We start from the raw sequence: 72,089 nt of genomic DNA, 5'->3' as shown, positions 1-72,089 counted from the left end.
CACCCAAGGTGAGCTTCATACCCCCTATTTTCTGTTTTTATGGGTTTTGTGGGGGGGGGGGAATACAAGTGAAAGTGTAGATCTATATGTGTTTATATGCCTTGTATGATTTCCATGCTTATATGTATGCTTTTATGTGTTTTAATGTTGGATCTAGCCATAAAACTCCTCAAAACCGAGATATAACTTATGTTATATGATTTTAGCATGAAATGTATTTCTACATACAAAGTATTTCAAGAAAGATAGCTAAATGGTTTAGTAACAATTTTCTTTAAGCTAAAAACACAAATTTTGGGCCAAAAATGTGAAAAATACAAAATTAAGGGCCCAAATTGACATTTCCCAGATTCTGATGGATGAAGTGTGCCAAAACAATTTCCATAAAACTATTTCTGGAATTATACTCAATTAGAGGATTAAAAACATGAATTTCAAGCTTAATGGGCTAAAAATGAAAATTTCGGCCCAATGAGGCCCATTATGCGAATTTTCCTGTTTTGGAGGGCCAAAACTGTGATTTTCTGTAAAACAGTGGACCATAAGTGATCCAAGTCCTTTTCAAAGGTTTAAAATGATTTTTAAATTTAAAAAGGACCAAAGTTGCAAAAATTTTACAATTTGGGCCAAAATTGTCAAAATTGCGAAAAGAAGGGTATTAACCGAGAAAACTGAAATTTCAGGGACTTAAGCTGTTTTCTATGAAAAATATGCTGGAAAATGTTTATTTCAATAATTTTTGGTGTTAAAATGTCAAGAAAATTGATTTAAGGACCAAACCGGAAAATATTCTAAATAAAGGGTTGAAAAAGTAAATTTTACAAATGAGGAGGGGCTGAAAACAGAAAATTTTCATGACCAATTCAATACATACAATTTGACCAAGTAATGGTAATACAACTATCGACAAAATACAATACACTGCAACACCAAAAGTCGTTGTTAAACGAATTGGTTCGGTCTCGAACCAATAAAAATCCGAAACCACTAACACAACGATACTATGATACTACAATGCTATGATTCATACAAATGACGATTCGGAATTCATTATACATGTGCACAGACGTCTACGCACTATCTTTGGGCCCCACAAGTGTAAAATCTTGATCGTTGAGCCTAGCTAGCCCGACGACCTGATCTTAAGGCCCAAAGACTTCATCTTACGAAGTGTTAGGTTTTACCAATCCGACACGACGTAACCGGACTTTCAATGGCTGTAGACTACTGGTCCCCAAGGGTCCTTTAGTGTTGCTAGTAGAGTCTGCCTTTTTGCGAGGCGGGTCTGGGACCCCTCGTACCTTTTTATCCCCAACCGGCTAATGGAGTCGTCGAGGCCTTCGTGCCCTCCTTCTCTTCGGATGTGGGACTACAGGACGGTTGGATAACGTGATTAGTACGGACGACGCCTTCGGGGTCATTAGTATTGCTATAGACTAGTCGTTTGTGTAACGCGTGTTTGTAGCGGATAATCATGCTCAAAAATAATCCAATGTCGTCTGGAATGATAACTTCATGCGTTGCAATGGTTTCAAGAAATTTCATGGAATTCAAAGAATTAGGAAAACATCGGGTTTTCCTAGGGTTTTCAATACATACAATTTCAGAATACATACGATTTCAACGAACAATATTTTACAAGTATAGAAAACAAACAAGCATACTTATGGATCTTCACACCTTTTTGACTATACTATTTTCAGAAAATATCGGATTTTCTGGCGGTTTTCAAACGACGCGAAACATTGTTTTTTTTAAATACAACTTATGAACTCACCAACATTTCATATGTTGACATTTTTCAAAATACTTGTATTCTCAGGGAACCAGTGAATCAAAGGAAATCTTATTCAGTGATGGCTTGCAGTTTACTTATGTACGAATCGAATAATTTATTGTGGAATGTAATGTTTAAACAATGTATTTCATGTAAACTCTACTGGTTGTACAATACTAATGCATGGTGACGAATGTTGTTATGTTTCATATATATTCAATGTTATGGTATTCAATTGAGTCACGACAGCCCCCGGACGTTTCCGCCGTCTGGTTCGGGGGTGTGACAGGTTGGTATCAGAGCTTTGTTTATAGTGAACTAGCATTTCGAGCCATACATTGATATGCAACTATAAACCAAAAAGAGGGACTAACATAACTCTGAACAAAACAAGTAAATAAAACACACTTGCTTGCAGTAGGGATAAGGACCTAACGCCGAATCAAACACAATAATGCTGGTATCTCGGTTAATTCGGGACTGTTCTTAGTGATACCAAGGAGTGAATGTAGCCTGATCAACTACATTCTCTCCAAGGTAAAACTAACACACGTCTTGATGAGATCGGGATAGCCAGGAAACCTAAAATTATACCCTTTATCGCCAAAAAGAGAACGTTCGCTTAGCCTGTATAATAGTCGTAGCACCTAGGAATAATGTTAGCATATTTACGTGCTCGCGCAGACAGCATGGCTGGTTTTCATCACCCTGGAGACCCCTACTTCCCTAATCAGGGAAACAACGGGTGGCTAGAGGAGGAGGAGGAGCCTGAGGAAGAGCCCGAAGAGGAACCTGAGGAGGACCCCGAAGAAGAATCTGACGGGGAACCGGAGGCAGAAGTCGAGGGCGAGCCTGCCGAACCCGAAGAAGACGAAGAACCTTTCGGAGAGGAGCTCGATGACAGCGAAGGGGGTGATTCGGACGCAGAGTCCGAGGTCATCGACCCCCCTTACCCGATCAGGGTGCCTGCTTACCATGTGGGCCCCACTGGACCTACCCCTCCTTGGGGCATTGATCTCTGGAGATGGAGCAGTCATCTGGGACAGCGACCCCCGTTTGGCATGTCACGTGAGTTCTTTGACTTGAGGGACGGAGGACCGGCCGACCGAGCCCTACCGGTCATGGTGAGACGATTGCGGGACACCGGCGACCTTGCTCAGGGCACTGCTGATCAAGTGCGCCAGTTGTGGACTAGGGTCGAGCGTGCGGAGCAGGAGACGCGTGACGTCCTCCGGGAGTTTCACATGAGGCAGGTAAGGTGGGAGTCTCGACTTCAGGACGCAGAACGCCTAGTGGCTCGTCTTCAGGGAGCATCCACATCTTCGGCACCACCTCCTGACGCAGCTCATCGCGGTTAGGGACAGACTCATCATAGTAGATCATTAGGAACTATGTTATGTACTCCGGTTCTATGTTTAAGTGACTACACTACTCATGGAGCCGTTATGCTGTCAGATTAGTGTTACTTATGTATGCTCTTACGAGCAAATTTTCTTGTACTAAACTCGGATAATATTAAATAAACTTTTATATGTTTTGCTATGATATTCTCAGTTGTTATGTGTTGAGACGTTATGATTATATGTTCGATGGTAGTAATGTTTAGATTCGTGCCATACACCTAGTTAGCAGGGTCGCCACCTCACAGAAACCACGTACACTCAACATCTTTCCGTTTCATGACAGAAAGATGCCTCGCCCAGCTACTCGCGGAAATCCCGAACCAACCCCGCCCGAAGTTGACTCCATTGCTTTCCAGGCAGCCGTGTCCGCTGTAGTCACAGCAGCTATGGCACAACTTCACCGAGGGAACAACGGAGGAGGCAATGGTCAAGGCTCCGGAAGTTCGAACAACGGGACGAACCAAGGACTCACTAAAACGTGCACCTACAAAGACTTTGCGAACGCTAAACCCCGAACTTTCAACGCCACGGGAGGGGTGATTTCCTTGAAGAGATGGATCGAGAAGGTAGAGTCGGTGTTTGAGATATGCGAATGCCCCGAGCAGATGAAGGTGAAGTTCGCGGCCTGCACTTTCGTGGACCAAGCCCTCACTTGGTGGAATGGACATGTGGAAGCTATGACACTTCCTGTCGCCAACTCTATCCCATGGGCAGAAATGAAAGAAATGTTAATGGCTGAGTACTGCCCCCGAGGCGAAATTCAAAGGATGGAGCAGGAACTATGGAACCTCACGGTGCAGAATGCTAACATCGACGCCTACATCTCGAGATTCAGCGAACTATCTCTGTTGTGCCCGGGAATGATCACATCAGAAGGAAAGAAGATTGAACGATTCATTTGGGGACTGACATCCCCCATTCAAGGGAATGTGATAGCTGCGAACCCTGAAACTTTTGACAGTGCGAAGAGATTAGCAAAGAGGTTGTACGATCATAACAACAAAAGAGGCGAGAAACCAATAGAGACTGAGAAGAAAAAGGAGGGCGATGGCAGGAGAGGGAAGAACCCCAAGAGGAAGGGGCGCCAGGGCCCCGAGACCTCTAAAAGGCAGCAAACAGTGGCAGTTAACGCTGTCACCGCACCGGTTCCAGTCACCCCACATGCTCCAGCCTCAGCTGCTTCAAATGCTTCAAGACCCTACTCCGGTAATCTTCCTAGTTGCAATAAGTGCGGCCTCCACCATCACGGCGAATGCAGGGAACTCCATTGCACCAGTTGCAACCGAAGGGGACACACTGCAAGGTTCTGCAGAACGTACCCTCCTAGGAACCAGAGTCAGGGGAACAACCAGAACAACAACAACAACAACAACTACCGCAATAACAACAACACCAATACCGGCAGCAACAATGCAGGGCCTAGCCACACCTGTTTTGGGTGTGGAAGGACGGGACATTTCCGTCGAGATTGCCCTAACAACAACAACTCAGGAAACAGAGGAGCAGGGAGAATGCTGACTATGGGTCAGAGTGATGCAGTTCAGGACCCCGCAGTTGTGACCGGTACGTTCCTCTTAAACCACACCTATGCATGCATCTTATTTGATACCGGAGCGGAACGAAGTTTCGTAAGTGAGAAGTTTAAACATTTACTAAAACAACAACCCCAGAAGCTAAATGAAACCTATACGGTGGAAATGGCCAATGGGAAAACCGAGTCCACTAGGGAAATCTACATCGGATGTACCCTAACCCTCAACCAACACGTCTTACGAATAGATCTGATGCCAGTATCAATTAGGAGTTTCGATGTGATTATCGGCATGGATTGGTTAAGCCCCCACCATGCTGAGATTATGTGCCACGAGAAGGCCGTTCGCCTTCGTCTTCCGAATCACGAAACCCTAGTAATTTACGGAGACAAACCCAGTATGAATCTTCGTCTCGTCTCGTGCATCAAAGCACAAAAACACTTGCGAAAGAGCAATTTGGCGTTCCTGGCTCACATAGTGGACAGGACCAAAGAAGAAACTAACATCCAAGACATTCCGGTAGCGTGTGAATTCCCGGACGTGTTTCCTGAAGATCTTCCGGGAGTACCCCCAGAGAGACAGGTTGAGTTCCGAATCGACCTCGTTCCAGGAGCGACTCCTCTCGCTAAATCACCATATCGGTTGGCTCCTGCCGAAATGCAGGAATTGTCCAGCCAACTCAGTGAGCTTTTGGACAAGGGATTTATCCGACCTAGCTACTCGCCATGGGGAGCTCCGGTGCTCTTTGTCAAAAAGAAGGACGGATCTTTCAGAATGTGCATCGATTACAGAGAGTTGAATAAACTCACTGTCAAAAACCGCTACCCACTCCCGCGAATCGATGATCTATTCGACCAGCTCCAAGGAGCTAGTTATTTTTCTAAAATAGATTTACGGTCTGGATACCATCAACTCAAAGTCCGAGAAGAAGATATTCCTAAAACCGCTTTCCGAACCCGCTACGGACATTATGAATTCGTCGTAATGCCCTTCGGTCTAACAAATGCACCCGCTGCATTATGGACCTAATGAATTGAATCTGTCGACCGTTCCTGGACAACTTCGTCATTGTGTTTATCGATGACATCCTCGTCTATTCTCGAAGCAAAGAGGAGCATGGCCAACATCTCCGACAAATCTTAGAGACTCTGCGAACGGAAAAGCTTTACGCCAAACTCTCCAAGTGTGAGTTCTGGCTCCGGAGTGTGAATTTCCTAGGCCACGTAGTTAGCCAAGACGGAATTCATGTGGATCCTTCTAAGGTCAAAGCTGTGGAAGGATGGGCAACTCCGACTACGCCCACAAAAATTCGTCAGTTCTTAGGCCTAGCAGGCTACTATAGGAGGTTCATCCAAAACTTCTCTAAGATCGCCAAGCCGCTTACCTTGCTTACGCAAAAGGGCGTGCCGTTCAAGTGGACCGACCGACAAGAGATTGCGTTTCGAACCTTGAAGCAAGCTCTCTGTAGCGCTCCTGTGCTATCTCTACCTGAAGGAACCGAAGATTTTGTAGTCTACTGTGACGCGTCGAATCAGGGCCTAGGCTGCGTTCTCATGCAACGTGGAAGAGTGATAGCCTATGCGTCCCGCCAACTAAAGACGCATGAGGTAAATTATACGACCCATGACCTAGAACTGGGAGCCGTGGTCTTTGCTCTGAAAATTTGGAGGCACTACCTGTACGGTACAAAGTGCACCATCTTCACAGACCACAAGAGCCTCCAGCACATCTTGAATCAAAAGGAGCTGAACATGAGACAGCGGCGATGGGTGGAATTACTAAATGACTATGAATGCGAGATCAAGTACCACCCAGGCAAGGCCAACGTGGTAGCTGATGCATTAAGTCGGAAGGAGTACACAAACCGTCGTACGAAAACGCACTCGATAACCATTCAATCTCATCTGGCCACTCAAATTGCATCAGTCCAGTCAGAGGCTATGAAAGCGGAAAATAGAACTAGCGAGGCATTACGCGGAATGGAGAAGAACCTAGAAGTCAGGGAGAATGGGGTATACTACTTCATGAACCGTATTTGGGTCCCAAAAATCGGAGGGTTTAGGGAGACCGTTATGAAGGAAGCCCACAAGACACGATACTCCATTCATCCCGGTTCGGACAAGATGTACTTGGACATCAAGCAACACTATTGGTGGCCTAACATGAAGGCGGAAATCGCGACTTACGTTGGTAAGTGTCTTACGTGCGCCAAGGTAAAAGTGGAATACCAGAAACCTTCCGGATTGTTACAACAACCGGCAATCCCTGAGTGGAAATGGGAGGGGATATCTATGGACTTCGTGACCAAGCTGCCCAAGACGTCGGACGGACTGGACACCATATGGGTAATAATCGACCGACTGACGAAATCTGCCCATTTCCTACCAATCAAAGAGTCCTACAAGATGGAGAGACTGACGCGGTTGTACCTACGAGAGATCGTAAGACTCCATGGAGTGCCAAAATCTATCATCTCGGATAGGGACAGTAGGTTCACGTCGCGCTTTTGGCAGTCGCTCCACAAGGCCATGGGAACTCATCTGGATATGAGCACCGCGTATCACCCACAAACGGACGGTCAGAGTGAACGAACCATCCAGACGCTCGAGGACATGCTTCGTGCATGTGTGATAGACTTTGGAAAGTCTTGGGATACCCACCTACCATTGATCGAGTTTTCATATAACAATAGTTATCATTCGAGCATCAAGGTGGCTCCTTTCGAAGCACTGTACGGGCGTAAATGTAGATCACCGTTATGTTGGGCTCAAGTAGGTGACACCCAGCTAGCAAGAACACATACGTCAAACAGGGCATTAACGGGACCGGAAATCATTCGCGAGACCACAGAAAAGATTGTCCAGATCAAAGCTCGATTACAAGCATCGCGTGACTGGCAAAAGAGCTACGCTGATAAACGGCGAAAGCCCTTAGAATTCCAGGTCGGTGATCGAGTATTGTTGAAGGTCTCACCCTGGAAAGGGGTTATACGTTTCGGAAAACGGGGAAAGCTGAACCCGCGGTACATTGGACCTTTCGAAATCGTTGCCCGAATAGGTCCAGTAGCATACAGACTACAACTACCCGCGGAGCTCAACGGTGTACACCCCGTGTTTCATGTCTCTAATCTGAAAAAGTGCCTATCAGATGAAACCCTTGTCATTCCTCTTGACGAAATCGAAATCAATGAGAATCTCCTGTTCGTCGAAGAACCAATCGAAATCATGGACAGGGAGGTGAAGCGTACTAAGCAGAGCCGCATCCCGATCGTGAAGGTACGGTGGAACGCAAAGCGTGGGCCAGAATTCACGTGGGAACGCGAAGATCAAATGAAACAAAAGTACCCTCACCTATTCTAGCATTCTCAAATCTAGCTTTCAAACAGAATTTCGGGACGAAATTCCCTTTAACGGGGGGATGATGTCACAACTGGAAATTTTGTGTCATGTAATCTAAACATTCAAGTTAATGTTAATCAAAAACTTCAATCAAATACATTATACAAGCACCACAAGTAGTCATCAAACAATTGGAAAACCCTAGAAGTTCTTGTTAAGTCTATTTTGGACTAGAACTTCCTCATTGGATCCAAGTGGACCAATAAGCTTCCAATTGGACTATCATGGGCTTAGAACCCTAATTGGGCTCTAATTGGACTCACATCTATTTATTTCAATATTGTGAGCCATGTTGGACCTAGAATGAAATAAATTAATGACTATGAACCATAATTAACCTAATTTGACCCTAACAAGTCATAAAAATCACATTTAAATTTAAATGGACCAAAAATCACTCAACTTAACCATGAGAATTGGGCTTAAGTATTTAAGGCCCAAACACCTCATTTCCTCCATTATTCTCGGCCCAAAAGCTCAAGCCCAAGAAGAGGGTTGACCTTAGTGTGCCACCTCCTTATTGTCTTGTGGATCTCCATGCAAATCCATTCCATGTATCCATGCACATCACTTCATGTCTACATCTCCCTCTCTCTTCTTGAACTTGGCCAAGAGCAACACCACACACACACAAAACACTCACAAACTCTCTCTAAAATTCACTCAAGACTTCTTCCTCTTCTCCATCCAAAATCTCGAAAATTAGGAAGCATTCAAGGAAGTTCTTCCACAAAATCATCATATAAGGTAAGGTTTTGCTTGGATCTATGACTTGTATTCCTTATTTATCAAAAATCTCTTCCTAATCCATGCAAAAATCATGATCTTGCACTCTAGAAACCCCATAAACTCGAAAATTTCATCAAGGAGTACAAAGGCCAAAAATCACTTCATCTCTTCCAATCTTTCTTCAAAAACCGAATCAACACCCAAGGTGAGCTTCATACCCCCTATTTTCTGTTTTTATGAGTTTTGTGGGGGGGGGGGGAATACAAGTGAAAGTGTAGATCTATATGTGTTTATATGCCTTGTATGATTTCCATGCTTATATGTATGCTTTTATGTGTTTTAATGTTGGATCTAGCCATAAAACTCCTCAAAACCGAGATATAACTTATGTTATATGATTTTAGCATGAAATGTATTTCTACATACAAAGTATTTCAAGAAAGATAGCTAAATGGTTTAGTAACAATTTTCTTTAAGCTAAAAACACAAATTTTGGGCCAAAAATGTGAAAAATACAAAATTAAGGGCCCAAATTGACATTTCCCAGATTCTGATGGATGAAGTGTGCCAAAACAATTTCCATAAAACTATTTCTGGAATTATACTCAATTAGAGGATTAAAAACATGAATTTCAAGCTTAATGGGCTAAAAATGAAAATTTCGGCCCAATGAGGCCCATTATGCGAATTTTCCTGTTTTGGAGGGCCAAAACTGTGATTTTCTGTAAAACAGTGGACCATAAGTGATCCAAGTCTTTTTCAAAGGTTTAAAATGATTTTTAAATTTAAAAAGGACCAAAGTTGCAAAAATTTTACAATTTGGGCCAAAATTGTCAAAATTGCGAAAAGAAGGGTATTAACCGAGAAAACTGAAATTTCAGGGACTTAAGCTGTTTTCTATGAAAAATATGCTGGAAAATGTTTATTTCAATAATTTTTGGTGTTAAAATGTCAAGAAAATTGATTTAAGGACCAAACCGGAAAATATTCTAAATAAAGGGTTGAAAAAGTAAATTTTACAAATGAGGAGGGGCTGAAAACAGAAAATTTTCATGACCAATTCAATACATACAATTTGACCAAGTAATGGTAATACAACTATCGACAAAATACAATACACTGCAACACCAAAAGTCGTTGTTAAACGAATTGGTTCGGTCTCGAACCAATAAAAATCCGAAACCACTAACACAACGATACTATGATACTACAATGCTATGATTCATACAAATGACGATTCAGAATTCATTATACATGTGCACAGACGTCTACGCACTATCTTTGGGCCCCACAAGTGTAAAATCTTGATCGTTGAGCCTAGCTAGCCCGACGACCTGATCTTAAGGCCCAAAGACTTCATCTTACGAAGTGTTAGGTTTTACCAATCCGACACGACGTAACCGGACTTTCAATGGCTGTAGACTACTGGTCCCCAAGGGTCCTTTAGTGTCGCTAGTAGAGTCTGCCTTTTTGCGAGGCGGGTCTGGGACCCCTCGTACCTTTTTATCCCCAACCGGCTAATGGAGTCGTCGAGGCCTTCGTGCCCTCCTTCTCTTCGGATGTGGGACTACAGGACGGTTGGATAACGTGATTAGTACGGACGACGCCTTCGGGGTCGTTAGTATTGCTATAGACTAGTCGTTTGTGTAACGCGTGTTTGTAGCGGATAATCATGCTCAAAAATAATCCAATGTCGTCTGGAATGATAACTTCATGCGTTGCAATGGTTTCAAGAAATTTCATGGAATTCAAAGAATTAGGAAAACATTGGGTTTTCCTAGGGTTTTCAATACATACAATTTCAGAATACATACGATTTCAACGAACAATATTTTACAAGTATAGAAAACAAACAAGCATACTTATGGATCTTCACACCTTTTTTACTATACTATTTTCAGAAAATATCGGATTTTCTGGCGGTTTTCAAACGACGCGAAACATTGTTTTTTTTAAATACAACTTATGAACTCACCAACATTTCATATGTTGACGTTTTTCAAAATACTTGTATTCTCAGGGAACCAGTGAATCAAAGGAAATCTTATTCAGTGATGGCTTGCAGTTTACTTATGTACGAATCGAATAATTTATGGTGGAATGTAATGTTTAAACAATGTATTTCATGTAAACTCTACTGGTTGTACAATACTAATGCATGGTGACGAATGTTTTTATGTTTCATATATATTCAATGTTATGGTATTCAATTGAGTCACGACAGCCCCCGGACGTTTCCGCCGTCTGGTTCGGGGGTGTGACAGCTCTAATATCTTAAATTCAATGGCTGCTTCTAATCAATCTCATAAAATATACTCAATGCAAATAGCAAATAGTGTGGGTTGCCCAACGCACGCCCCATTGCTAGTTGTTGACAAGCATGATCACTGGAAAGTTAGAATGGAGAGATTTATACTTGGTAAAGAAAAAGGAGATGGAATATGGAGATTAGTGAAAGAAGGTCCTCATGCTCCAGTAAGACAAGTGGTTAGAGATTTTGTTTCCACTCTTATGGGCCAAGAGGAGGCTCGACATGTACCATTGCTGCAACACACATCGAGAAGCTTCATGCAGATCAAATCGCCTTCTGTGAAATAGTTTTAGGTGTACCCCCATATCTCTTTGAGCACATTAATTTATGCAAATCTGTTAAAGAAATTTGGGATACACTACAAGATTTGTTTGAAGGTTCAGAGAACATGAAGGATAAGTGTTTGACATCTGTCTTAAATGAGTTCAACACCTTCACTATAACTCATGGTGAATTTGTAGCCTCTGCATCAAATTGATATAGGATCATGGTGAACAACATAACGGCACATGGAGTAGTCTGAATTCCACTCGTGTGCAAACTCAAGTTCATCAACAATCTTGGAAAAGGATGGGGAAATGTCAAGTCATGTCTTCAAAGTAATTGATATCTAAAGAAACTAAATCTTTGTCAGTTGTTTGATGAACTGCAAGGTCATGAATCCAAAGTTGCTCAAATGTTGAGAGAACTTGTAGCACCTGGTTCTTGGTATGTATTATGTTACTAAATCTTCATTTATTTTTTTCATTTTTGGCCTTGGACTCGGCGAGTCGAAGGGCTGACTCGCCGAGTAGAAGCGGGATGAGGCACGGGGTTTAAGCTGCAGACTCGGCGAGTCGAGTCCCGGACTCGATGAGTAGAGACGGGTATGAGGTCTGATGGAAGGATAGGGACTCGGCGAGTTGGCGAGCCAACTCGGCGAGTCAGGTCAACTGGAAGTTGACTTTGACTTTGACTTGATCAAGGGGTAACGTGGTCATTTTACCCTAAGGGTAGATGTCAGTTTCTGACTAAGTGTTTTGTGGGAATTATAGCCGGAGGATTTCCGGAGCAGCAGCGGCAGCAGTCAGAGGATTCCCGCACAGTTCAGCAGCTACGAGGTGAGTTACCTTCCAGTAGGGGTGGGTCTAAGGCCACAATGCCAGCCCACCATTGAGGAGTATTTAGAAGATAATTGTCTTTGTGATAAGTTATCTTGGTCTGGTATGCGTTTGGTTATGAGTTATATATGTATGCTATGTTACACGATAGGGATAGTTTCCCTGATAGTGGTCCTTAGGACCGAGGGGTAGGTCAGTACCCGGATATGTCTGAATGTGTGCTTATATCTTGCTATTGTATGCTAGTGGTATGGGTGGAATAGTCCCCAGTTACCGGTTGAAAGATACCGATGACGATTACCGGTTGAAAGATACCGATGATGATTATCGGTTGAAAGATACCGATGGTATTATATGGTATGTGGTATGATGGGGGAACTCACTAAGCTTTGTGCTTACGGTTTCAGTTTTTAGTTTCAGGTACCTCTTCGTATAAGGGGAAGGAGCTGGCGGCGTAGCATGGCATCACACACACACATATGATTTTTCTGCATGGTGTTTTTTGGGATTGTACTCTGATATGACATTTGTTCGTGGTTGTGGGTTTCAATTATGATACTTGGTTTTGAGATGTCGTGTTTATACAATACTTTCTAATGAATGTTTTATGAATTAATTATTCAAAAATGAAATTTTTGGGCTTGAATTTTGGGATGTTACAGAACTTTCAGGAGATCCTCTCGCTTTAGTTAGTTCGGTCAATCCATTAATTTCGAACTCACCTGTTTCGTAACCTTTTGGAGTCATCCCACCTGTTCAACCTACACCACCTATTACACCAACCTCTCTAGTTCCGAACTTTCCATTTGAAGAAAACCTTGATCCAGACTCTGCTGATTCTGAGCTTTGTTTCCAACATGATTTTGCACTTCTATCTATGAAATACAGACGCCCATGTAATCCTAGTCAAAAACCTACTCAAACCTGATTTCAAGCAAATTGTCTCTCATCGGAAAACATCCTCTTCTGTTTTTATTGCTACGTCGGATGGCAAAAATTTAATATTGCAACAATTTCCAAAATCAAATGTGCCTATGGATGCAATGAACTGAGAAAAACATGTTTGGAACACTGATCTTCAGAAACCTTCTAAAGGTTCAAAACAAAAGTTTGATTGGAAAGTAAAAATGTATGAAAACTTAATTCAAACACCTCTGAACCCAGTTCTTCCAGCAACATCTCGGAAAAATCTTCTTCTGAAGAAAGTTGTGCCTAAATAACCAATGGTTGAATATGACTTATTGATAAATGAAAGGACTCTGACATTTTACGTCTTTCCAAAAGAATCTCGGAAAAAGCATTATGAGATACCAGTTGTTCAGAAATCTCAAACCAAGTCCAAAGCCTTGCTAAAGTCTCTAAATCTAACTTGGAGCCTAAAAACTCCAAAACTCACTGATTTTGCAGGTTTTCTATGCTTCAGAACAAGATACAATATGGTATATTGATAGTGATTGTTCCATGCACATGACTGGGTAGAAAGATTTTCAGCGTGATCTCAAACTTTCTCCAAATGTTGGTTACGTTACTTATGGAAATAATTTAAACTCTCAAATTCGAGGTTATAGCATCCTGACCAACATGAATTTTAATGTCTCAAATATGGCCTATGTATCCGATCTTAAGCATAATCTGATCAGTGTGGCTCAACTTACTGATGCAAATCGAAGATTTGAATTTTGCAAGAATCGTAGCTACGTTATGACAAAAGACTGAAAAGAATGTCTCATCAAGTCTAATCGCATTAAAAACATGTATCCTTTGAACATCAACATGATCACTGGAAAGCCTCAACTTTGTCTTCTATCAAAAGTTGTTCCTGACGTCGGTTGTATATGGCATCGGAGGCTTGCTCATCTTAACTTTTGATACATGAATGATCTGGTGTCTGGTAAAATGGTTTGAAGTTTGCCTCTCTTCAATTTTAAAACGATCATCTTCACTTACCAATCAAACTTTTGTTTTGAACCTTTAGAAGGGTTCTGAACATCTGTGTTCCAAACATCTTTTTCTCAGTTCATAGCATCCATAAGCACATTTGACTTTGGAAATTGTTGCAATCTTAAATTTTTGCCATCTGACGTAGCAATAAAAACAGAAGAGGATGTTTTCCGACGAGAGACAGTTTTATTGGATAAGGTCTCAACAATAACATTTCTCACATTTGTGACAGATGTATTGAGAATGTATAATATTATAGAGTATAAGGGTTCAATTTTAACTTTTAAAATTCTAGGGGTTGGAACTAAAGTTTACTAGATGACTTTACATGTTCCAAAACTTGAGGGCAAGTTTTGTAACTTTACAAAAAATTTTAATTCATAACTTATGAGTTATTGTTTATTAAAAATGAATACTCTTCATTTTTTGTAACTTATGTTTTCTTTTAACGGATTTATTACAAAGTGACTTTTGGTTATCCATAACTTGAGGACAAGTTATGGACTCCATTAAAACACATCATGATCATGAATTAACTACCAATCAATAGCACATAATTCCTATGATCTTGCAAGAACTCATAAGAACATGAATATTCATATCAAAATTTCAAGAACATATGAACACATACAAACATAGAATTTTAATATTAGCCATTGTAAATGGATTAGAACAACCATTACACCATCTAAAACAAGTTTTAAAACACCAAAACAGTTTAGGGTAATGTTTCTAGTCCATTTCCAGCAGCAAAAATCAAAAATCTGCACTCTGCCTGGCCAACTCGTCGAGTGCAGGAACTGACTCGCCGAGTTGGTTGAAGATACACTTGGACTCGTTGACTCCCCCCATGGACTTGGCGAGTCCCCTGTGCAGACAGCAAGAATTTCTACTTTTTCAGCTATTTTGCATCAAGTATCAAACAAACAAGCCTAGGTTCTGATACCACTGAAGGGTTTTGAGAATTCTAACACTCCTAAGCTGTTCATGCAACCCTAGAAACCTTGGATCTATGTTTGACTAAGATACATTCCAAATTGTTATTCCAAGGTTCATAATCCTATCTAGCATACATGGGGAACTTTTAAACATAAAAGTTAGCTAGAAAAACATACCTTGTAGTAGATTGGATTCCTTGAAAACCTTGTGAGCCTAGCACCCCAAGTGTGATGCCTCAAATGTCTCACACAACACCAAATGCTATTGGAATGACTTGAGAGAAATGCAGAACACTTCTAAAATTGGCTTGCCCTCTCTATTCTTTCTAGTGACTGATTTTGGTGAGCTTCATGTTACTTATATAGTGTGTTACAATTAGGGTTACACCATGTAAACCCTAATGTGACATGACTCTTCATTTCCATGATCCATGGGTTTACACCTCCATAGAGCATCCATGGAGCATCCTATGGGTCTTAGCCCAACTTGATAATCCATGGAGCATTTAGCTCACTATACAAGTATGGATGATTTACACAATCAATCCATATATTTAATTAGTCACCTTTTTGATCACTTAATTAATTCTAAATTAATTCTTGATCAATATTAATTAAATAATATTATTAATATATTAGAACTTATAATATATTAATAAACCATAAGTGTTATTTCTCTTATTTTAGTCTATCCAAATGCATGATGTCACGCAACCCAAATGGACCATGCCAAACCGGGTCAAGTACATACCAGAAATATGGACTTAGACACCTTATCCAACAGAGCAATCATACACACAAGTGGCAGCTACAACGGCTCCTCACACTAAACACATTCAAACCAACCATAATCACTATCTAGGGTAATAACCCACAAATAAAGGTCCAAATCATAAACCCTCTCACAAAGGGTAAAAGACACTTTTACCCTTTGTACTTCGGGCCCAACAAGCTATGACCCAAAGCCCAAACTAGACCAAGGCCCAAAATAACCCAAATGGGCTTTAGGTGAGTACTTCATGCGTACACCTTGTGTATGCCTAGCATATTGAACCTTCATCGAATGGGTACACGGGCTAAACCCGTTACGTCGTACGTACCTAGAGGGTACACCTAGCGTACTCGCCAACTACCCATATTTTCTTTTAAGCTCTTAATGTTTAAAGATCTTTCATCCAACTCAGAGATCTTAACCTCAGGAATGTTTTAACTAATAAATTCGACAACTTAATGCCTTTTCATGGCTCAATGAGGCACAAATTCAAACCCTAAGTCCAAAGTACACTCTAATGTCCAAAATCTTATGTCTGGATGAATGGGAGTGTCCAAGCTCCCATTTTTATGACTTCATCAACTTAGAAATGACACTCATGACATTTAGAGTAACCCATACCTCAAAAATCCAAATCTTAGGACCAAAAGCATAACATAACATGGACCAATTCTAGATCTAGAAAAAGAAACATAAAGGTACAAGCTTTATACCTTCTGAAGCTTGCAAGGATGATTAAAGTTCTGGATCTAGGAGCTTGAGCTTCACCAAGCTTCAATGGTGGACTTCTTCTTCTTCTAAGAGTACCAAAAACCCTCAAAAACACTCAACGGTCACAAACTTTCACAAATGGCGGCTAGGGTTTCAAATAATAGCTTTGGGTGAAAGGAGGTTGAGCATGAAGAGGCCATAAGGGTACATAAGGTGTTTAAATAAGGCCTCAACCCTAAAAAATTAGGGTTTGCCACTATCATGAGTACGCCCTCGTACCCATATGTACGCCCGGTGTACTCAAAGAAACTTGTGTCCCTTGTTAATGAGTTACACCATGTGTAAGGACTAGATTTGCAAAAATATTTAAGTTAAGCAATAAATTTTAAAGGTTCCTAAAAGACGAGCGTTACAAATTACAAACACCACATGTACATATTGCTCACATGAGGAAGAAGATGTTGGGAATATTTTGATTCGGTGTCCATTGTCGGTTACAGTATGGGAATGGATCTTCAAATGGTGTAATATTCCTGACCCACAATTTGACACCATTAGATAACTCATCATTTTCGCGAAGAACTGGGGAAGATGCCCAAATAAGAGAAATAATGTCATAAGTGTATGCAATGGTACTATATGGTTGATATGGAAATCAATATGTTATTGGGTATTTAAAAACATTTTTATTGCTCTAACTAAGATAGCAGACAATGTCAAATACCTAGTGTATATGTGGGTAAAACATAGGAGATCATATTGTCATTATAAGTGGGTTAAATGGTATGTATGTGTACTTGGATGTTTATAAAATCAAAAAACTATGATGTAATCTTCTTTTCCCTGTTTTCTTCTTGCCCCGCCTAGCCACTTGCTCGGCGATGGCCTTCTATAATATATTTGTTGGTTCCAAAAAAATGTATTATCATCCTCTTCATCTTTTTCTTTCAAATTTCCATTTTCCACATTGTATCAATTTTTAATCAACCTCTTTTTCTTTTGTTTTTGATAATTCTCTTGTTTTTAGGTTCCTTTTATTCATAGGAAAATTAGACAAATCAATCTACTAATCTCTGATTAATCAGTTGCGGTATTTAGATTTAGGATTATATGTTAATAAAGTTGTTAAAAATGATATTACCATTGATTGATTGTAAAATAGCTCTACACATTAAAATCATAAAACTACAAATATCATATAAATAGAAAAAAATATTTTTGCACATAAATTATACACTAAAAGTGTTATAAAGTTGTTGAACTAGGATTTTTGCTTTAAAACATAGTTTCACTTCATAAATTTTTATATTGATGCAAACACTATGGTTAGAGAGCATGTGGATCACAAAGGTGGATGGAATAATCCCCAAGAAAGAGCATCAACTTAAATCGGACATCAAACATACTTTAAAATTGTGACATCATTCTGGACCAATCAACAAATATGGTCACCAACACCCTAGAAGTAGTGAGTATCCTTTTATTGATAAAATTTATGATAAACTATACTTCATTCTCTAAACAGGGACCTCATGTCATTTGGAATTTTCTAGAATTAATGGTGCATTTACAAGATGGTTATTGCAATTAGCCATCTTCTTGGACCAATTTGTGTAGAATGCAAATTCCATTCAACTTGGGAGTGGAATCCGCCTAAGACCTTTGGAGGGAAGAAATTAGACATTCTTAAGCTCCGGACCAAAACCTCATGCAAATTGGATTTCCCTATATCTAATCATGAATTTTACAAGAGAACAAATACGATCGGTAGGTTTTATGGCTGAATTTACATTGGATGTGATATTTACGACATTTATAATTGGAAATTGGTCAAACCTTTTGTATGGAAGAAACTAGACATCTATACCTATTCACAGACATAGATTTCATACAAATTGGATATCCCATTAATTTTATAATATTTTTGAAAAATGAGGGACAGGTTTCTTAAATTCATGCATTAACATGTTTAAGTATACTTTTCATCCCACTCATTGAAAACTTAATGAATAAGCTCATGACTATTGATTTCAATGAAAATCAAGCTATAACCATGTATTTTTAGATGTATAAGATAAAAATCTTAATGGATTAAGAACTATGCTTGAAATCAATCATACAACCCATACTTTTTCACTTAATGATCCTTAGAAGGAAATCGTGGGTTTAGTCTTCAATACACACCCATTAAGCACTTAATCCCTACAGTTTTAAGTTGGAAAATAAAACACCACTCAACCACCATGAATTGTTGGTGACATGGTAGCTTAATGGTGGTCCTAGGGTGACAAAAACCTTCACACCATTGTTATACCAAAAAGAAGAAGAAATGTCTAAATTCAAAATTCTATCCATGGAAATTCTAAGCATTCATGGCCTTACCACCACCCAATTTGGACATAGTATTGATAAGATGGATTTCCGGAAGCCACAACCATTGGCAATGGTGGTTTATGGTGGTGGTGTGTGGTGTTTGAAGATAGAAATGAAAGAATAAGCTAGAGGAGAAGAAGATATACATATGTCATGCATTAACATCACTTCCTCCTCCTTCCTCTCTTCTTCGGCGAACTTCCACTCAGTCACCACCCAACTCGTAGCTTCTCCTTTTTTTCCTGGTGACACATTCCCCCCCCCCTCTCTTAGCTTATAAATTGCCGTCGCCCCTCTTTAAGTGGGCTAGGGTTCGACCCATTGGGCAATAAGATGTCTTGGATATTGTCCACTGGTCCATGGGTTTATACCCACATTTTCACTTCATCATCTTAACTTTCCATTTTGAAAAAAACAACCTTTAAAGTCAAAAGTCTTAACCAATTTGATGAGTTTTAGCCATAAGATCATCCTATGTGCTCATACAAACCCTAATGCTTGGATCTAGGTTTCTCTATTGTACATGCAATTCATCCAAGACTTTAAACCCTAGATCTAGCATACGATAATCAATATTAACATAACAATGGGTTTAAGATATTACCTTGATTGTTATGTAGCAATAACAATCACAAATCCTCCTTGTAATGACTTTAGAAAGCTTAGAGTCACAAATGCCACTCCTCTAATGGTTCATAAACACCAAGAGCAAGAGGACGAAGAATGAGAAGAGAAGGAGGCTGCCTAAAACATGTGAAAATCCTAAGGATCTTCTTCACCACGTTTTTGGGGCTTAAGGGTCCTTTATATACATGTAGGCTATTAGGGTTTTGAACTAGGAAACCCTAAACTGACTGCTTAAGCCCTAAGCAGCCCATGGACCCTTCTTTAATAAGCCTTGGACGATTTCTAATGGGTTTCCCCATAGAATTCGTCCAACCTTATATTATAAGATTATCCATAGCCTAATTGCAATTATCTTCTAATTACAATTTCAGTCCCTTAAGTTTAATTAATCTCTTTTAACCACAAAATTAATTATCAATTAGTTCTTGACTAATATTAATTAAACAATATGATTTCTCCTTTAATATATTATTCTCATAATATATTAATAAATCATAATCAATCCTTTCTCTCCATAATTCATCCTATCAAGTTGCTTTGGTGAAGGCAACCCAAAAGGACCATGCACCATCGGGTCAAGTACATACCAAAATAGTTATGGACTTAGACACTAATCCAACAGTCTCCCACTTGGATAAGTCTAACAACTATTATGCGTATGACTTCAGATCCTGATCTGCAATCGTAGCTTTCTAAAGCCGCTTTCAACTCTGATCTTATCAGATACGCGTGTCCTTAGATAAGGGATCATATATTCCTCCATTCTAGATATTCGTATAGATATGACAAATGAAATATATAATCATTCTCTCTATATTGTTTCCCGATTTCCGATTTATGATGACTGACAACAGACTACAATTGAACACATCAAATTAGTCCTAGCTTGGCCAAGAGCTTAGGTGCCATCACTAAATCATCGAGAGGCCCAAAGATATCGCTTTTATCCTACTTTGGATAAAAGGAACGGATAAACTTTGACTCAATGCTCGCTTGCACTCACTTACCGAGTTACACACAACAATATGTTTTATAACACCAAGTTACTGGTGCGTTTACATATTATCAATGTGCAACCGACTCGCAAGATACAACTCACACATCTCGGTTTCAAGAATATAATATATTATCGTCTCACCAATCATTCGTGATACAATTCATGAAGTGATCCAAGTGAGCGTGGGTTTAATCCAATGCTCAAATCATATTCATAAGCACTCATGAACGTTGCAGCAAACATTTGCTTATGTCTAATACTCTTTAGACAATCCACACACCAATTCACGACAGTCTTCGTTCATATCTACTTCCAACATATGAACGACTGTGGCCCGTTCGAATAATTTGACTATTCTCAACCAATTAAATTATTCAGGAAGTCAAAACATGCAAAGTGAAACACATGAATAATACTAATCCCATATGGCCTCAAACCTTTGAGTATAAATAAAACACCTTTTATTTATCACCATATCGATTACTCATTATTTGTCGTTTCGGGTAATCAACTTCTTACTTGAATTATTACAACACTTGTCCCATTCTCTTAGCATGCACACAATGTTTATCTATGGTTCTTACTTTGTGAAATAGATCAAATGAACACATTTCCAATCATACTCATTTCACAACTCCTAATCCTTTTAATAAGTGAAAGAATTATCAATTCTTGCCACTTATAGAATATGCTAGATTCTAACGTTTTTATGCAATGATCCTTTCGTAATGTCATAGCACAAAAGTCACAATCACTATTGCCAATGAAATTACAAAGCTCTCTATCGGAAATTGTTACAAGATAATTCCATAGAGGTGATGTCTTTCACTCAAAGTACATTCCTTTGAACATCCTTTTACATAAAAGTTTCTAATCTAGACATAGATTCTCAATTTCCAACTCCGAATATGGAACCATTTCCATATTTGCCATATGACAACTCATTCTTAATAGAATCTTTTCTATTCATAATAATGTCGATATGGTCCATCCAATATCATACTTCTAACTACTCACAAGCAACCAATCCTCAGCGAGCTTTGGATCGTCCTTTGATAGTTGTTTAATTATCTTAGTCAAAGTCGATTCTTGTCCTTTTTTCCTCTAAATGCACCAGACATTTGGAAAATTTTAGAATGATCAAATATTATAGCATTTGCAATCGATCCTATACCCGAAGCGTATGGGACACGATGCATAATGTCTTACATAAAGATTTGATACTTTATCAATCTTCTGCCATAATATTTTATGTGCTACGTTCTCACAATTCGAACTATGAAGAGGAATGCCGTAATCATAATCGAAATTTAAGAACACACTATGTATCCTTGACTAAGTTTATTAACATTCCACAACCTAAGCCTTTAGTATTTGAAATGAAGCATAATATTCTCTCCCTTAATTATAGAAAAACAATTATTCAACCCTTGCAACTTTGCAAAGTATGACTCTTGTTTTCTATAACTAATATTGCTAACTTGCAATACTTGCCTTAATAATCATGCAATCATAACATTTATGCTCTCACTATCACGATGATTATTATAAACATAACACTTATGCTCCCACTAGCTTTGACACGTATTCAGAAACAGATTAACTTTCAGAAAAACAATGCCTATTGAATTTCTTTAAGTTCATATTTCTAATACCCAATGCTTTGATAATCTTTTATCAAGGCTTCTTAAACTTATACACCTTTGCCTTAGATAGCTCATATGTGTGTCTAAACAATTCAGACTAATTGCCAAATCTCACAATTCGAATCATGGAAAGGGATACCGTAACCATAATCGAATTCGAGAATACAATTTTCACAATCACTATCTCCTTAAAATCTCTCTTAGTGAAATCATTTCCTCACAGTCATTTTCATGAAGGAGGAAATCTTATGACACTTAGATTTTAATGGTGTATGTGTTCCTATCCATGTGAATTTGTTAAAACCGAAGTTTGCGACAAATCCAAACTCATATAGACCAAACTTCTAAATCTTGATTTCTTGCCTTATGGTAACACGAGTGCCCACCATGTCTTCCAAATATTTAAATAGCTCACCCTTTCCTATCAATGTACTTTTCATTGATCAAGGTCCTTGCCTTTTATGCATTCAAATGAGAACTCATAGGACTCGCATGCATAATTAACTCAATTGGAACGGCACATAAACAATATAGTGTCAACACGATAGGTTGTAAACCTCAACTCGTGTGCTAGTGGTGATCGATAAGGTTTATTCTTGATTGTTCTTGAAACTTTTCGAGATCATTAAGACTCCCACTGATTCCTTGACATATAAGATTCTTTTGTCAATAAACATTTCTTGACAAACCAATGTTCAAGAGTTAGTGTATTTTTTATCAAGACAAAACACTTCACAAAATTGGTCCTAGTTGGTCTTTGTCTTATCCAAGACATCACAACTTACCAATTCCAAATGTGCACGAATAAGAAAAAAAAAATTCTAAATTCTACATTTGATGAATGTTATAAACCTTCTTAAGACTTGTCACTCAATGTCACAATCTTAACTCTAAGACTTGTTTTGGAACGAAGTATGATTGACTTCTTGATTTAACCATTTCTTCAATTCTTGATTCATCTTCTCAGACATACAATTGTACCAAGATTTACTTAGAGAATCAATTGAGATATGGTTCTTAATCATTAAGACATATCATAAAGCATAAAAGGTACTCTCCCTTCTTCTTAGAATAGAGAAACTTTTATCTTTCTGCCTACTTGATTCTTTTTATTCGTTCTGCTATTGATTTAAACTCTTTCAATCAATTCAGAATTACACTTAATCTTATAAGTATAATTATATTTACTAAACCTTTAGTAAATCATGACGAATATCTTTGTTACTCTTGTGGTGGACTTGATCAACACACAACTTTGTGTACTCGATCTCCTAGTCCTTCACTTGACACTTTGTCAACGAATTAGTCTAATTTCCAAATATGAAATTTCTCATTCATCGTACAACCAAGTTGCATAATTTCAAGTTTCTGTCTAATTGAAACTTGGGCGATGAGAAACTCTCCCTATTTGGTAAATTCTTGACATTTCCATAAATAACATAATTAAGAATCACATCCATTTGTTGTAGAAATATGCGAACATCAATTTTTCATAATGATTTGATTGCAAGAAATAAATAAATAAATAAATGAGTCAAACCAAAATTTATTTTATTCATAAAAGCAGCGGAAAACATTTGTCCTTACAATGAAAAATCAACAGAAAACTATGTAGTCAAAAGGAAAAATTCCTAACAACTCTATCATAACTTTCTAAGCTCAAAATCTAATCTTCAAATCCATGCGATCGAGATCCATTTCTTCGTGATTAGACTTATCTTGCTCTTTCATCAAGCTTCCTCTCTTTTCACTGATCCTGCAAAACATTCAAATGCAATCTTATCACATCATGTATTAAGAATCAACGAATAGGAACTTAATGGAGTTAGATAGTGGATTTTACCTGAAGCACAGCCATGCTCTTTGACTTTCCCATCTTCTGGACTCTTCAGGCTCTTAGGGTAGACTTGTATCCAACGCCCTTTCACTTGGCAGCAAACGCAGGTCGGTTCTCCTAGAACTTCCTCGAAAGCATGGTTGGTTGACTTTTCCAACAAATATGCTCCATTGCTTTTCCAAATCATTTCTGATTCAGCAGCAATGAGCATGTAAGTTAGGTCAATGAGGTTTTCGTCATGATCCATCATATAATACTTTCTTTTGAACTCATTATATGATTCAGGGAGTGACTGCAGAACCCAGTTCACAACCAACTTATTAGGGAATGATGCACCCAACATTATCAACCTATCAATGTGTGATTTCATTCCTAGAACGTGGGCACACACGGGTTTACCATCTTCATGTTTCATTTCCAATAGGGCTTTAGTGACATTGAACCTTTCAATTCTTCGATCTTGTAGGTTAGGGAGAATAATTGGAGGAGGTGGAGGAAGTGAAGCATGATCTCTTGTTCCTCGATTGAATCGTGGAACATCATCTTCATGTGGAATGCTTGTTCCACGGGATTTGGGAAGACCATAGTTGTCATACTTTGACATTTACAAAACGGTAGAAACATAAATTCAAGTTACTTGATTGATTGAGTCCTTAATAAATCACCCAAATGAGATATCAAGGCTAGGACCCAACACAATATTCCACAACTCGGGAGAGGGATGTCGTAACCCAAATTGCAGAACATTTGAAGGTAAGTGAATGACGATTCACTAATTTTCCACCATGAAAAACAAGAAACATATTAAGTTTTAAATGTATTGAAAACTCCTAGATCCTTTGAGATTCATTGAACTTTTCAATGGCATGTTTAAATCTCGATATGCCCCTCTAGTTTGTGACTGGGATGCCGAGGATCACAAAGCAGGTGTGAATAACCATGCAAACTTACACGGTGCCCCCACATGTTACAGTCACCTATTCGATGTGCCAGTTAACCACACACGCTCCACCGAACTATGACAAACATTGAGTTACCCTTTGCTACCTTTGCTTGGAACCATTTAGTGTGCCGCTTAACCACACACGCTCCACTAACGTCTTCGCAAGGGTACAAAGTGTAATTTCATGGAATTGCATCAATTCACTTTTGCCTAAAGTAACTAAGATTGGGAATTTGTAAAACATTTAGTTACTTTTGTACTTCATTATACTTATAATGGAAGGTTTCTGTCATATCCTACCTGTTCGGCTAACGACCCTCCACTAGTCAAGAGTGCGGTGGGTAAGAGTGGATACCCATTCAACCGCCATTTTATAGGCAATTTCCTTAAACACCCCTTATAGACCAGCTTCGTGAATGAGGCCTACTAACGGTAAGACTGACTTTTACTCATACATATATATAATGTTAGACTTTTAATGTTATATATAGTATAGAGTGTATTTTACACTTTTAAAATACTAGGTGGTCAAATTTAACAATTATACCTTTAATTTAATTAAATTGTGAACCAAAACTTTATATGGATTTATTAAATCTCTTTTAATTATACACCTTAATTAATTAATAAAACCATAAGGGTGTGATTTGAACTTTTCAAAACAATATTAGGGTTTTAGAATATAACATTTCTAAATTAGACTTTTAATCAACTTTTAAATTCCAAAAACTTGAGGGCAAGTTTTGAAACATTTCAAAACATTAGGGTTTAGAATTTAAATATTTCAAAATCAAACCTTTTAATCAAAAATTTAAATTCCAAGACTTGAGGGCAAGTTTGAAACTTTTCAAAACACAATGATCAAATAGCAAATAACTTAAATTAAACAATTAATTTTATCATTATCTATATTTGACCTAATTTCAATTTCTTGCAAAGTAAGTTACCCAATTAATACAAATAATCAAACTTTAATCAAATAAGGAAGTTATTATCTAATCAATTGGTAATTATCTTTTGTTTAATCAAGGATACACTCAAAATATGATTAAAATTCGAATTTTAATGACCCAAAACAGTTAAGGAAAGTATCCATAACCAAAACAACAAGAAATCCCGAAACTGCCTCTTTCTGGCGCTCGAACTCGTCGAGTTCCTCTATGGACTCGTCGAGTAGGAGCCAACTCGCCGAGTCCACATTGGAACTCGCCGAGTTCAGAAGCAGAAAGCCAAAATTTCGATTTTGCAACAAGAATGAACATGCAAGGCATCAATACAATAGAAACCAATCAAGGCTCTGATACCACTGATGAGTTTTAGCCATAAGAACATCCTATGTGCTCATACAAACCCTAATGCTTGGATCTAGGTTTCTCTATTGTACATGCAATTCATCCAAGACTTTAAACCCTAGATCTAGCATATGATAATCAATATTAACATAATAATGGGTTTAAGATATTACCTTGATTGTTATGTAGCAATAACAATCACAAATCCTCCTTGTAATGACTTTAGAAAGCTTAGAGTCACAAATGTCACTCCTCTAATGGTTCACAAACACCAAGAGCAAGAGGATGAAGAATAAGAAGAGAAAGAGGCTGTCCAAAACATATGAAAACCCTAAGGATCTTCTTCACCATGTTTTTGGGGCTTAATGGTCCTTTATATACATGTAGGCTATTAGGGTTTTGAACTAGGAAACCCTAAACTGACTGCTTAAGCCCTAAGCAACCCATGGACCCTTCTTTAATAAGCCTTGGACGATTTCTAATGGGTTTCCCCATAGAATTCGTCCAACCTTATATTATAAGATTATCCATAGCTTAATTGCAATTATCTTATAATTACAATTTCAGTCCCTTAAGTTTAATTAATCTCTTTTAACCACAAAATTAATTATTAATTAATTCTTGACTAATATTAATTAAACAATATGATTTCTCCTTTAATATATTATTCTCATAATATATTAATAAATCATAATCAATCATTTCTCTCCATAATTCATCCTATCAAGTTGCTTTGGTAAAGGCAACCCAAAAGGACCATGCACCATCGGGTCAAGTACATACCAAAATAGTTATGGACTTAGACACTAATCCAACAAAATTAAGTTTCTAATTTTAACCATTTTAGTCTCTCACTACATATGAATTCTTTTTATGTTAAATGATCATTGCTAACTTTTTTAATTAATATTTTTTATTTTATTTTATTTACTTATTTTATTATCATTATTATTATTATTATTATTATTATTATTATTATTATTATTATTATTTCATTTATGAAATTACGATAATTAATGGAATAACAAAAATAGGATGTTACATATGTTATTTTATAAATGTAAAGCATTGACATAAGGTTTACTTTAAAAGGTTTTATTTAAAGGGTTTTAGCATATATGAAAAGTTCTCTAAATAATCTGTCATGGTAGAGAAAATGAAAGAATAGGTTGATGTATGTCTTTTTTGTCTAAATAATCTTTTGTCTTTTTCATCACTATGCAAATGATAATATTATCTCCCATCCTTTCTTAGTATAGTCACAAATATAGGGCTATAAACGAACCGAACAAACACGAACAAGACCTTGTTCATGTTCGTTCGTTTAAGTTAGCCGAAAAATCGAACGAACATGAACGGATAAACGAACAAGTGTTCTTGTTCATGTTCGTTCGTTTAACAAATTACCTTATTCATGTGTGTTATGTTCATGAACATGTTAAACGAACATAAATGAATAAAGATAAACAAATGAACATATATGAACATAAACGAACATCTAATATAGTAATGTAATAAAAACATTTGAACATATATGAACATAAATAAACTTAAATGAACGAACATGAACAACATGTTAAACGAACATAAATGAATAAAGATAAACAAATGAACATATATGAACATAAACGAACATCTAATATAGTAATGTAATAAAAACATTTGAACATATATGAACATAAATAAACTTAAATGAACGAACATGAACAACATGTTAAACGAACATAAATGAATAAAGATAAACAAATGAACATATATGAACATAAACGAACATCTAATATAGTAATGTAATAAAAACATTTGAACATATATGAACATAAATAAACTTAAATGAACGAACATAAACGAATGTTCATGAACATAAATAAACGAACGAGACGATTGTTCATGTTCGTTCGTTTAACTAAACGAACGAGAATTTGTGTTCATGTTCGTTCATTTATTAAATAAATGAACGTAAGCGAACTTCCCGCCGAACGTTCAGTTCGTTTACAACCCTAATAATATGTCAAAGAAAAGCACTAGAATATTTTCAAAAATAATCTGGTTAACCAAATGATATGGGGTTCAAATTGGTTGTATCATGGTTCTTTATGCGGTAGCAAACGAAGGTTTAAAGATTTTTAAATTGAATGTGGTTATGCATCAGCATCATTTATGAAACTGGTTATTTTGTGGATTGGTTCATCATACCACTTGTTCTAAGCGTCTTTGATAGTTCAAATTTGGTACATGGACCTTATTCTTAGATCGTTAACGGCATGTTTGGCTAGGGATGAGCATGAGTTGGTTTGGATCGGTTTTTGGCTAAAACCAAACCAAACCTTAGAAAGTCGGTTTTTTGGTTTTTAAACATATATAGGTTCAGTTTTTGCATGATTCGGTTTTCCGGGTTGGGTTTATGGGTTTTCGGTTTTAAACCGTAGGTTTATGAGCTCCTGTTTTTTTCTAATTTTTTGGTTCAAACCCAGTGAAAGTATGTTGTGATAAATAGTATTTTATCTACTTCAAATATACTAAAATAAAGAATACGGATTTTAATATTCTAAAAACGTAAAAGTGTTCAAAAGATCAAATTTTAACACCATTAACAATCTGTTGAAAATAAACATAAAGTACTAAAAATATAAAGTCTAAAGTCTAAAACTAAAAGTTTAAAACATAATATATATATATATATATATATATATATATATATATATATATATGGGTCAATTCGGTTTTTATGGGTGGTTTTATACGTCAAAACCGAACCAAACCGTTATTTTTCAGTTTTTGTAAAATTCAAACCTAAACCGTCGGTTATTGCTTTGGTTTCGGTTTCGGTTATGTCGGTTTTTTTTTGTTTTCGGTTCGGTTTTTGTTCATCCCTATATTTTGCACATGATTTTTTTGGAGCTTTTAAGAAAAAAAAAACATTTGTTTGGCAATAGGAGTTTATTGTTTTTAGTTAGAAAAATCTTCACAAAAGTCTCAATATTTTACCATAATTTATAAATAAGTCTCAAACTAAAATTTGTTTACAAAAAAACATAAAGTACCCGTAAAAATGACAATTTGACCTTTTTTTCCGGTTTTATTGTTGACTTGATTCCATTAAAGTCTCATTATTTTAATATAATTTACGAATAAGTCACAAACTAAAATTAAATGATGATTTGACCATTTTCTCCCGGTAACATATTTTACATGTTTCATTAATTGATGACATGTACGCCTAGTCGTTTAGAATGTATTTCTAATAGTTAAAAGAATTATATACCATTAAAAAACTGTTTACAAAATTTAAGAAAAAAATAAAATAAAATACCATGAAATTTTTACATAAAATTATATAAAAACATATCTTTTTTATTTTTAAATTGATTGGGGTTATTAAAGATTATATGAATAAAAATAACTGATAATTACAATAATAATATATGAGCCCAAAAGAAGAAATCGCATTCCGTAAGATATATTCCATTCCATTCCGTTCCTTTGTGACAAGCAAACACTATTTTGTCATTCCATTCCATTCTCTTTTTGATTACTGTATTTACCACTATTTAATTCATTTATTCTTCTTAGCAGATTTCCTCTTTGCCTTTTTAAACCATGATCCACTCTCCTGCCACAATAATACAAATATTCAGCAACACTCACTCACAATAAGAAACTAGCAAAAAAATTATTATTTAGATGAGTGTTTTCCATGTGATATTGAATAATCATAATCAGATAAATTTAATTATGGTGAATTTTGACAAATTTAATTGTTTAAAAAACTAGGTAACATAAAATAAGGAGTTCATACCAAAAATAATCAAAATGGGATGCTGTACTATTAAGATACAAATTTAATTTTTTATTATTATTATTTGGTATATTTGCTTTTTATAAGCTGGTCATTTTACCTTTTTGTACTGCATGTAAGCAACTCGTCCAGTCAGCTCCTGACCCCTTTTACCAACATAAACCTGAAGGTTTATGAATACTTTAAAACATTTAAAACAACAAAAGAATAACTAGTATTTCAAGAATTGCATTTTAATGTCTTCAAGTATAAACCACAAACAATAACTTCTGAAGGAGTCGAATGTTTGAAATCTTTTGATTATTTAAGAAAGAAATAGATAAAATGTGTATATAAGTAATCTTATAGTACCATCTGATGATGATATCAAACAAATTATTTAAAATAAACACTTAGAACTTGAAGTCAACCATAACAAACTGGATAGCATTTGAAAACGATGATTAAACCAAATGTAGAATTAATTTAAAATAGTTGTTATAAGCAAATAAGTAAAACTTTGTAAATTAAGAACTTTTTAACCAGTTAAACTTACCCTTTTTCCATCTTGACCTGTTACCCAATATCCAGCAGATTGTTGAGCTGCATGAGTCTTTCTTTTAGGAGTGTCTTTTGTTATAATCTTGTTATCAACACAAAGCTTTGGGTTCACCCAACCTTGTGATGTCTCTTCAACATTCTCTTTTCTTGAATTTTTACTCCTACTTTTTGAGCTTTTCTTGTCTTTAATATTTCTAACACCTTGTTTTGAGCTTGCACCACACTTAAATTGACCCCTGTAACAAACACACAAACATGTCACTCTAACAAGAATATGTCATAACACCATAAACCCCAATTTGATAAAACAAGTTATATTGTGTTTGGTATTGTACTGATGTCAATTGCAACTTTTTTGTGTCATCCAAAAATATGGAATAAGGTGGGATTAGATAATGGGACAAAAACTACAGCTTTTTGACTTTTTGTTTTTGTCATCCAAAATGAGACAAAACTTGCAGCTTTATGTCCCATTTAGTGTAACAAATGGCAGCTTAAAAACCATCAGTCAAATAGTTAAATGAATTGGAAGCAAAGATTACATGTAATCGATTTCTGATGTGCTGGGTTGCTCAAGCTCTCTATTTGAAATTTTACACAGAGGAAAAAAATTAGGAAGGCGACTTTGAACAAGCTCTTGGATCCTTAAATCATCATGAAAAAAGTAATGAACAGCAGGAGGAAGAGAGTCATCAAAATTTAATGAACTTTTCTCTGATTTGAAATCTTCACATGGACTTTCTCTTTCTGTAGTTGATAAATCAATTGATTCTGATATGTTACATTTGTTATTATTAACATTGTCACTGACAGAAGGATCATCAGAATCAGAGTCAGAAACAGTCAACAGAAGTCGTCTCCGACGGAAAGTTTGACTTTTGTTTCCTGGTTGACTAGTCAAAACTCCTGGCGTGTTTGGTAACTTTGAACTGGTGGAAAGAGCATGGTTTTGTGTATGCTGATGTTCATCTGATATTAGAAATAAAAAGAGTATGCATGAGAAGAATGATGTGAAGACAATTTGAAGATAGAAACAACAGATAATTTAACAAACAAGTGAACAAAAGTCTCAAAATGGGTAAATCTGAAACGTATATCAAGCAGAAACACAATCTAGGGATCTTCAGTAAGAACGTTATGAATAAGACAATCACCAAATGTATTAAAAAGCTTAATATTAACAATTCTGAAATACGTGTTTTGGTAGTTCAAAGAAATCTGACAATTAGGGATTCAAGGGTTATTGAATACCGAAGAATCACGACTTGTTTAAGGTAGCATTGAAGAAATAACTTCAGCCGAGAACATACAACTTCAGGTTACTAATTATGATCTTAATAGATTAGGATATGAGCTGAAGTTAAGCATGGATTATAATGAGTATATTGATACTTACTCGGCTGATTAACATTGTTCCACTTATCATAATTTCAAAATGGATTGAATGCAAATAAAAAGGTGACATTGATCTTGGTCGTGACTAAATCCCTAAATGAAACTTTTAGCAAAGTTGGAAGTGTTCTCATGGTGTTCCAAACTGTATTTCTTTCGTGAGGCATGTAATTGACTGATAGATACTGGTTGTTTAAATTAATTTGATTCAATAATTTATCATTCTATGTTCATAGAAATGAGAAACAATTACTGGAAGTAGATTGTCACCAGTACGCATATCCTCCTTTGAACAGAACACGTTATCATCTTCATCATCAACAACCGCACTGGAACGCAACTCCACCTCAGGATTGGCTGAAACCGTTGATGATGTTGTCACATCGTCGGTAAGTACACGCTGGAGGCGCTTCGACTTCGGAGGAGGATCCGAATATTCAGGCTCCGAATCATCGACAATTAGAGTTTCATAATCATCATCTTCACTTACAGAAGTGATTTGGGGCTCTGAATCGAGTAGGTCATAATCAAGCCCTAAAGAGAATGAAGGTGCTTCAAAATCCACCATGAACCCAGAAGCACAAAATCAGTATCTTTTTATTGTAAGAAGGTTTTCGATTTTCCCAAACAAATAAGTTATGCAACGAAATCAAAACAGGAGAAAATTACATTTTTAATTTTTAATTTTTTTTCTCAATAAAACTTATTTATTTTAGTGAGACAAGGAACAATGACAAAAGGTTTAAGGTTTCTAACCAGGTATCAGATGGCGTTTTTTTTTTTTTTTTTTTTTAGTCAAGGGTTCAAGTCATGTCCGCAGTGGATTTAGTTGTTAATATATAAATAGATTATATATTGTAGTTGCTGGTTCAAAAAAAAAAAGATAAGAAAGAACGATAAAAAATTTTAAAACGATATTTTTTAATAGCATTAGACAGGAAGAATTAATATATACAAACAACTATTTAACGTGAGACTTGGTGGCAATGTCAAGTTTTAAGTCTTATAAGCTGTGGCGACTGGCGAGCGATGACGTTTGTTAAGGTGGTAATTTTATTAATGATTATATATATATATAAACAACTATCTAATGTAAGACAATATTTTTCTCAAATGCGTTGGATATAAGTCTTGAAGAAGACGTGTTATGACAAAATCATAACGAATATTTTAAAACTATGTAATACAAATAATAGAAAATATAATTGTTAAAGATATTTTTAGATAAAATACTAAAAATAGGAATGTGTTTCATCTTCCATACATCGAAGATATTTGGGAGAACATTAGATAGTTGAAAAATGAAACAACAAGAAAATTAATCTCTAAAGTTTTTTATTTATTGCATGCTAGTTGTAAGATATATGTACTATATAAATTGATTAAAAAATATTAAATATAAAGGTATAAACATTAAATATTTTTATAATAAAATTTCAAAATAAATATAATCGAAATAATGAATAAATAAATACTTTAGTATTAAATGTCCTATTGCTAAATTTATCATCTTTGTCTAAAATTAATATTTGGGAAAATTTAACTATATATTTGTAAACTTTCATAATTACATGTATATCGTTGTAAAATTTTAAATTACATAGATATCCTTATAAAACCTATAAAATTACATATATATCCAAATACTTAATTTAATCATTTTTAATATATTAAAAAATAAAAGAAACAATCTTTAAATTAATTTTTTCTTATTAAAAATATAATTAACTTGTAATATTACAATAATATCCTTGTCCTACATTGCTATTCTCAACCTATTTACTTTTTGAAGCCTTACAAAAATATTAAAACCCACATTGAAATTAATTTTTTCTGTCATTTACATGTGTAATTATAACTGAAAACAAAGGAAGAACAAAAATGTTTAGAAAAAGAATAATCAGAGGTCCCGTAAATCGATAGTAGGAGATGCACTATATTATTTAACAATTTTAGTATGCAATCAATGACTTTTGCTAATCAATTATGTGTGGATAACCTTGTTGTGAATAAGAAGATCAATTATGAGAGAGATTGAAAATAAGTATTTGAGTAATATAGTTATAATTTAATTTAAAGATAGTGTTTTTATTTATTTAGTATATTGAATACAATTAAATTAAGTATTTGGATGTATATGTAATTTTATAGGTTTTATAAGGATATATATGTAATTTAAAATTTTACAAGGATATACACATAATTATGAAAGTTTACAAGGGTATAGATGAAATTTTCCTTTGATATATTTAATCAAGCTCTGTTTTTAACTCTAGACAATACAACATACAACTAGCAATTATTGAATATTTGTTGTCTCGAAAACTCTGAAATTTTAAGAACAAATTTGAAATCCAATAAACAGTTCTAGAATTTCGAGCAAAATTTTTATTTTTACTTAAATTTAACAAAAAGTTAAACAATGTACTAAATATGAACTATGTTTAATATTAGGGCATGAAATCAGGAATTAGATTGAAAAACTATGATATTAAATTTCAAAATTGACATTTCAGACATAAGTAGATTTATTTAGAAAAAACAAAGGAAAAAACAATATAGAACTCTGAAATTTGAAGATCAAATTTGAAATAGGTCATTCAAGAGTAAGTGGTTATTTTTCAAATATCGAAAAATGGTTTTTTTTTTAAAAGGTCATTATGATGGTTGGTTTACTCGATATCCCTCTTCTAAATACAACAAATGGGACATTAAGATTTTTAAAATGACATTTAACATTTTTTCATTTCACGTATATCTAAAGTTAATAGTTTGTTTTCATTTAGAGCAGCAAAGATAATCTAAAAGTAAAACCAAATTAAAAAATATGTTGATATTAAATCATTAAGGTAATTAACAACTCTTAAAATGTTTATACAAAAAAAAAAAAAAGAATAGACAAGTTATAACTTAATGTAATTTATAGTAAATTATGTAGTGAAACTAGTTGTTCAGGAACTTGTTTGTACCTAGCATAAACTCGAAGATAAAATTGAATTTTACCATGTCATAGATACTATTTAGTGAATTCTAGTCAATTATATCACTATACTAATTTATGTATTTTGAAATTAAAAGGAAATCTTCATTAATGAAATTGATATCTATTTACGGATAATGACTTAAAAGGGTAATATATTTTTTGATTTGTACACATTTGGTCACTGAGTTTTTTTTCGTCAACATTTACCCCTTCAACTTGTTAAATTGTACACATCCAGTCCTTATGACCAGTTACTACAGGTTAGCCGGGAAAAATGACTTATTAGGGTAATATATTTCTCATTTTGTACACATTTAGTCCTTAATATATTTTTTTGTTTCAAAATAAGTCTATTTTTGTTTTTGTACCCATTCAGCACGTATGAATTATTTATTTAGGGTTTTTCTTAGGATGTGTTTGGGGTTGTTGATGCTTATGTCTATCGCGGCCTCGACTGCTTGGTTGCATAGGTCTTGTGGTTTGGCTTAGGTTTTGTGTTTCGAACGTCGTAACTTCTTCATATGATATATGATTTTAACGATCTTTATATCTACGTGTTCGTTTTTTAAGTCTGTTATAACTTTCGTTAAGATTACTCCTGTTAAAATATAATAAGTTTTTACTTACGATTTTATAAAAAAAAACAATCATACATGCATTTATAAAAAACGTATGGATATAAAGATCATAAGTAAAAAATATATTATTTTTTGAGTTGTACTAGACAAAATACAAACACATAGACATACAGATCATTAAAATACGAGATAGTATGAAAAAGTTATGACATTCAAAACACATGACCTAAGCAACCAATTAATCGAGAATGTGATGGACATAAGCATCAAAAGCCTAAAACACTTCGTTAATGATTATTCCACGTAAGATGTTGTGAGAAAAACCTAAAGAAATCATTCATAGGTATTGAATGAGTACAAAACCAAAAATAAATTATCTTGCAACAAAAAAAATAAGGACTAAATGTGTACAAAGTCAGCCATATATTACTCTATTAAGTCATTTTACCTAATAGTCAGTCATAAGGACTGAATGTATACAGTTTAACAAATTGAAAGGGAAAATATAGACAAAAAAAATAAACTCAGTGACTAAATATGTTTAAATCGAATAATATATTACCTCTTAAGTCATTATCCCATCTATTTATTATGACATTTATTATTATAAATATTGCATATCAATATTATGTGGAATTTAAAAAATAATAATAATAATAAAACCCCATAAAATAAAAAATTAAATAATTACAAAATAAATACCATTGATGTCTGAAATTGTGATTTCAAATGGTCTGATATTATTGTTTTTCGATCAAATATCATATTTAAAAAAAAAAATCTCCAATTTTAAGATTTTGAAAGAAACTTTATTTTAGATCATTTGAATTTACTCAAATTTATCGTTTTAGACAATTTGAATCTACATAAATGTTAAAAGATTTAGACCGTTAATATGTGATCTTTATATATTTGGATATTGATTAAACTAGCCAAACAAAAATAACAAAATTTTGTGTTTTGCAAAAATGATTATCTTCTCCTAAATGGGTTATTCTAGACATTTTCTTGAAATTCCTTCTCATTTGTACGTAAATTTTCAGAAAACCCTCTCAACTCATGTCTAGATTATCCTTCTCATCAAATGTTTGATTTTAAGTAATTGTATTTTATGTACTATTTGTTGTCTGTTTTTTTTTTTTTGTTAGATTTAAGTAAAAAACAAAGTATTTTCTCAAATTTTTGAATATATTTCGGACTTACTTTTTAATACTTGGAGCAGTTTTTTTTGTCTGGAGTCTTAGATTTTTAATTCAAAAAAATCTGTGAAAAGAAACATTCTAACAAAATGACCCAGTCCAAACTGTGGTTATTTTTCAAAAAAATAAACAAAAATTGGTTACTTTCTTTAATGGATACCCCTAATTTATTTTGAGGGTACTAGTAAATTATTTAATAAGTGTGAATTACCAACATGACAATGCAATTAAAAAAAGCACCAATTAACAATATAAGAAACACATAAATAGAGGTTTTCTAATTTGAAAAATATTAACACAAACCAACATGGTTTCAACTATGAAAAAATAAAAAGAGAGAAGATTCAAGTTTCAAGACCATTCTGTAGATTCGTATATTGAAATAAGGAAACCATAAAAATAAACCATACGAGAGAAGAGAAGTGTTATACTTTTCAGCCGAGTTTGAGGGCAGCAAATGACTTGGCAACATCTATTGCTTCATCTACATGCTTTATATCAGGTCCCTGAAAGAAAGTACAGTATTATTGTCATAAACAGATCCTATTAAGTGCTGAATGTATGTATGTATAAATGATAGATTAAAAAAATATTTGAGAAAATAAAATAGCATCAAACTTAAGGTAAAAGGAAGGAAAATTACATGCCGACAAGACTAGAAAAAATTAAGGGGAAAGCCTCCCTGACTTTTTCTATTAAATGGAATGGATGGAATGAGGAAGGAATGGAATAAGAAAAAGGTAATGAAATGAGTCATTACATTCCATGATCATGTATGGGTCACCCATGTCATAGGAATGGATTGAATTTTTTTATATATGTTATAGTTACAAAACTATTCTATTATTATATTATTCAACAATAATCACAGAATTTAATATTTACAAAACTTGAAATAATACTATAAAATGTAAATGGCAATAATTACCTGGCCTTGAGCAAGACCGCCTTTCCCTCCACCACCTTTACCATCTAGCGGCTGCAGTGCCGCCTTGAGCCACTCCAACACCTTCAAATGCTGACTTTTATCACTTTTTTCTGGTACACCCGCACAAATTAAAGCCTTCTTTGATACTTCATCAGTGCTAAAAACCATCACCGCCATTCCCTGCTCACAAAACCAAAATTATCAAAAAAAATTGGATTTATTTAAAAAAAAAAAAAAAGACAACCTACCTTTTGCTCCATGACTTTGACAACTGCTTCACGAATGGCAGCAGTGTCTGAGCCAACTTCAACATGTGAAATGCAGAAAGCCTTTCCTTCAGATAAAGCCACTTCTGCTGCTTTAGTCGCACTTTCAACAGCTTTCTGGATGTTCTCTTCACCCATTTTCTTTTTATTTTTTATCACTTGATTCTGTAAATACAACCCAACCCATCTTTATCTTTTTGCTTTTACTTAAACACAAATACAAAAAGAATCTAACTAATTTCTCTACTGATTGTGTTTTTCTTACCTGAAGGATGGAGATTTTTGCCTTTAGATCAGCCTTCTTTGCTGATGAAATAGCTGCAGACTCTACTTGACCATTCAAAGATGATACTTTCTGAAACAAAAAAGAACACATAATTATTCCTAAAAATATAAATAAATACATTGGTATCATAGGTAAAAACTATAGAGTATGTTGTCCAAATAGATAAAAGAGTAAAGTGTGTGGCTATTCCCCTTAATTTTCCATAAACTAAACAACCAACCTGTTCAAGGAGGCTTCCTTCCAGCTTTGATGCCTGATTGACTTCCTCCTCGAGTGCAGCTGCTTTTTTGATAGCCTCAAAAGCATAATCTGTAGTAACAGCAGTAACTCGCCTAATCCCCTTGGCAATTCCCTCTTCAGATAAAAGTGCAAATGCCTTTGCCTCTCGTGTATTTGAAATATGCGTCCCTAAAATATATCAAAAACACTTTTATTTAAAAAAAAAAAGCGCTATAAAGCCCCATTTGTGTTTAGCATGCTTTGGTATAGATTAATGATAATGGGAGAAAAATTACTAAGAATTAATAACATTTTACTCTTGCCCCATCAGATTTCGATTAAGCTGTATTAACACAAACCTTCTCCAATGCACAACCTTTTCAAAAGTTTATTTTTCTCTATATGAGATATTTTATCAAGCAACACACAACATATTTCTCAATGAAACATTACTTGGTGTTAAAATTAAAATAAATAAATACATCATAATGTATGTCAGTTATAAAAAAAATCATTCTAATTTCAAATAGTCAATATTGGTGTTACTATGATTTTTAATGATAAACTTTTTAGAAACATATTCATTATTCTTTTGTAAAATTAATAAAATAGATTAACTAGTATAAAAGAATAAAGATTTAAGACTTAAGGATTATTAATGGGGTAAAAAAAAAACGGTTAGAGGAGAGAGTGTGGTTAATGCCCTATAAGGTAGGACAAAGACTTGCTCTCGACCTCTCATTTGAACAAAAAGACATTAAAGCCCTCAAGTCATCAATATTAAAATGCATATATACCTCCGCAGAGCTCTGCGGATATGGATTGCCACTCATCATTTTCAGGATTAGCCAAGAGTTCATCCACTTTTCGACCAATAGCAACAATCCTAACTGGATCAGGATACACCTGTATATTTCACCAATTAATTTTTTTTTATTTTCTCTGATTTTAAAAAAAAAGAACAAAAATTAAATAGTTTTATACTGCTTACTTCGCCAAATACAGCACGTAATCCATTTACACGTTTTGCATCAGCAAGGCTTGCCTCCTTTGCAGAAACTTCTAGTTCGGCTTTAATTTGTTCATTCACAATGGATTCGATTTTGCGAAGATCTTCTGGCTTTACTGGCTTTCCTGTAGAATTTTTATATGTATTTTTGATTGTTAGTGCAAAATAGCAATGTTCTTTTAAATATTTGTTTGCTATAGCATCCTACTTTTAGTTGTTTCTATACACTTTTTTTCTTACTATGTACTTCAAAGAAACTACAAACTTATAGCATTGTATTTTTGAAACATCTACAGAGTTATAGTAGTGAAAAGTTCTTTGTATTTGTAGGACATCTCTATAAATGTGTAGATTTTTCAAATATGATGTTGTGACAGAAAGTAGAATGATAAGCTTTACCATGGGAAAAGTCAAATCTTAGTTTTTCAGGAAGAACAATTGATCCTTTTTGATCAACATGTGTTCCAAGTACTTCCTACAAAAATGATGCAGTGTTAGGGAGTTTTGAGAATGATCAGCCAAGGTGACAACAAAGAAAAATTATAAAATCAATAAATTTTCAATTACCCTTAAGGCAAAATTCAACATGTGTGTACAGGTATGGTTAGGAGCAATGCGCTGACGCCTTTCATAGTCAACCTAAACAACAAGACATTAATCCCAAAAAGGTGAAACAAAGTACAACAAAGCCACCATAAATATTAATGAAAAAAGTGTGGAGACCACTCTTACTACCAATATGGCAATTTACTTTATTACTTACCTATAATTGCAACATATTTGTTTTCTTAACCAATAATAGCAATGTACTTTACTTTTCGGTTTTCACCTATTATAGCAACATACTTACATTTTGCTATCAATAAGAGCATTGTACTTTATTGTTACATATTGCCATTATTTCTATAGATATGTAAGTATGTTGCTAATATGTAAGTGCATTGTGGGTAAAGAAATGTAAACATATAGTTATTATGGGTATAAAGTAATGTACATTGTCTATATTGGTAAAAAAAAAAAAAAAAGTAAAGTATGTCGCTATTTCCTGCAATTTAGATTACCTTACAAACTACTTCATCACCCACATGGAAAGTGCCAGACTTCCCACTAATTTTACCAAGATGAATCACATAACCAGCATAAACTTGAACATTCACAACGTCAAATGATCCAGATGAACCTCCAAGTGCTCCAGTATCAAATATCTAAAACCCCAGTAAACTATGTCAGATTTTATAAAAAGAAACATATAAATTATGTGGTACAGCTCAACGCCCATCATATGGTGTAATTTACATAAAAAACACTGTTGTATATCTCATCATTTGTCTAAAAAGTGAATAGGTCAATAACACTAATGACTAACCTGACCACCTTGCTCAGCATAGAAACTTGTGCTTTCAAGAATTATACCAACGTCATCACCAACAGATGCACTTTCCACATACTCACTACCCGTGTAAATGGCTTTTATCACAGTTTTATGGTCCTGGAATTTTTATAAAAAAAAAATGATATTTTTAGCAAAATACTAAGTTGACAGATGGTGAATGAAGTTATATAAGTAAACAGGCTTGCCTACATACCTTAAACCATGTAAATTTGAAACTATCATTTGTTGTAGCAACCCCTTTCTTATGCAGTGCTGAGGTGGCATCTGCATCCATGACAATCGTAACAGCAGCTTGCTGTCACAAATATTACATTAGCAATGAAACTACCAAACAGGGATTCAGTTATTTTTCATGGACACAGGCAAGAAAAAAGAACACAAAATGAGGAACCTTATTCTGGGCGTTTCTTGATCTTTCTCTGGCTTCATTCATTGCAATATTAAAACCATCAACATCAACAGTCAACCCTCTTTCTTCTGCCATCAACTGGAAAAAGAAAACATATATGTTTATAATAGAAAAACAAATGGCATAAAAGTAAGTAGTCAAAAGAACCCTCCACACACCTGAGTTAGATCCAATGGAAATCCAAAAGTGTCCCACAACAGAAATGCATCATGTCCACTAAATATCTTTCCTTGAACATCTTGAACAGTCTTCTTAAACTTCTCAATTCCCTATATACACAACCATGGGCAATTTAGTCATTGTAAAAATCTTGTATTTTCCTTTCCATTCTGTTGTTTTTTCTTCTTGAAACAAGAGATTTTTTATAGAGATAACTGTTTATACATCTTGTATTTTCCTTTTCATTTCTGTTGTTTTTTCTTCTTGAAACAAGATATTTTTATAGAGAAGTGTTTAAAAAAAGAAGCCTAGTGTAATCCTCTCTATATGCAAAACAGAGATAGAGGTAAATTCATTTATACAACCATTTTCATTTTTTTCCAATTTGATTTTCAACTTTTTTTTCTAACAAAAATAGGGTTGTAAATTATAAATAAAGATTAAGCTTACATGGAGTAATGTCCTCCCAAAGCTTGCTTCCTCTTCTGCTATAATCTCCCTGATATGCGCCTCTTGTTGCTTTAGCTCGGGAAAAACATGACCCATTACATCCACCACAACTTTTACCAATCTGTTACCGTCATAACAAAATATTACCAAAAGTTGCATATACTATAATATACAATGTATTGTAACCCTTCAAAATGATATTTCTATTGATAGAAAAAAACGTATGTTGCAATATACATCATAATGTTGATTTTGAATCAGACTTTCAAAATTTACCCATTGAAAAATCCTTGTTGTGCTTTCAATACTTCTGTTCCATAACGTACAGCTCGCCGAAGAATGCGTCGCAAAACATATTCACGCCCTTCATTGCCTATAAAACAAGAAAACTTATATTATTATAAAAATCAAAACAAGTTATATAGCACAATTAGTCATTATGGTTAAATAATAAAGAAAATTAAACATACAACTTATTGAGTAATACTAAAGCAAACAATTCAAACAGTGGATTTAACCTGGACAAGAACCATCTGCAATGGCAAATGAAAGAGTCCTAATGTGATCAGCAACAACTCTGTATGCCATGTCAATTCCATCCACATCATCTGCCCCCACTTTGCCAGAATATGGTCTAGCACCGGTTGACTAGTCAAAAGCAATGAAAGTCAGACCATGTATATTGCAATTTTCAACTAACATGTAAAGGAGTATTTTTGTATGTGTTCTTGCAGTTTTTATATTACCTTCTGGATAGCATCAAAAATAGGTAGAAAGACATCAGTGTCATAATTGCTCAGCTTGTTCTGAAGAATTGAAGTCAATCTTTCAAATCCCATTCCAGTATCCACGTGTTTGGCAGGTAGAGGTTTCAAGGATCCATCAGCTTCCCTGTTAAACTGTGGAATAGGAAAAACAAACATGAACCACAATGCCAATGGAACATAAAAACTATGCATGCTTACAAATGAGACAAGCTTCAAGATCTTTACCTGAATAAACACATTATTCCATATTTCAATCAATGTAGGGTCATCATTGTTAACTAAATCTGCAGCATCACGCCCACCAATTCTATCAAAGTGTATTTCAGTACAGGGTCCACATGGGCCAGTGTCACCCATCTCCCAGAAGTTGTCCTAACAGAAAAATAAAGGAGCAAACATGATTAGTTAGCTGAAACCTAAGCATGATTAGAACAGATGAAAAAACTTACTTTACAACCAAAAGGCAAAACTCTTTCGGTTGGAAGATATTTGAGCCATATCTCTCTCGCTTCGTTATCCGCAGGAAGGCCCAGTTTTTCATCACCACCAAAATAAGTAGCATATATTCTATCAGTAGGTAGCTTAAAAACCTGTAAACCAATATAAATGGCCCGAGTCATGGACATGAAAGAGTAATGGTAGAATGAGATAAAAAGCTGTGGTCATTACCGTTGTTAGAAGCTCCCATGCCCATCCAATGGCTTCTTCTTTGAAATAATCACCAAATGACCAGTTACCAAGCATCTCAAAGAAGGTATGATGATAAGTGTCTTTGCCAACATCATCGAGATCATTATGCTTCCCACCAGCGCGAATGCACTTTTGAGTGTTGCATGCACGAATCAGTTTGCTCAATGATGTGTTAGGATCAGCAGTACCCAAGAAGATAGGCTTAAACTGGTTCATTCCTGTAATTCAAAGTTATTGTTGTTAGATATCATGATGGATACCTAATTTCAAAACTAAGTACCATATATGTACACATGTTCTATTTACTTGATCAGTTTCTGGATTCCAAATATCAGTTGTCAAATTAGCATTTAACAGATATGAGTTATCTAAAATTACGTGAAATTAGCAATACAGACATATAGCAACCAATCAGATGAGAAGAGATTAACATACCAGCATTCGCAAAGAGAAGGGTGGGATCATTGACAGGAACGACAGGACTTGATTTCCAGTAAACGTGATTCCTTTCTTCAAAAAACTTTACAAAGGTATCTCTAACTTTGTTGGCCGGCCACTCGACCTCCGCCGCTGCTTGCGAACCCATGGTCTTCACGCAGGAGGAATCTCGCACCGAAGCAACAGTCGAAAAATTAAACCTACCTAAAGCAGACAGGTAATTCTTCCTACGAAGATTTACTAGTAAACAATCCGCTGCTGCTGCCGCCCGGAGTGATAAAGGAGGTGCAAACGAACAAGTGACGACCCGACGGCAATCCAACGCTAAATTAAAATTACGAGTGATGTGAACCCTCATCCATCTGTATACGATTTCCAGCAACGGCAGCAAGGTTAGGTAGACGTGTTGACCGGCGGGAGTTCAGCTACGTGATGCGGCGGCGATGATAGCTGAAGGTTTAGGGGAGGATCGGATAACTAGGGGAGCACCACCAAGTTTACACTTTTTCTAGCTTTAGAAACGACGTTGTTTTACGATATTGGGCCTCAAAACTCCGAATGCTAATCCAATGCCCTATTTTGATTTTGGAAAAACTTAGGGCCGTTTGTATAGGATCAAATTTTTAAAATGGTCTCAAAATTAGGATCAAATTTTTAAAATGGTCTCAAAATCTGTAAGGTGTTGTTTGTTGTTCTGAAGCCAAAATGTCTGCAATTTACGGATCATATCTGCAAGTCTCTGCAGCAGAAGAGGTGGACCAAACGTCTGCAGTCTGCAATAAGAAGATTGTTTGTTTTTATACGTCTGCAGACTGTTAAAATCAAATAAAGTTTAAATAAACCAATTTTTTTGAACTTAAAAGAGTTTTTAAACTTTCAAATTTAAATAATTTTATAATATTGAAATATAATTCTTACAACCAAAACAATATTTTTTTAAAATCTTTTACAACATCAAACTATCATGTTAAACCTCATATAAAATTTGTAAGCTAGTGATGTTAAAGATAATGTTTATAAAGTTTGATCAACAATCAAAAGGTGATTAAAATTGAAGCAAAATCACACTTTTGTTACAATTACATTGATTACAACATTCAAAACACCAAAAATTGGGACTGTTTTACATGTAAACTAAACACAAAAGATGAATATAAAAGAATCGTTGGTATAACCAATGCAGCTTGCAACTTGCAACAGGTGCTTGAAATGACTACAACTTAGCATTCCTTGGGAGAGATCATTGAGTCCTAGAAAAAAGATAACACCAAGTTAGATGTTCTTGATCGTATAACCAATGCAACTTGCAACAGGTGCTTGAAATGACTAGAAATAAATAACTTTGAAATAACTAGAAATAAAAAGTCTAGCATCTTTAAAGACTTTAATCAAACAGTTGGTGTGCTGTGATTATCAACTAATATCTGCTCCATTTAGATCAATTCAACCATACATAATTTATCAAAATTAAGACCAAATATCATACTAAGCAGCATAACAACAATCAAAACAATTTCACTAATGCATATGATTATTTTTGCTTCTGCACTACTTGTGAGATATAAACAGAAAAAGAAAAGGCAAGACTTTCTTAAATTATTGATCTTTAGCAAAAGCAAAATATGCCATAGTGCAAAATCCTAATCTTTTTATATATAAAAACCTAATCTGATCATGTATTAAGCAGATGGAACTTATTTCCACAATGCAATTTTGAAACTGATGGAACTGATCATGGAGAATTTCATGTTGAAACTGAAAAAAAAACGTAAGGAAAATGTTGAAACCTGTTGTTCACAGGTGGGCTGGATCGCAATGTCGGCTGGTCGAGATGTCGTCGGTCGCCTGGTCGCTAGACGCCTTCAATCGAAGAGGATGCTCGCGACGGCGGTGCTGATCGGTGGTGATGGTCGACGGATTGAAGATAGAGCAGTCAAGGGTTTGCCGGGTGGAGAAATATGGACCAAGTAAGAAAGCGACGATGGAGACGGATAGAAAAGAGGGATGCGTTTTTTTTAGGTTAAAAACAATTCGCAGACGTGAGAAGAGGTTGGGCCAAGTTTGTGTGGTGAAGACCTCGCGCAGACATTTTTATGTCTGCGCACTTCAGAAAAACAAACACACTGCAAACCTTTAGGTCTGTGCGTGGTCTGCGCCGTGCAGACAAAAGAGCCCACGCAAATCTGCAGAGAAAAAACAAACACCCTCTAATAGAGTGTCACTGTGTTGGATCATTTTACCTTTATTTTTTGTTTAGTTGGATGTTTCTGTTTATAAAAACAACCATAATAACTTATTGAATAAATATAAACACAATATAAATCCAAATTTAACAAAAAAAAAACAAATCCAAACATAATTATTTTACAAATTCATCCGATTATAGCAATCAAAATTGTTTTGTTTTGGATGTCATTGCTATAATTAAATATATTTTTTCAAAATACAATGCTCTAATTGGGAAAAGTGAAAGTATGATTGTAAGATGCATTCACTGTATGCATTTGTTTAGCATGTTTAGTTCACTCATTTGCATTGCAATTCAATAATTAACCATGTATTTTACTTGCTTTTGGAATAAAATTTGGCACACTTCATTTTCACATTTTTTTATACTATTTCATACGGTTTCGGGGGTTGGAGGTGATTCAGAATGGTGAAAAGGGTCAATAGCAAAGTGACGGAATTTTCGGAGCTCAAACGAAGAATTCAAGATTTCATCATAAAAGTTTTGACACAATGATATTGTCATATTTATACATATTTTTAGGTAATATTTATTTACATTTTTACCGATAATTTGGTTATTTGCATAAAATATTGGTACTTATAAGCTTAAATTATATTTTGCAGCCAAATAGAAATATTTTCGAAGAGAGGGACTAAAGTTGACAAAACATGGAATTTTTGAGGCTTCAAGGAAAGAATAATAAAAACTCAGCAAAAAAAACGTACTCACGACATGAGTGGAGTATTCTAGAAGATATGCACCGGATGAAATAAGAGTCATTGTCGAATACATTCATCTCGCACTCACGACGTGAGGCTTATTGGCTCACGACATGAGATTGGAAAAATCGAAAATTATATAAACCTTTGTCCATTACGACTTGAGAGACTTTTGGCTGCCTTGGAGGGTTCCTAAAGACGATTTGCGGAAGAAAAGAAGTTCCGGAATAAGGTATCAACACAAAGAAGAAGAGAAGTTCATAAGTAAACTTATAGTTTGGTACATTTAGTATGCTCTTTAATATTACTTGTGTTTGTTTAATTGCTAGTATGTCCAGCTAAATCTAGTTGCTCCTGTTAGCTGGACGAAGTTGGAACTCATAGTTTTAATACATTAGATTTGACTTTACTTGTTGGTAATATGCTTGTGTTGATTGATTTTACCTAGCATGTTTAATTTAATATTTGATTGCTTTAAATTCTTGTTATGTATAGTTAGTGAATACAAATCTGCATGAATTTGAATACCTAATAATTCAGTGAACAATAGTTTATTAGAGCTAAGATCAAACCAATGTTAGATAAGTAATTGAATCATTAAATTAAGTTGTGCTAGAGAACTCATATTATGATTGTAATTGAGTTTTGATTAATCAATTTTACATGACTCCAATCTTATTCAATAATTGATTATGTGTTAACTATTGTGTGACCATACATTGACTTACATGAATTAATTAAAGTTAGTAGATTTATAACTAAATTGCTAATACTATCTTAATTTAAACCATTGAGGGAAAGTGGATTCGAACTAACATAATTGTTTTAGTAATTGATTGAATTTTGTATTAAGAATTAAGTTCATCTAAACTTGCAAAATTAGATAAAACTCATTCCTTGTTAATAATTAGGTTAATTTAGCAGTAAGTATATTAATTAGTCAATACCGTTTCCTGTGATCGACACCCGACTTACCCCAAGCTATACTATAGTCTGACTAGGTACACTGTCTAGGTGCAATTAGTTAGTTAAGGTAGTTAGGTTATAAATTTAAAATTAGGTGTAGCTATTTGCACACATCAAGTTTTTGGCGTCATTGTCGGGGAACGGCTCATTTAATTGTTGATTTATTTGCTTTAGGTTGATCGATCCTTTTTGCGGGATAATCCCTGCAAAAAGTTACTTTTCCAACTTAGTTTTTTTACAGTACTTGACTCACGACGTGAGCCTTAAGCTCATGACGTGAGTTCAGTATTTTCACGTTTTTTTTTTCATTTTTCTTTTCTGTTTGTTTTTCTGCGACAACACGAGGTGGTAGCCTTTACCACGTTGTGGTAGCCAGTCAGTAGGAAGTTTTATTTAGTTTTTGCTCATTTTTACGTTTTTATTTTGTTTATTTTGCAAGAGTTCATGACCAGAGGCTCTTACACACCTTTGCTGCCACCACTTGAAGATCCAGAGTCGGCCCTTCACAAAAAGAAAGATAAGAACGTGAAAGAAGATCAAACACCAAAGAAGACACCCTTACAAGAATTCAAGTCGATGTTCTCAAAGAAGTCAGGGAAGAAAACGGAAGAGTCGAGTTCATCTTCAAAGAACAAGAGCATGGTTGAAAGTTTAGATCAAATACCTATCCCAACCGAATCCGAGTACGACTCTGAGACCGAGTTTGGACTATATACGAGTGAACCCGAGAACGAGCCAAGAAACGAGATGGAAAACATTGAAGAAATGTTAATGGGAGCTTATAAGAAGCGAATTCAAGATGATGTAGGTCTAGGTTTAATACAACCAACGATTCTTGTCGCTGCCACATTCGAGCTGAAGGGACACATCCTTACCGCACTTAAGGATATCCCATTTTATGGGAAGGATCATGAGGATGCTTTTAAGCATCTAGATGAGGTCAATGACATTGTTGATTAAATCAATGTCCCGAATGTCAATAGAGATACCATCTTACTAAGGATGCTACCAGTCACTTTCAAGGGAGCTGTAAAAGACTGGTTGAAAGCACTCCCACCTGGTACAATCACTACTTGGGCTCAAATGCGTGAGCAATTTCTAAATCAGTCTTGTCCACCTTCCAAGATAGCTAAACTCAATAAGTCAATAGCCAACTTTGAGCAACAATCGGGGGAGTCACTATACGAAGCTTGGGAGCGCTACAAAGGGTTGTTAAGGAATTGTCCTCAACATGATCTAAATGTTTAACAAGAGATGTTTATTTTCTATGATGGGGTCAATGTTATGACAAGACAACCCCTTGATTCTCAAGGGCCACTGAAAAAGAAAAATCCAAGGGAGGTCAAGGAGTTAGTTGAAGAATTCGTAAAACACTCTCGTGAGTACCACAACCCAAGACAAGATGGAGCAAACGGCAGTGGGGGTGCACATTCTGAAGAGATGGCTGCTATGATGGCAATGCTCAATACTATGGACCGAAGATTGACCCAAATGGACCAATCAATTCATGTAATAAGAGTTGGATGTGAGAAATACAGTGGGCCACGCTTGACTAAGGATTGCCATTTGGATGAATATGGGAACAAGAAGGCTCAAGTTTGCTACTCAAGTGGGGATAATCATGATGAAGACTGGATGAAACCAAAGAAGGAGTGACTGCCTTATAATGAGTACAAGAAACAGAAGGAGGAGAAATTTAGGCAGACTGGTCGGGGTTTTTACCAAAAAGAGCAATCACAAGCTGAGAAGAAAGCTGATTTGGAGACTATGTTGGTTCGTTTCATGGAAGCTTCAGAAAAGAGACATGATGATATTGATGCAAAATTGAAGGATCAAAGAAAAATGATGAAAGAACAACAGACCTTGATGAAAAATCATCAAGCCATGATGATTGACCAGCAAAACCCACTGAGAAATCAACAAGCCTCCATCAATAACCTTGAAGCTCAACTTGGCCAACTTACAATTTTGGTGAATGAGAAGCTATTTCCTCAAATTCCTGAAAAGAAGACTCAATCCCATGTTATGGCGATTGATACTGAAGAAGAGGCCATCTCTGAGTTTTTAGAAGCCCTATAAGTGGAGCCAAAGCCATTCGGACCAAAGCCAAAGAAGAAGAAGCTCAAAAAGGAAATTGTTGTTGAAACACCAGACTCACGTCGTGAGCCCGCCATACTCACGACGTGGGATCGGTATGAATAGAAAAATTCAGATTCCATTCCGTCTTACCCACCGCCTTTGTTGTTTCCATCTCGAGCACATCTTCGTCCACTGGAAAGGGAACATCTGGAGTTTATTCAACAAATAAAGGGTATTCCTATTAATACCCCTTTTATCGATTCACTTTCAAAAATTCCAAAATACGTGAAGTACTTACAAGATCTTATAAACACTCGGCAACAATTAAAGAAGAACTCTAAAGGAATTCTCAGTGAACAAAGTTCAAGAGTTGTATTAGGAGAGATACCTAAGAATATGGGAGATCCCGGATGCCTCAGTCTTCCATGTGAGTTTAGAAACAATTTGAAGACTTATGTTTTAGCCGATTCCGGGGCTCGCATAAATTTGATGCCATATTCATTTTATCAAAAGCTGAATATTCAGAAAATAAAGGCTACAAAGATGACCATACACATGGCCAATCAATCGGTGACTCACCCGATGGGAATTGTAGAAGACATCCTTGTTAAAATTGGGAAATTTGTTTTCCTGATTGACTTTGTGATTATGGATATGAAGGAGGATGTTAATGTCCCAATAATTCTTGGTCGTCCTCTACTTAATACTGCTATAGCTTTAGTTGATGTTCGTGAATCCAAGCTTACATTGAGGGTTGGTGATAATGAGGAGACTTTTGGAATACAAGATGGTTTTCAAGGAAAAGATGTAAAAGGTGAGGTGTTCAATATGGAAAAAGATGATGATCTTGAAGAATTGGAAAAGCTCGTGGAGGAAGAAATCAAGACAATTCATCAAGTCAAACGCACCAAACCAAGAGCATCTGTATCGTTTTTCGTTGAAGTCGTTACTTACACAAAACCAACAACTTTGATGAGTGAGGAAAGCGATGATTTGTCGAGTAATGAAGACGAGGCTGCTTCCAAGGAGACGAGTCCAATGGTAAAGGAACAAAAAGGATACTATGGAGCTTCAGAAAAGTGAAGAAAAATTGGAGACTAAGGGGATCAAACGCAAGCTCGATGTAAACGAGACCAAAGCTAAAAAGGAGAATTCAAAGAAGGCGTACATTCGACGTGTCCACCAGAGTTGATCAGTCTAGACTCACGACATGAGTCTAGACTGATATACGGACTGTAATACTTTGATGATCAGCCCACCAGAGTTGATCAGCTCATTTAGAATAATCCAATAAGTGTGTTAGTTCAGTTCCGGTTGGTTAACCATCCCAATTGTTTTAGCCAAAAAATAGCTCACGACGTGAGGTCCTTATCCTCACGATATGAGCAAGAATGAATCGGGACCACAGATAAGAAACAAGAAACCTTTTGACCTACACATTTTGTTTATTCCCCACAAAGTGAAGCTGTTTTCTAGTCCCCCCATCTTACCGATTGCGGCCGATTCCAACTCTTAATGTCTTTTTGCTTACGTAGTCTTCCAATTTAAGGTAATAATACTTAGTTCTCATGGCTAATTTTGCTTTAATAAGTTGCATTTGGGGTTAGGGTTTGTAGTTATTTGAATGTTAAAATCAATGCCCTAAATATGAGAAATCTTTACTACATATGTGTTGAGTATACTTAGAATCAAGTTGGCATAAAACCCCAACCAAGTATTTGGCCCGATTTGTCAAATGTCATGACCGATTCTCGATGTGGCATCGAACTCACGAAGTGAGCTTTATTGCTCACGACGTGAGACTTAGGATATGGTATCTTGTTTGCTGCTAGCCTGTTTAACTTGTGGTGTTTTTTTTTTTTTGCAGGAAATGGCTTCAAGAGGATCCAATGAACAATTTCAAGGGCATGTGTCATCTCGCCACATGTTATACCGCCTTCCCATTCACATGCCAACTCAAGTTTTAACCAACTTCACAAACAAATTAGGATGGTTGCACAACAGGGAGTTTGCAGTTTCTCCAAGAATTGATTGGGCTATATTTGAGGAGGTTGGATTGATGTAGAGGATGGCTCCATTTTTTACACAACATTTTTTGGTGGATAACTTTTCTTTCACCTGTAATGGGTGGAGAAATTTGTTTGCAATCAGTGAGCTTGTGTATCAGGAGCTTTGTGTGGAGTTTTTCGCTTCTATTTCTTTTGAAGCCGCCATAGTTGATCCCTTTTATCCAAGGGCACTCGTATTCCGTCTTGGGTGCGAGTATAGGGAATGTAGCCTGAGCGAGTTTGCATGGAGAATGGGAATTTATGAGCAACATGAAACTCAGCTACATGCTTTTGAGCTTTTTACGAGAACGACATCAAGGGAGTATTTATCGGGCGCATCGGGTCTAGATTTTTGGTCGACAATTGCCAATGGGGTATTTCATTATAGGGTATCACAAGAGAGTCAGATTCGCTCCCCAATTCACCATTTTCTCCATCGCTTAATCGGTTTTTCCATCAATCACAAGAGACATGGGGATAAGGTTACTAGCCTTAACATATTTTTTCTATGGAGCATTGTTACACCGGGAGTTTTCTACAACATCCTGTACCATTTGGCAAATTATTTGGGCAGCAAGGCTACGATTTCTCGAGCTGGTAGCCCCGTTAATGGGGGTAATTTTGTTACACGCCTTGCGAGTTCCTATGGTATTCTTGTCCCACGTTTGACCCGAACTTTGACACACAAACTTGGGGATGATCTCACTATGGGATACTTAGAGTCCATGCGTGTGGTAACTAATGAGGGATCACATTGGAGTATCCCGAGGGATGATGATGTGGAGTACCAAGAGCAATCAACACCTCAACAAAGGCCTAGAAGATGGAGGAATGTGAGAACCCGGGGGGAGGTGGAGAGAGATCTTCAAGCGACACAACAACATGCGGGAGGAGTGCCAACCGACCCTTTCCAAAGTCGGGTGGGTACTTACTTAGACAACCTTCATGGGAATGCTATTTATACTACTCAACTTGTTGAGGGTATTATTCTGATCTGGGTGTCATTCGACCACACTCCATGCCGCCACAATACCCGTATATGCCAACATGGGAAGAGTTATGGATGCCAAGAGGCGACAGAGCGGTAACAAGTGGAGCCCAAGATGATGAGGAGGATGATCAATTATTTTTAGTTTTTGTTTGTTTTTAAGAAGTTGGCCTTCTTATGGCCCCTCTGATTGCAATGGAAGCAAATCAGGTATGATGTCTGGACTGTGGGGGCAGGGGCAGTACAATCCCTGCTAAAGTGCCCCGTCTTGCCACACTTGTAGCAGCCTGACGATCCTGCTCTACAAGCTCCCTCATGCAGCCCGCCGCATTTGAGAGGTCTCACACACTCCTTGTCGTGTGACCACCATACTGAAAATAAAACACATAGACGTCAGGATCATACATACTTTTGAGAGGTCTCACACACTCCCCAAGTTTCTTGGTTCCATCTTGGCCCTCTTTGACTCGAGTACGGATCCTCTGCTTTCAGTAGTACGGGCCCATACTACCTTCCACATATATCCGTACTTTCCTCAAGGATTGCCTTAACTTCACCAAGTCCCTTAACCATTATCCATCTCCAACTAATCTCATCCTAGGCTTTCTTAGGGCACCTTCTGACCTACTCTCTGCCATCAGCTGCACTAGGGGTCCCTACCCCTTTTCCCTAACTAGCTCACGAATACTGTTACATATTCGTTTACTAGTTAGTTAAAGTTAGCCATAACCCCTTTATCACAAAGCAAGTAGCATTCGTGCATTGAGTAACCAAATCGAGCATAACCTAATCAGGTTATCTCACTGCTAACTAACAGCTCTAACATACGGTTCAATGAGCTCATGTAGCAGGCATGCAGGGCATCCTTCCTAGATCCTTAGTCCTAATCTATCATGCAGTTCTCATAAACACATAACAGATATACAAGGCATCCTCCTAGATCCTTAGCCCTAATATAGCATGCAGTTCTCATAAACACATAACAAGTATGGGTATCTTGGGGAAAACTTACTTGAGCTCGGTCGGTCGCACGCATCACACAACTTGTTCTTTCTCAAAACTCTTTAACTTAGATTTTAGAAAAAACTATTTCCTTGTAAGAAAAATCTTTTAAGCCCTCGATTTGAGTTCAGAACCCCCCCCCCCTCGAGGGTGTCCAAATCCCTCAAACCAATGCTCTGATACCAACTTGTAACATCCCAATTTTCGAGTCCAAAAATTCCGTTTGTGATTAAGTAAATTATATATCGTTTTCTAAGACATTGTCATTATCATATCAACCCATAAACCATCATGAATAAGTCTAAAAATCACAACATCGAATATTGGTATAAATCAGAGTACAATCCCAGAAAACTCAATGCGAAAATCAAATGTGTGTGTGATGCGCTGCTACACCGCCGACTCATTCCCCTTGGATGAAGAGGTATATGAAACCAAAACTGAAACTGTAAGCACAAAGCTTAGTGAGTTCCCCCCATCATACCACATACCATACAATCACATAACATACATACTGTCGGACAATTATGGGGTGCCTGTCACACCCCAAAACCGAAACGGCGGAAACGTTCGGGGGAGGAGGACGTCGTGTACAGTATCACAACAAAGCATAGTAGTAAACAAACATTAACATCATCTATTGCATTAATAATATAGAAGTGTGTTATGTGAAGTTTATAAGACACAAAAAATGTAAATAAAAATAAGAGATGAGTCTTGAACGATCTCCATCTTCTCAAAACCTGACATCGGTACCTGTTTCCTGATGACCTGAGAATACAAGTTATTTTGAAAGAGTTTATCAGCTTTAAAGTTGGCGAGTTCATAAGCATTTTAGTGTCATTGTTTGTATGAAAATGTTTGTAAATGTTTGATGTATAAGTTTGTAGGTGTTTGTAGCAAATGTTTGTATCTCCAAGAAAATCCTATATTTTCTACTAAACGTAGCCTTCTACCAAGGCATCAAATGTTCTATATGTTTATTTCTTGTAAGAGTGTGCATTTTCCCAAGTGTGACTATCATTAACCAAAAATATAGTTTTACATTACCGTTTACGTGAGAAGATCGCAATGTGAATGCAATGGAGAAATAATAAAGTACTGTAGTGTTGTATTATAGTAACTACTGTTGTACTAACTACCTTAAACCAATTGTTATTTAAGGTATAATGTGATATGATTGCACCATACTATCGACTAATAACACGATGATGAAAGACGTCGGAAGAAATGACATTTGGCACCCGTAGACTTGCAAGTCCCACTGTAGCGAGCTGCAAGGTGTAGGATAGCCAATCCAGTATAGATCTATACACAAATTCACGCTCTCCCTCCATTAGACTCTGGCTACAAAACGAGCCATGGCAGTGATGCCATGCCCCGAAATAATGGTTCACATTTATGTTATAATATTATTCTATATGTATTGTATGTACTAGTGTAATGTATGTTTTGTGACAACCGTCAAATTCTGGTAAAGTCAAAGTCAAACAAAGTTAACAAATCAAACCGATCAACTCAGTTAACCCTTGTATACTAGGGTTTACGTTATGTAATTATTGTACAACTCGCTATTCTAATGAGAAATCATCAATTGCAAAGTTCGTATATCTAGATTTCCTTAACCTAAAACTGTGGTAAGTAATGAACCAAACCAATAAAACACTATTGCACACTCATCGGGAGTGTGTATGACCCTTAAACATGGCTTAAGGGGGTTTAAAAACCTCGTGTTGCGAAGCCGGACACTCAAGAATGTCACAAACGAAACCTCTCTCAATCATTTTCACTCTATATCTCTCTATCTCAAATCTCTCCCGAATCTCTCTCAAAAGTTCCCTTAACTTTTTGTAATCATTCGGGTAATCCCGACCCTTAACCGGGTCAAAAACCGCTTAAAACGGGTAAAATACCCTTAAGGTGTAGACCTATATGTGATTAGTATGCACTATGTCGTTATACTAATCGTGGGATTTATTTGCTGTCAAAACTTTTCCTTACAATAATCTAGCGTAGACCTACATCTAGGTCAAAGTATTCTCTGAAACCAAAATTTCTAGAATCATATTAACAAAATGGGCTTACGGCAGACCCATCAGACTCAAAGGTCTATTAAGTCTTAATCATACCACTAAGCATACATCAAATGGTTGTAAGAAAGACCTAGCTTGGATCAAATTTCAAGATTTCACTTGGATACGAAACTACTAAATTCCATGGGTTTATTATATGTAGACTTTATTAGGAATTGCCTTCAGAACACCATAAGAATCGAAATACAATACACTTAGAACTAAGATAAACTTAATTAGATAACTCACGACGCATAGCCCTTTCTAACGACTCATTATCGTCTCACCTTTAAACATTTTGGTTGAAAGGTGCCGTCTTCCACTACTAGAAAACTGGCCTTTAATGACGCGCAAACAATGACACACACTGATAGACGACGCACATTTGTACGTGCCCTAAAAACTAATGTCACTTTTCCAAAATTTTAAGGATTGAGGACGCGCATTTATACGTGCCCTAAAATTAGTGTCAGAAAAGAAAAAAAAAGTAATGCGGAGGGCGCCTTTCATAAAATGTGCGTCGTGTAAGTGTGTCGCTTTATAATTTTTTAATGAAACACGCCTTTTAGGCGGAAAATGATACGGTGGAAACAAAATCCCCAAATTTTTTGAAGACCCGCTCATTCTTTTCTCTCCACCTGCCGATGACCTTCATTTTCTCCCCTCATTCTCTCTGTAAAACCTAACAGCCGCCACCACCAGAAACATGAAGACCATTCTCTCGATCGTATCTTTATGGCGACGATTCTCTCTCAATCAGATCGAAGACCGCTCACTCTCTCCTTAGATCTCCCGCGATTCTGATCCCCCTCTTTGTAACACCCTCGCTTCCTTCTAGAAATCGAAGACCATTGTCTCTTGTCGTATCTTTATAGCGATAATTAGACACAATAATCTCAACATAAAATTGGTAACATAACTCGTCTTCACCTCTACCCTACTCCATCTACAACGAATCCTCACATTTACAAACCCTAGTCCTGTTGCGCTTCTAGCCTTGGTCCTTTTTCTTCATCCGTTCAGCAAATAAGGGAACACGGCTTCTCATTTACAAACCCTAGTACAGAAGCGCAAGGATTTGGTTCGACCAGTGGGTTGTGTTGTTTTAGTTTAATTGACAGCTTAGGGCTAATCATGGTATGCTCAATTGTAATAATCTCAATGAAATTCTCTCTAGTTGATTTCTACTTTTCCGTTCGTCTATATGAATTGCCTTGTAGTTTTTGATCTATGTATGGTTTAGCAAACATCTTTGGGCTACCTATGTTCAATGGATATGTAATTTCAGTTTTATGTTTAGACCTATGGTCTACTGTTCATGTTTAGCAGAATTTACCGAGTAAAATATGTTCTACTTATAACTATTACATGGTGTGTCTGCCTAACTTTTTGATATCATTACAGAATAACTCTCCATTCCCAAATGGAGGAGATTTAATGGCAGACCTTGAGGAGGCTTTGGTCAAACATCGATCTAATCATATAACAGGTTCTGAAATGGCAGAAACAAGGGAAAAACGGATCGAGAGCCACGTCTAAAATCGTTTGACACAACTTGAAGGTTGCCATAAGAAGCATTTTTATTATACTTTAACATTGTAGAGAAATATTCAGATTGCTTGGTAATCTCTGTGTAGTTAAATGCAGTTTCTTTTTGGCAGCATAAACTTGATTTTTGCATTTTGCTTATTCTCATAATTACATCAAGGGTGCAAATTTGATTATGGGAGATTGATAGAAAGCACCTTCATCGTTTCCATGTTCTTGCCTTTGGATTCAAGAATGCTTGATATCCTGTAATGGAATTGAGACCAGTCAACTCCAATATATTTCTGTTATTTTCATTGTTTCTGGTTCCCCTTCTTGAAGAAGTTATTACTATGTTGATGGTTTAAAATCACATTACATTGTATTTAAATGGAATTCTCCTTTCACAAAATTCGAATTGTTTTACCATAATCTTTGTAAGGAATTAAAGTCCTAATGCTCTGTAAACCAACATCCTAGACCTTTATTTGATGTCTTATACAATTCTACATGAATATTTACTGGCAAGTGAAGTTGTTTGTTGATATCATTTAACTCATTTGTTTTTTTTTATCGTGAATTTATAATTACCTTTAAGCAGAGGTGAAGACCTTCAGTCAAAGTGTTTGCTTGAACTCCATGGACTTAAGGTATACTGTAGTTTATAACATCTTGCTTTTCCATATTTTCTTTTGTATCTAAAGATTAACATTTAATGGGTTAAAGGCAAGAAACAACTATGTACTTTCATCTATTTCCTTATCATAGCATTCTACTTGCATCTTTTTCTACTACAACATTGTACTTAAGTAGATTTTTTCAAGTACAATGTTGTAATGAGAAAAAGAAATCCATAGTATAATTGAATAGAGTTTTTAAAGTACAATGTGTTGATAAGAAAAAGGTTGAAAGTACAATGTTGTAATAGAAAAATGGAAGATTAATGCTTATGCTTCTTTGAACATCATTTGTTGCAGAGACTAACAAAATTGGAGGAGGAAGAAAAGAATAGAGTAGAAACTAGGAAGAGGAAATTCTTTGCAGAAATACTTAATGCAATAAGGGAACTCCAGTTGCAAGTTCAGGCCTCTCAAAAACGTAGGAAGCAAAGGAATGATGTTGTTCAGGTATGTAAATTATTTCCCTATATTTATATCTATGTATAATATATAATGTATCTACTTTTATACATCAGGAAGCTTACATGAGAATGGTTGAGGAAAGCAAGAATGAAAGGTTAACTATGCTTTTAGGGAAAACAAATGATCTTCTTGTGCGTTTAGGAGCTGCTGTTAGGCATCAAAAAGATGCTGAACATGATGGAATTGAACCTGTGAATGCTCCAGAAACTGAATTGCCTGAATCATCATCGGCTTCAAAGATTGGAACTTCTGATGAATCATAGCTTGATGTGGATGTCGATTTAATTGAGGCGAAACTTGATAATGGAGTGAAGACCTCTGACTTACTTAAAGGACAACGACAATATAATTCAGTCATCCATTCAATTCAGGAGAAGGTAATGTTTTTCTCCCACTCAAAAAGGCTCTTCATCCTCATATGTGTAAAAGACATCAATGCCATCTTTATCATGATCATTGAAAATAACCCATGTAATAGATACAATATTAAAGTCATTGAGCTGTGGCTACTTAGGGCATGTTTGGATTGTGGGAATTTCGAAGGAACCCAATGGAATTGGAATTCATGATTCCATTCCATGGCATTTCTGTTCCATCAAAATCCTTTGAAATTCAGTGCTTGATGGATTTTACCATTATGAGGGAGGGTGGAAGGAATTCGATTCTGTTTTACAATTTTGTATTAAAAGGCCAAAATATACTTGTAAATAACATAAAAGAGTTAAAGTTATATATTTAAGATAAACAAAGGAAATATATATGCAAATAAAAGAGTACTTTTTTGGTCTATTGAGTATAGCTGACTTTTTCAATTATGTTCTCAAAAAGATTCCCCTTGCTATTTTGGCCCTTATTTGTGGTTTTGTAACGTTGTTGGTCCCTGTTCCTAAGTAAAATAACTATATTTTTAAGATCAATATTGCAAAAATCAGCCATACTCAAGAAACAAAAATATTCATTTTATGTGAAACAGGGACCAAAAACATCACAAGAACCTAAAAAAAGGGACCAAAATTGAAAAAAAAAGTCAGCTCTACTCAATTCATTCTAAATAAGAATATAAAATAAAGTAGGATTTAACTTTTTATTATTAGATTTCCTGCCAACTTAATAATAATAATAATAATAATACTTGGCAGGTTATGATTCTTTCAGATTTCATCATTTTAGAAAGGAAATGCCAAACACCCCCTAATGAGATATGAGCTAATGGTATTTAGTATTTTTGTGGTTGGGATGCATTTTTGTACAGGTAACAGAGCAGCCTGCAACACTTCAGGGTGGAGAACTAAGACCCTACCAACTATAAGGGCTTCAATGGATGTTATCTTTATTTAACAACAATCTGAATGAAATATTAGCTGATGAAATGGGATTGGGGAAGACAATTCAAACCATCTCCTTGATTGCATATCTCATGGAAAACAAAGGTGTCTCTGGTCCTCACTTGATTGTCCTCACTTGAGTGTAGTGAAGAAAGCACATCTTGGACTTGTTACAACCCTAACCTTCTCACAGGATTCAAGGTTCCCTCTCTTTTTTTCTGATAAATTCTTTAATTCAGACTTCAGACCTTTGACCTTTCCATACCCGTATTTTTTTTATATAAGAAAGCTTGTTTTTTTTTTTTTTGTAATACAGAGCCCTAGTGTTTGCATCTCTTGATTCAAGTGCAAGGGTCACACAAATCAAAGAAACCAAAAACAATGGTATATCACTTTTTCTCTCCTCACTCACATCATCATATAAACACGTGTACTTTCTATTGGATTTTTGTAGCTTGCTTATAGAAGAGAAAACAAACATTGATAAGAACATGTAAACCATGTTTGATGTGTTGAAAAGGAACAGAACTGTAAAGCTTGAAACTTTAGTCCTGAACTGTAAACCCTGGTAATCATAATTTTCTCACTTCCCAGTTCATATTTATATATATTTTCTATGTACCATTTCTTGTCGTTTTCCTTTTTGACCAGGTAATATCATCAATTTGTTTCTTTCTACTTAGTATTTCTTACTGGTTGTGAACAAGCCTCTCATCTTACATTTGAGTTTATAGGAATCAACAATTACTGTGAAACTTCCAGTGTTTAGATTTCTTACTGGTTGTGAACATTTGTTTGTTCCCTTTTTACCCTTCACTTGCAGGTTGATGATTTGTCAAGAATGTTCAGACTATTTTCCAAAAATACCCCATGGATTGGATCCTGTCTCTAGTATGTTTAAAAAGGTTTGTGATTTAGAAGCTTTCGAGGAAACGAGACTCAAGCAAAAAGTAAACACACAGAGAGTTGTTGGCACATAGTAAGCTAAATAATGCAATTGTATATAAATGAGTTCATTTTTTTTATAACATTTACTCACTACTGGAATAATTATTTGTATTTGACATATTAGTGAAATGAATTATCTTTGTTATTTATGGTATTTTATTTTGTATTATGAGATTTTTAATGTATTATTTAATTTGAAAATTAGTAAATCTATAAATAATATTTTTTTTAAACATTTAAAATTATGATACGCAAAAATGTGTGTCATCTTCATTTATGACATGGCCTTTCTTGACAGGGGCTTTCTTGATACACATTGCGTGTCATTAACACGCGCGTCGTAAGGTTACGACATGTGAATGCGTATCGTCTTCCTTTATGATAGGGCCTTCCTTGATACACATTGCGTTTCGTAAACGCGCGTCGTAAATGCGCGTTGTCTTTCTTTATAACAGGGCCTTCCTTGACGCGCATTTATGCGTCGTCTGAGCCTTTTACGACGCGCAACGAGCGTCGTAAAAGGCTGTTTTTCTAGTAGTGTTCGTAGACCTATAGGGTGCGATCATACCAGCACTAATGCACTGGCTCCCATCAGAACCCCTCAGCTAAGTATGTTTAGGCAAAGATAGTAACTAGGATGGGTAAAATTAACATTCGTACAAAACCTACTTCTACCCATTTCCGTAACTCCATCTCAGGAATGCGTAGCATAAACGCTAAGAATAGTACAATGATGTGCGAAATTTATATATGTGAATATAAATTGTAAGAATGCACTTGAGATAATCATCCCCACTTACGAAGTCATTTTTTTCATCATGAAACAGAATTATGTCTTCACCAAGAGGTAACCAACCAACTAGCAAGACACCAACCCTGCAGATAGACCCTACTACTTTTCAAACTGCAGTCACGACAGCTGTGGCAGCCGTTATGGCACAACTCAACGCTAACCACACCAACGGGCACGAAAATGATACCGAAAATACTAACAACAATAACAATCAAGAACACCAGTGGGCGTCTACCAATGAAAATACCTCATACCACAAACCTAAGAGCAAGAAACGGAAGATTTGGAACAGAGAGAAGTGCAACCCATCCCAAAAATTCACTAAGGGACAACAATCTGTGGTTGCCCCTACAATTGCGACAGCAGTCGCAACGCATGCCTCGACACTAGCCACGACATTTGTCACTCGAGCACCAGACAGGCAATATATGGGAACACTTCCAAAGTGTAACAGGTGTAGCTACCATCATAACGGAGCTTGCCTGATTCCACACTGTATCAACTACAACAGGAAAGGACATACCGCTCGCTCCTGCAGAACCCCGACTCAGCACATTAGTTCAACCACCAATACCAACGTAAGTCCAGTGTGCCACCTATGCGGTGAAACGGGACACTTCAAGAGAGACTGTCCAACTGAGAGGAATGACGGGGGAGCAGGAGGAGTGTGACAACTGAACCAGCGGAAGCAACAAGGAAACTTATTAGGACTTTTGTAATGTTTCCAGCAACGAAAACATTTAAGTACCATACGTTTGTAATGAATTTGGTTTGTTTGCTAAAATTACCACCTCTCGGAAAGTAGTTAACATATTCTCTTGTACAATCAAATCAAAAACACTCATATATGACCTTAGGATCATTGACCGGTGGGTTGTGATGAAATGATGTATACATCAGGATTAATTAGAATCAAAATGCTACATAATTAAAGCGAATAATTCCATCCTAATTTATGTTCCAAGTCTAGTGGTGGTATTTGGATAGAGCCATTCACTCGTCGATTTCGTCAATATCAGATGACATACGACTTGCATATACCGATCGATTATGGAATGATCGGTCGGGGATCACAATATAAAGTATCATCACTAGCTATTAGATCACGCTTATTGTCAGCACGAGATATTGTGGTATGAATCATTTGCAGTGGAAATAACATCGATCAAAACGGAAAACACTAAAAAGAAACACAGGATGCACTACCACTCTAACGAATACTTCTTACGAATACGACTTAACACATGTGTCATCGAGAAAATCCAGTGTCGTCATTCGATACGGATTGGTTTGGGTCATCACCTTATCAATTACCTATGTTACGAGAAGACCCTCCACCTAACCAACTAAATATTGAAACCCTCGTCTCTCAATCTAACTCTGACCCTCTGGTCATTCTTCATTACGAAACCCCAAAGCACTGTCTGGAGGTGTGTTATACCTTCTGTAACCTTTCCAAAGTATTCCTAGTAAACCCTTCGAGAATATCACTCGTATAGCAGGTCAAGATCAAGCACGGAAGTTGCGGACGAATACGGCTAGTCTATCACTACTAAGTGTATATACGAGGATAATATATAATTAAGATTCTACGGACATTAGATGTGTGCTTCCGCCCTATTTCCTGTTCCTTGTCTGGTTGTGGACTTGGGGCAGAGTCACCCATCCAACTGTCTTACCAACACTAATTCCATACAACCTCCATACACAAGTTAGAGATAGATGGACCAGGTACGAGTCCTACCAGGAACTTCAGGACAAGGCGACCCAGGAGTACGAGTGAACGTCCTACCATCCGAATAAGTGTAGTCGCGTAAACCAAACCCACATGCTTCCTACCGAGCTAAGCAATCGAGGAACACTACAACATGCCCTATGCAACGCTCCGAGGAGAAGTTATTACTTATGACTTAAGACAACTAAAGACGTACGAGGTCGGCTAGGTCACGTATGACCTCGAACTAGGAGCGGTAGTGTTCACCGTAGAGGTCTAGAGGCACTATCTCCACGACACGAAGCATACAATCTTCACCGATCATAAGAACCTAGAAGGCACGGACGGCGAGGCATGTTATCCCATGAACCGGAACTGGACACCGAAGTTGATGGAATCAGAGATGGTAGATTCCTTTCGTGATTTTGGCAACCATTGCAGGGAATAGACTAGGCTTGAGTACGGCCTACCACCAACAACCTGACGGGAAGAGCAAAGGAAACCATCCAAACCTAGGAAAAATACTAATGGCTTGGGTAATTGACTTCGGTAAAGCGTGGGAATGCCCATTGAAGATTCATTGAGTTGTTGCATAACAACAACAATCACCCTAACATCAAGGTCGCTCCATACGAAGCTTTCTATAGCCGTAAGGACAGGTCACCACCGCGATGGGCTGAAGTGGGAGATACATAGTTAGCAAAAGGACAAGTCCCAAATAGCACCCTCACTGGACCTGAAATCATAAAGGAGACAACGAAAAAGATCATACAAATTCAAGAAAGACTGAAAGCGTTTCGAGATCGACAAAAGAGCTACGCAGATAAACGACACACACAATTGGAATTCTATGTTGGTGACCGTGTACTTCTGAAGGTTTCACCGTGGAAAAGAACAATATGTTTTGATATACGTGGGAAACTAAATCTGAGATACATCGGGCCATTTGAAATCCTTGCCAGGATTGGCCACTAACGTACAAACTCCGACTACCACAAGAACTTAATAACGTACATCCTACCTTTCACGTCTCAAAACTAAAGAAGTGTCTTTTCGACAAGACTCTCATGATACCCCTCGACAAAATTGAAGTTAATGAGAGTCTCCATTTCGTCGAAGAACCAGTTGAGATCATGGATCTAGAGATCAAAAGAATGAAACAAAGTCGTATTCCCAAAGTGAAGGTTCGTTGGAACGCTAAACGAGGATCCGAGTTCACCGGGGAATGCAAGGATTAAATGAAACAAAAAATACCCACATATCTTCCCGAACTCTTGAAGTCCCAGCCAAAATGCAAATTTTGGGACAAAATTCCTTCTAACAGGGGGATGATGTGATAACCGTCAAATTCTGGTCAAGTCAAAGTCAAAGAAAGTCAACAAGTCAAACCGGTCAACTCAGTTAACCCTTGTATACTAGGGTTTACGTTATGTAGTTACTGTATAACTCGTTATTCTAATGAGAAATCATCAATTGAAAAGTTCGTATATCTGGATTTCCTTAACCTAAAACTGTGGTAAGTAATGAACCAAACCGATAAAACACTATTGCACACTCATCGGGAGTGTGTAGGACCCTTAAACATGGCTTAACGGGGTTTACAGACCTCACGTTGCGAAGTCGAACACTCAAGAATGTCACAAACGAAACCTCTCTCAATCATTTTCACTATATCTCTCTCTATCTTAAATCTCTCCCGAATCTCTCTCAAAAGTTCCCTTAACTTTTTGTAATCAGTCGAGTCATCCCGACCCTTAACCGGGTCAAAAACCGCTTAAAACGGGGTAAAAATGGATAAAATACCCTTAAGGACCCGAAACCTACCTTATAGGACCGAAGCCTCTTAGGGCCAAAAGTCCCCTTAAAGGAACGAATTGCTGAGCCGAAGCCCCAATTCTTCCCAGTTTTCGACTACGACTTCGTTTTTCATCATTTTAACGCGGAATTTTCACACAAAACTTTATTTTATCAATTAAAGCCTCACAATTCACTAATTCCCACGTTTTTAATGCAAATATTATCCAAGAAATTAGTGGGTGAAGTACAAAAGGGTGGAGAGTTGACTTTTCTTTGATTTATGACACAAGCAACCCCCCACACTCACTCCATGACCAGCCACACCTCCTCACCATCCCTAGTCACTTCATTGTACTTTTTCCATCATACTCTAGCCATAAACACGTTCTAGAGGCTGGGAAAAACCCACCTCTCTCCTCACTTCATTCATTTCCTCTCATTCCTATGATTGTTTCACATCCTACTACTCAAATCATTGATTTCTTACACAAACTCCATCATCTTTGTGTTAGATTCTCGAATCATCAAGGCATCTTCTTAGTGTTCTTGAGTGGAACACTTATTTTCTTCAACATCCATCCACTAAGAACACATAAGGTGAGTTTATACCCCTACATTATCATGTTTTCTTAAGTTTTTAAGGGGGGGGGGGATACAAGTTAAAACACCAAGAACATAACTAAACTTATCCAATAGCTTTCATCAGAAAAGTTTAACTCCATTCACGGCTGTTTTGGTCAACTTAAACATTTTAGTTTTCAAAATTGTATTAGGTGCAAGTAGTTCAGGTTTATACCTTTAAAATGACTACTTGCACGTCTCCATACAATTTTTCTACAATTTATGGTGATTTTTACAAAACTGCCTATCGTTTCAAGAGCAAATCCGGACCAGTCTATGATCATGGACTTTTCCACACAAGTTGGATGTCATTAAAAATCATAATAAAATTTATGAGCAAACTAGACTCATTTCCCAAGCTCTCAGAATTTACGGATTCTGATTTGGACCTTTGATGATTTTTCAATAAATTTTCTAAGAACAGTAATAGAAATGTTAACACTAGAAAAATGTTATCAACTTCATTTGCACCTTGTAACTTGTTGAGCAAGGTGTGTATCATTATGTGAATATATGTTTTTACATTACATGTCAGTTCGTCTTGGTGTATTGATATACATCAGAAAACAAATGGATTTTTACCTTCATAAATATGGTAATTAATTAGTTGTTATATTACATGTTATTTCACCTTAGTAAAAGGTGTATATATATATATATATATATATATATATATATATATATATATATATATATATAAAGAGAGAGAGAGAGAGAGAGAGAGTTAGGTTCAAATGTTTTCACTATCTATTGTGTGCCTGTATGATTGATTCTGGACCAATCATTTTAGTTATTTTAAGAAACTAATTAATGTATATTAAATGCTGAAAATGTAATTAATACCCATTATATCTTCAACATGTAATATGCATTAATTACTTTGTTAAAATAACTAAAATGATTGGTCCAGAATCAATCATACATGCGCACAATAGATAATGAAAACAAAATAACCTAACCATATATATATATATATATATATATATATATATATATATATATATATATATATATATATATATATATATATTGGTAAACAAAAGAGTTTTTACCTTCACAAATATAGTAGTTAACCATAATAAACAAATGTATAACTATTACATTTAAACGTTTTGATAAACTATAATAGGTATGGTTTATGTTTCCATTAACACAACAAACACATTTCGGAAGGTTTTATTCCCATAGAAAAAGGTTTTACACTCACGCACACCACACGTAAACTTGTTAACTTAAATTGTGAGACATTCTTCTCAAGTACTCCTAAAGTACGGGTTAAAATTCCTGGTAGCTATAATCAGAGTATCTTGTAGGGATAATGTGATAGTTGTGTATAGATCTATATTGGGTTTGACAAACCACACCTGAGTTGCATTCAACAGCCAGACCGGCAGGTCTGGGGTGACAAGTGTCATTATCTTTTTCGACGTATGAGAAACGTTGTTGCAGGTTCATTCAATCATATTATAGTTATAACGACTCACATAGGGAGTTAACAACACATAAAGTTTATGGGATTTTTATAAATCAAAAATGGTTTTATGTCAATTTAAAATCACTTTTTATATCAAGAAGTATGGATATTACTGTACACTTTCGGTCTTGGTATTTAAGACTACACAACATTCTTGTGAGGGAAATATTGGATTTTTCTTCGTAACACACAACACATTACAAAGAACGGTTTCCAAACTCTTTATCTAAAAAGCTTATGAACTCACCAACTTAATTGTTGACACTTTTTCAAAACTACTTGTATTCTCAGGAAATCAACAAAACCAAGTAACCACAAGCTTTTGAGGATGGAACGTTACGGCGTTGGACAACTATTTTTATATCATGTTGTGATCAATCATTGAAATATGTAATACTTGAAACCATGTAATTGTTTTCTGATTATATTTATGATTGGTTGTATTTACTTTGAGCACTATTATACTATTGTTGTGATACTATACATGAAGTCTGTCACCCCCGGACGTTTCAGCCATCCTTGGTTTGGGGGTGTGACAGATTGGTATCAGAGCATTGTTTATAGTGAACTAAGTATATCAAACCACATAAGATATACAAACTATAAATACATTGGGACTAAAGTCTCTGATTTAAAGTTTTCAAAACAATTATACTTTTAGAAATGAAACAGTTTCTTGTTAAAAGTATGAGTAAATATATACATACTAGTATAGTATCATTATATAGGACAATACAAAAGTAAAACGAGGAGTTGGAAATTACGAGTAGACCTTGGGATATGTAATCATACTTTGGATGAATATAGCCTGATCAACTATATTTATCCGAAGTTTGACTATTATATGTCGGGGCATGGTCGTAGTGAGCAACAAGCCTAAAAACTTCCCATATCATAAAGATACTAAGAACCAAACATAACATTTAAGATACTATAGGAGTATTTTGTAATATTATAACTTATGTGAAAACTAAACAGATCCTTAATAATAGGTCTATAGTCACTAAGTGGATACTCTACAGTTATATATAACTTAGAGATCATAGACTTAGAGTCTGTGGTCATTACCTTACCTCCTTTTCCTTGTTTGGATGTGGACCTAGGGTAGGATCACCCATTCAAAGGTCTATCATATCTTTGTTATATGTGATTAGTATGCACTAAGTCGTTATAGAAGTAACAAATGAGGATCAAACCCTTAAAAATATTTCTAGGGATACGACTAATGTATGCTTCCTACCCCTCCTATTCTTGCACGTATAGCATGACACGATTCAACTTACCAGGAGACCCCTACTTTCCCAACCAGGGAAATGGTGGATGGTTAGGAGAAGAACCCAAAGAGGAACCGGAGGCGATCAACCCTCCGTACATAGCCAGGGTTCCCGCAAACTGTTTCAACTACATCAGACTTGTGCCCCGTTGGGCAACCGTGATCGAGGGTTGTAGTCGACAGCAACGACAAAGATCACCATTTGGACACCAACAAGGTTGTTATGACCTCAACCACGGGGGAACGACTGACAGAGCCCTCCTGGCGAAGACCCGGCAGATCACGAACATCGGGGATCAAAACAGGGAGACTACGAATCAAGTCCGGGAACTGCGTACTACTACAGACGCTACCATCTCACAAACTCGAGACTTGGAAAGAAACTCCTACTAACATATCATGACATGTATGTGTACTTTATTAGTGTATAAACAACTAATTATAAGGGATAACACCCTAATAGACTAGAAAACTCTTAGTTTGAAGGGATACAATCACATGCGATTGCATAACTAGGGTATATGGCCACCTTATTGAGTTTACGGTCCAACTGGCATGACCAAGTGGGTTTACGGTCAAAATGGTATGACTTAGGGAGCTCACAGTCCAAGTGTTCACGATCTAATGACCTTACGGTCATGGAGTTTACGGTCAAAGGAGATCCAACCGTAAACTCATCAAATCATTCACAAATGAAGGTTTTCAAGGGCTTCATTCAAAGGCATCGGATTCTAGGGACCATGCTTAGCCTTATGAAGGGTTTAAGGACTCTAAATCACCTTTCATTAGAGTTTACGGTCTAAGGAGATACACTTAGACCGTAAACACCTTTTTCTTGGCTAAAAATGATGTTTTCAAGGTGATTTAACTAGTGATTCAAGCATATATCAAGCTAAGGGTAGTGTACTTACTTCTTAGAAGCTTGTAAGGGTGATTAGGATCCAAGAACACTAGTGTGTGTTCTTGGTGAAATGAAGAACACTTGAAGATCTATCAAAATGAAGAGATTTCATGGATGAAATCATGCATAATCACTAGATAAAGAGATGTAACAACAAATCAAAGGAAGAAATTCTTACATTTTTGGAAGATCAAGATGAAGATCTTATGATACTTGAGAGAGAATTCGGGATTCTAGGCTTGGAAAGGAAATAAATAATCAAAATGATCATGAATTATGTATATATAGGGAGTTTACGGTCACCATGACCGTAAGCTCTAAGCTTCCTGACCGTAAACTCCTTTTGAGGAGGTTTACAGTTTTCTAGATGGTTTGGAACATTAACTGACACATCCAAACACTGATTCCCTTGATGCACTAGGCTCAGGATGCTCAAAAAGACTCTAAACAGTGCTAAAAGTTAGCAAAAACGAGTATGACTTAGATTGAAGTGAATGGTTTGTACAAGATAGAAATTTCAGGCTGTCACATCATCCCCCCGTTAGAGAGAATTTCGTCCCGAAATTAGAATTTAAACAATTAAGTTACAAATAACTAAGCGAGAACATGAGGATATTTCAGTTTCATTTGATCCTCACGCTCCCAAGTGAATTCAGGTCCTCGCCTGGCGTTCCAGCGAACCTTCACTATCGGGATACGACTTTGCTTCGTTTGCTTGACCTCTCGGTCCATGATCTTTATAGGTTCTTCCACGAAGTTGAGGCTTTCGTTGGTCTCGATCTCGCCGAGTGGGATTACAAGAGTCTCGTCGGACATACACTTTTTCAAGTTCGAAACATGGAAAGTAGAATGTACGTTACTGAGTTCACGAGGTAGGTTGAGTTTGTAAGCTACAAGGCCGATTCTAGCGAGAATCTCGAAAGGCCCTACGTATCTTGGGTTAAGCTTCCCACGCTTTCCGAAGCGTATCAAGCCCTTCCAGGGTGAGACTTTCAAAAGAACGCGGTCTCCCACTTGGAATTCCAAAGGTTTCATTCTCTTGTCTGCGTAGCTTTTCTGTCGGTGTCTAGAGGCTTTCAATCGTTCGCGAATCTGAACGATCTTCTCTGTCATTTCCTGAATGATATCCGGACCTGTGAGAATGCTTTCAGGAACTCGCTCTTTAGCTAACTGGGTGCCACCCACCTCAGCCCAACACATAGGGGATTTGCACTTACGGCCATAGCGGGCTTCAAATGGAGCAACCTTTATGCTCGTGTGATAACTGTTGTTGTAGGAAAACTCGACAAGGGGTAAATGAGTATCCCATGCCTTCCCAAAGTCGATCACACACGTTTGCAACATATATTCCAAGTTTTGAATGGTCCTCTCACTTTGTCCGTCGGTTTGCGGATCGTAGGTTGTAATCATGTCCAACCTCGTTCCAAGGGAACTTTGTAGCGACTGCCAGAACCTCGAAGTGAATCTACTATCTCTATCAGAGATAATGGATATGGAAACACCATACAGCCATACTATCTTTCTAATGTAAGTTCTTGTTAGTTTCTCCATCTTGTCAGTCTCTTTGATAGGCAAAAAGTGTGCGGACTTGGTTAACCTGTCAACGATCACCCATATGGTATCGAGACCACCCGTTGTCTTGGGCAACATGGTTATGAAGTCCATTGTGATTTGCTCCCACTTCCATCCGGGTATCTCCGGCTGTTGAAGTAAACCTGATGGTTTCTGGTATTCGACCTTAACCTTGGCACAAGTAAGGCATTTACTTACGAAGGTAGTAATCTCTACTTTCATGTTAGGCAACCAGTGATTTTCTAAGATCCAGATACATCTTATCTAAACCTGGGTGGACGGAATATTAAGTGTTGTGCGCCTCGGTCATGAGTAAGTCTCTGAAGCCACCATGTTTCGGTGTCCAGATCCGATCCATGAAATATAAGGCTCCACCACCGTTAACTTCCAAGTTCTTATCCATCCCTCTCAGATATTCACTCGCCACATTTTCATGTTTCAAAGCGTCAAGATGAGTCTCCTTAATTTGTGTGGACAAGTGTGAATGGATAGCCACAGTCAATGATTTGACTCTACGACCAGAGTATTCTTTTCGACTTAGGGCGTCAACTACTACGTTGGCATTGCCAGGATGATAACGAATTTCGCATTTGTAATCACTGAGTAGCTCGACCCACCGTCGTTGCCTAATGTTGAGCTCCTTCTGGTCGAATATATGTTGTAGGCTTTTGTGGTCTGTAAAGATAGTGCTCTTCGTACCGTACAGGCAGTGTCTCCAGATCTTTAGAGCAAACACAACTGCCCCTAACTCAAGATCATGTGTGGTGTAGTTGACCTTGTGCGTCTTCAGTTGTCTTGAGGCGTAGGCGATGACCTTACCTCGTTGCATTAGAACACATCCGAGTCCTTGATTGGATGCATCACAATAGACTACGAAGTCTTCTATTCCTACTGGGAGGGATAGTATCGGTGCGGTGCTTAAGGCTCGCTTCAGCGTTTAGAACGCTTTCTCTTGTTTCTCTTCCCAGTCAAAGGACACGCCCTTCTGGGTCAAAGTCATAAGAGGTTTCACAATTCGAGAGAAGTTCTGAATGAACCTATGATAGTAGCCAGCGAGGCCTAGAAATTG

General features: G+C 36.3%; 3 protein-coding genes and 1 non-coding gene across 4 annotated transcripts; 1 reads left to right on the top strand and 3 right to left on the bottom strand.

Moving 5' to 3' along the window:
- Positions 1-29,750: 29,750 nt before the first annotated feature.
- Positions 29,751-32,737, bottom strand: LOC111877319 (uncharacterized). The gene is made up of 5 exons (XM_023873848.2): positions 32,326-32,737; positions 31,206-31,632; positions 30,659-30,899; positions 30,224-30,286; positions 29,751-29,937 (listed from the first exon to the last, which is right to left on the bottom strand). Exons 1-5 carry the CDS (start codon positions 32,621-32,623, stop codon positions 29,881-29,883), a joined length of 1,086 nt encoding a protein of 361 aa, XP_023729616.1. The 5' UTR covers positions 32,624-32,737; the 3' UTR covers positions 29,751-29,880.
- A 4,335-nt stretch (positions 32,738-37,072) lies between these two features.
- LOC111877318 (alanine--tRNA ligase) lies at positions 37,073-44,321 on the bottom strand. Its single transcript, XM_023873846.3, has 22 exons — positions 43,827-44,321; positions 43,371-43,609; positions 43,151-43,291; positions 42,927-43,073; positions 42,681-42,833; positions 42,453-42,582; positions 42,211-42,307; positions 41,935-42,055; positions 41,484-41,594; positions 41,308-41,403; positions 41,110-41,211; positions 40,890-41,012; positions 40,585-40,728; positions 40,091-40,162; positions 39,923-39,998; positions 39,506-39,648; positions 39,312-39,420; positions 38,516-38,703; positions 38,275-38,364; positions 37,992-38,174; positions 37,744-37,923; positions 37,073-37,321 (listed from the first exon to the last, which is right to left on the bottom strand). Exons 1-22 carry the CDS (start codon positions 44,185-44,187, stop codon positions 37,250-37,252), a joined length of 3,078 nt encoding a protein of 1,025 aa, XP_023729614.1. The 5' UTR covers positions 44,188-44,321; the 3' UTR covers positions 37,073-37,249.
- Positions 44,322-48,875: 4,554 nt separating this feature from the next.
- LOC111877331 (small nucleolar RNA R71) lies at positions 48,876-48,982 on the bottom strand. The gene has a single exon (XR_002845378.1). It is a non-coding gene; the product is annotated as a small nucleolar RNA R71 (small nucleolar RNA).
- A 1,237-nt stretch (positions 48,983-50,219) lies between these two features.
- On the top strand, positions 50,220-51,888 carry LOC111877280 (uncharacterized). Its single transcript, XM_023873801.1, has 2 exons — positions 50,220-50,864; positions 51,691-51,888. Exons 1-2 carry the CDS (start codon positions 50,220-50,222, stop codon positions 51,886-51,888), a joined length of 843 nt encoding a protein of 280 aa, XP_023729569.1.
- The last annotated feature ends 20,201 nt before the right edge of the window (positions 51,889-72,089 follow it).

Source organism: Lactuca sativa, chromosome 7 (assembly GCF_002870075.4).
Source record: "Lactuca sativa cultivar Salinas chromosome 7, Lsat_Salinas_v11, whole genome shotgun sequence".
NCBI lineage: Eukaryota > Viridiplantae > Streptophyta > Magnoliopsida > Asterales > Asteraceae > Lactuca > Lactuca sativa.
This window is presented reverse-complemented; position numbering and strand designations above follow the sequence as displayed.

Coding starts and splice junctions, on each gene's coding strand:
- LOC111877319 (XM_023873848.2), bottom strand. CDS start 32,623: ATGGTGGATTTTGAAGCACCTTCATTCTCTTTAGGGCTTGATTATGAC. Junction 31,633..32,325: donor AAAGGAGGATATGCGTACTG/GTGACAATCTAC, acceptor TTCTAATATCAG/ATGAACATCAGCATACACAA. Junction 30,287..30,658: donor CAGGTCAAGATGGAAAAAGG/GTAAGTTTAACT, acceptor ATAAACCTTCAG/GTTTATGTTGGTAAAAGGGG.
- LOC111877318 (XM_023873846.3), bottom strand. CDS start 44,187: ATGAGGGTTCACATCACTCGTAATTTTAATTTAGCGTTGGATTGCCGT. Junction 43,610..43,826: donor CCTTCTCTTTGCGAATGCTG/GTATGTTAATCT, acceptor TTTGAATTACAG/GAATGAACCAGTTTAAGCCT. Junction 38,704..39,311: donor ATCCGCAGAGCTCTGCGGAG/GTATATATGCAT, acceptor GATATATTTTAG/GGACGCATATTTCAAATACA.
- LOC111877280 (XM_023873801.1), top strand. CDS start 50,220: ATGGGAGATCCCGGATGCCTCAGTCTTCCATGTGAGTTTAGAAACAAT. Junction 50,865..51,690: donor CCAAGGAGACGAGTCCAATG/GTAAAGGAACAA, acceptor TTTTTTTTGCAG/GAAATGGCTTCAAGAGGATC.